The 72,089-nt window shown below is 40.5% G+C and overlaps 7 protein-coding genes and 1 long non-coding RNA gene across 8 annotated transcripts; 7 read left to right on the forward strand and 1 right to left on the reverse strand.

Annotated features, from left to right (window-relative positions):
- The first annotated feature begins 1,494 nt into the window (after window positions 1-1,494).
- Window positions 1,495-2,478, forward strand: LOC125898404 (olfactory receptor 19-like). The gene has a single exon (XM_049592191.1). It carries the CDS (start codon window positions 1,495-1,497, stop codon window positions 2,476-2,478), a length of 984 nt encoding a protein of 327 aa, XP_049448148.1.
- A 6,537-nt stretch (window positions 2,479-9,015) lies between these two features.
- On the forward strand, window positions 9,016-10,117 carry LOC125898317 (olfactory receptor 19-like). The gene has a single exon (XM_049592089.1). It carries the CDS (start codon window positions 9,134-9,136, stop codon window positions 10,115-10,117), a length of 984 nt encoding a protein of 327 aa, XP_049448046.1. The 5' UTR covers window positions 9,016-9,133.
- A 5,353-nt stretch (window positions 10,118-15,470) lies between these two features.
- LOC125898321 (olfactory receptor 1E5-like) lies at window positions 15,471-16,460 on the forward strand. Its single transcript, XM_049592092.1, has one exon. The coding sequence runs from the start codon at window positions 15,477-15,479 to the stop codon at window positions 16,458-16,460; it is 984 nt and encodes a 327-aa protein (XP_049448049.1). The 5' UTR covers window positions 15,471-15,476.
- A 2,486-nt stretch (window positions 16,461-18,946) lies between these two features.
- LOC125898329 (uncharacterized) lies at window positions 18,947-29,184 on the reverse strand. Its single transcript, XR_007450616.1, has 3 exons — window positions 29,167-29,184; window positions 28,895-29,060; window positions 18,947-20,971 (listed from the first exon to the last, which is right to left on the reverse strand). It is a non-coding gene; the product is annotated as an uncharacterized LOC125898329 (long non-coding RNA).
- A 1,052-nt stretch (window positions 29,185-30,236) lies between these two features.
- Window positions 30,237-31,220, forward strand: LOC125898320 (olfactory receptor 1-like). The gene has a single exon (XM_049592091.1). The coding sequence runs from the start codon at window positions 30,237-30,239 to the stop codon at window positions 31,218-31,220; it is 984 nt and encodes a 327-aa protein (XP_049448048.1).
- A 4,899-nt stretch (window positions 31,221-36,119) lies between these two features.
- LOC125898625 (olfactory receptor 1-like) lies at window positions 36,120-37,103 on the forward strand. Its single transcript, XM_049592470.1, has one exon. The coding sequence runs from the start codon at window positions 36,120-36,122 to the stop codon at window positions 37,101-37,103; it is 984 nt and encodes a 327-aa protein (XP_049448427.1).
- A 7,100-nt stretch (window positions 37,104-44,203) lies between these two features.
- On the forward strand, window positions 44,204-45,193 carry LOC125898322 (olfactory receptor 1-like). The gene has a single exon (XM_049592093.1). It carries the CDS (start codon window positions 44,210-44,212, stop codon window positions 45,191-45,193), a length of 984 nt encoding a protein of 327 aa, XP_049448050.1. The 5' UTR covers window positions 44,204-44,209.
- An 8,811-nt stretch (window positions 45,194-54,004) lies between these two features.
- Window positions 54,005-54,988, forward strand: LOC125898323 (olfactory receptor 19-like). The gene has a single exon (XM_049592094.1). The coding sequence runs from the start codon at window positions 54,005-54,007 to the stop codon at window positions 54,986-54,988; it is 984 nt and encodes a 327-aa protein (XP_049448051.1).
- The last annotated feature ends 17,101 nt before the right edge of the window (window positions 54,989-72,089 follow it).

Raw genomic sequence — 72,089 nt, forward strand, 5'->3', positions numbered from 1 at the left:
AATAATTAACCACAATGTGGACTACTAATTGCAATTGGAAGAAATTGTTAAAAACAGTTTTTAAAGTTTTGCAAACACACCAAATCAATACCTAGGCTAATTAAATGCATCATCTGAAATTTACATAGGAATCAATAGATAAATGTGATAAATAGTCTATCACTAATATTAATTTACACATTTGGTGAATTTCATTAGGCATACTTGAATTGTTAGATTTAATAGGTGGTCTTACCTACATGTATTTTGTCCCTTTGATGCAGGATTTATAGAACATGATATTATGCTGAAATGCAGAATTTTCTTTGTCATTTACGCATTTAGCCTGTCAGCAATAGTCTGCCACGCCACCTCCCTTGCTTTATTAATCGCTGCAGTATTGCCTTTTTTCATAATTATGTCCTTATAGTCCTCATACACTTCCATAAGGAAGAAAAAGCCTCCGCTCGCTCCTTTCCTTTGCTTTTTGATGTTTTGCAACATGTTCGGCACTCGACTAGTGTGGGCTTTTTATTTTCCCTGGGCGCGTGCATGAGTTGAGTCTTAACAGGTGAGGCTTGAATTAGCGTCAGTTGGAGTCAGCTGATTTCACTTGAAGGAACGGGATGGCGCTAGATTGGGAGTTGGCGTTTAGTCACACTTCAAGATTACACCTTAGTCTGGATATTCTTAGCTAGGTTGATGGAATATCCCCCTGTTTTTGGTCTCTAATGCCTAAGAGAAATATTTTGCTCTTCAACTGCGTACTGTATTCACAAGCTAATTGCCAGCTGTGTTTGTTTGCCATGTCATGTTGAGCAGGTACAGTAGAGCACCAAACATGGGCCAAATCAATCCATTGCAGAAAATTCTCCCCAAAAACTACAAGTATAACATGCTGTAAATATTAACAATAAACGTCCTTAGTGGGGATGAATGGGCTTGGGGTTAAACCAAAGACAGAAAGTGCAGAAGTAATTAAAGAAAGATTACTGACTTGTTGGTAAAAAATTGACAATACCAACCTTATCCTGTAATATGAACAAATTACATCAAAATACAATGGATGCTTCAACAGCTTCCAATAGAAAGCTGCAGCAAAGAATCCTGTGAGTATATTTCATGAATGCAGTAAGGTCACTGGATTGATTTTCTTTATTTATGGATTTACTTTTTTGAGCATTTTACCTTAAATGGACAGGGCAGTCAAGTGTGAAAGGGGGAGAGAGAGGGGATGACATGCAGCAAAGGGCCACAGGCTGGTCTCGAACCCAGACCGTTGCGGCAACAGCCTTGTACATGGGGCGCCTGCTCTATTCACTAAGCCACTGACGCCCCAAGATTGATTTTTTTTTTCTGATTGTTACGTACAATGGACTCAAGGGATCAGACAAAAGAGAGGTCAGAGAGGAGCTCCAGTCTGTCTCCATCACAGAACACAGTGCTGACGTGCAGCTCTGTTCTCTACGGTAGACATCGTGCTTCAGACAGTATGAGTTTGACTGAAATTTTACAATGGAGTTTTTCAACTCAGCTCTTGGAAAAAACATCACCTTTGTGAGACCTGAATACTTCATAATAAGGGGATTTATTGGTATACCTAATATCAATTATTACTATGTCTTTCTCTTTTTTGTTTATGTTGTTGCAGTGCTGGGAAACACACTTGTGATGGTCGTCATATACTTGGATCATAATCTGAGAACTCCAAAATATGTTGTAGTTTTTAATTTAGCATTTGCAGACCTGTTTAGTAGCACTGCTTTGGTGCCAAAGGTTCTTGATATCTTTCTGTTTAACCATCACTACATCCCCTACAATGACTGCTTGACGTTCCTTTTTTTCTGCTACACTAGCCTTGCGATGCAGGCTTTTAATCTGGTTGCACTGTCCTATGACAGACTGATAGCTATCATTTACCCACTGCACTATCAAGTGAAGGTGACCAACAGGTTCATGCTGTCTTTGATTGCCTCTTTCTGGGTCTTTGTCATAATTGCTATGCTCATTTTAGCTGGCCTTCTTACAAGACTTTCCTTCTGTAAATCTGTGGTTATTAACAGCTATTTCTGTGACCATAGCCAGATATATCCACTTGCGTGTAATGACTATTTCCCCAGCTATGCACTTGGTTATTTGTTAGTAGTTCTTATTCTCTGGCTTCCATTGATATTCATCTTGTTTAGTTATTCATGTATTGGCTATGCATTGTCTAAAGTGGCCACAGCTCAGGAAAGACTCAAGGCCTTTAAAACCTGCACAGGTCATCTTTCATTAGCAGCCATCTATTTTTTCCCAGTGTTAATCTCATATACTTTTGACAGTGAAAGGCATCCAAATGTCTTCATCATGAACCTGACTATGACCTCTGTCTTTTCCCAAATGTTGAACCCAATCATTTATGTTCTACAGACACAAGAAATCAAAGAATCTGCAAAAAAGTTATTAAAAATTAAAAATAAATCCAGAATTACAATAAAGAAAGTCATCATAAAGTGATCATTTGTGTATACTTTGTTCCATTATGTACATTAAAGTACAACTTGTTAGAGTAAAATGAATCAAGCAATAGTTATTGTAAATACTAAGTACTTTTTTTGCCCTTGCAAATATTGTAAAATGAAATTTAACTTAAATTTATTCCACAAAAAAGGACATTATGATAATTGAGCGTCAAATAAAATAACCATTTTAAAGGCAGCAGAGTACAGTAATAACTACAGTCACACATACAAAAAGGTAGTTGTCTGCTGATTGATTGAATTTGTTTTATATCCTTGTGTAAGTGAAAGATACTTCATTTTGTCTTCAAAGTTTGTGTCTCTGCACATTTCTTTCTACTGTATCTATCTATCTATCTATCTATCTATCTATCTATCTATATATATATATATATATTTATGTGTGTGTGTGTGTGTGTGTGTGTGTGTGTGTGTAAGAAATGTTGCTTTTTTTTCCATTTGGTTCAAAATCTAAACCATAAAAGAAGGTTAATTTTTTTATTTTAACCTGTATTATTATTATTTCAGATTTATTGCATAGAGGCCAGTCTTGTTTTCTTGCCTGCATCTCTCTCCTTGATTAGTCTGCTGTGTTTTCCAACTCATCAATACACATTAAACCTTTCTGGCCTTCTTACGGGACATACAGACTTTTCTTGAAGACCTTTGTTAAGCAGCCACAGGAATCATGGGTTCTGTGGAACTGAATGCTTTAATGTCATTTTTTTTTTAATTGAAAGAGATGAACAGCACAGATTTGTGTAAATGTTTTTCCATGTTTTTGCAGAGTGATGTTAATATCAAGGATTGTGGTCACATTGAGGCTACTTAAACCAAATGTGACATTCACTGTGTTGTAGGATGTACAGTACAGGCCAAAAGTTTGGACACACCTTCTCGTTCAATGCGTTTTCTTTATTTTCATGACTATTTACATTGTAGATTCTCACTGAAGGCATCAAAACTATGAATGAACACATGTGGAGTTATGTACTTAACAAAAAAAGGTGAAATAACTGAAAACATGTTTTATATTCTAGTTTCTTCAAAATAGCCACCCTTTGCTCTGATTACTGCTTTGCACACTCTTGGCATTCTCTCCATGAGCTTCAAGCGGTAGTCACCTGAAATGGTTTTCCAACAGTCTTGAAGGAGTTCCCAGAGGTGTTTAGCACTTGTTGGCCCCTTTGCCTTCACTCTGCGGTCCAGCTCACCCCAAACCATCTCGATTGGGTTCAGGTCCGGTGACTGTGGAGGCCAGGTCATCTGCCGCAGCACTCCATCACTCTCCTTCTTGGTCAAATAGCCCTTACACAGCCTGGAGGTGTGTTTGGGGTCATTGTCCTGTTGAAAAATAAATGATCGTCCAACTAAACGCAAACCAGATGGGATGGCATGTCGCTGCAGGATGCTGTGGTAGCCATGCTGGTTCAGTGTGCCTTCAATTTTGAATAAATCCCCAACAGTGTCACCAGCAAAACACCCCCACACCATCACACCTCCTCCTCCATGCTTCACAGTGGGAACCAGGCATGTGGAATCCATCCGTTCACCTTTTCTGCGGCTCACAAAGACACGGCGGGTGGAACCAAAGATCTCAAATTTGGACTCATCAGACCAAAGCACAGATTTCCACTGGTCTAATGTCCATTTCTTGTGTTTCTTGGCCCAAACAAATCTCTTCTGCTTGTTGCCTCTCCTTAGCAGTGGTTTCCTAGCAGCTATTTGACCATGAAGGCCTGATTCGCGCAGTCTCCTCTTAACAGTTGTTCTAGAGATGGGTCTGCTGCTAGAACTCTGTGTGGCATTCATCTGGTCTCTGATCTGAGCTGCTGTTAACTTGCGATTTCTGAGGCTGGTGACTCGGATGAACTTATCCTCAGAAGCAGAGGTGACTCTTGGTCTTCCTTTCCTGGGTCGGTCCTCATGTGTGCCAGTTTCGTTGTAGCGCTTGATGGTTTTTGCGACTCCACTTGGGGACACATTTAAAGTTTTTGCAATTTTCCGGACTGACTGACCTTCATTTCTTAAAGTAATGATGGCCACTCGTTTTCTTTAGTTAGCTGATTGGTTCTTGCCATAATATGAATTTTAACAGTTGTCCAATAGGGCTGTCGGCTGTGTATTAACCTGACTTCTGCACAACACAACTGATGGTCCCAACCCCATTGATAAAGCAAGAAATTCCACTTATTAACCCTGATAAGGCACACCTGTGAAGTGGAAACCATTTCAGGTGACTACCTCTTGAAGCTCATCGAGAGAATGCCAAGAGTGTGCAAAGCAGTAATCAGAGCAAAGGGTGGCTATTTTGAAGAAACTAGAATATAAAACATGTTTTCAGTTATTTCACCTTTTTTTTGTTAAGTACATAACTCCACATGTGTTCATTCATAGTTTTGATGCCTTCAGTGAGAATCTACAATGTAAATAGTCATGAAAATAAAGAAAACGCATTGAATGAGAAGGTGTGTCCAAACTTTTGGCCTGTACTGTAATTACAGTGTGCATTGATGTATATTATTAAATGGTTGTGTTGGAGGTGGTTATGAAAAGACCAGGTTTTTATAAAACCTTTTTGTTGCAGTGTCTTTATCATTATCTATATTAGCATGCAGCAATAACCCCCCTCTCACGCAGTCAGGCTACTCCACACTTGCTCAAACAGTCTCCTACTCTCTCTCAACCTCTCCACTCTGTGCGTGCTCAAGTTTGCCAGCACAAACGCCCGACTTGGCACAGCGTTATATTTGTGCCACAAAACCAACCAGTCACCACCTAAAAGTTCTGCCAGTGCTTTTACACGCTCATAACTGTCATGTAATGATAAAATAATATGTAGATCATAAAATATATAACATAATTAAAAACATTAACTATTCATTCATTCATTCATCTTCTAACCGCTTCATCCTCTTGAGGGTCGCGGGGGGGCTGGAGCCTATCCCAGCTACATCGGGCGAGAGGCAGGGTACACCCTGGACAGGCCGCCAGACTATCGCAGGGCTGACACATAGAGACAAACAACCATTCACACTCGCATTCACACCTATGGACAATTTAGAGTTATCAGTTAACCTAGTCCCCAGAGTGCATGTCTTTGGACTGTGGGAGGAAGCCGGAGTTCCCGGAGAGAGGCCTCGCTGACACGGGGAGAACATGCAAACTCCACACAGAAGGGCTCCCACACCCGGGATCGAACTGGCAACCCTCTTGCTGTGAGGCGACAGTGCTAACCACCACACCACCGTGCTGCCCAACATTAACTATTAAAAAACAAATTAAAATGTAATAAAAATAAGATCATTGAAAAAAAAAAAACCACAACAGTAAAGCCAAAATCAAACTAATAAAAACAAAACTATAATAAAATGAAACTGAGGCATTCAAAAAAGATTGTATATGTTAGGGTTGGGAACGATTAACCGATACGACCGGCTATCCGGTTTGACAAGCGAGAGATACGGCTACGTCGGTAGCAGCCTCCTCGATACGAATCAGCCATGAATCCTTAGATGAATTGATTGTAGAGTCATGGATTCGGGTATCGCAAGACTAGCAATCCGTTGACTGGCTTTAACAGTTTGCATCTCTAAAACAACGCAAGACCCGGCGGCATGCTCTGTAGCAGGCATTACTGACAACGATAATGGATGTAAACATCAGCGCCAGCTTGACCGGTGGAGCTGAGGAACAGAAGCTAATGCTGATTGGATAAACCAGGGAGCAGCCAAGCCGCTTTTGTTGTTTTTGTTGTTGTTTGTCTTTTTATTTTATTTTTGCCAGTGCCATACAGCAACAATGCTTGGGGATGTGGTCTTTTACAAATCTGAAAACACTGTAAGAATGTCACTTTTATAGAATTGGCTTCTTTATTTTATAATGTATGATTAATGTCTACATCAACAAATGTTAACCATCGAATCGCATCGAATCGTATCGTTCCTACACTGTATCGAATCGTATCGAATCATTCTGTGTTAAAAATATATCATTTTTGAATTGTATCGTAACCCGTGTATCTAGATAGGTATCGAATCATCTATCACAGAGAGATTCCCAACCCTAGTATATGTACACCAAACCACATGAATATGTGATTGCCCTCCCATCCCCACCCTGCTCTGTTTCCAATTGGCTAGCAAATTCACAGCCACTTAAGGTCAACTGACAATGGCCATATAAGGAGTGCATCCAAGAGAAGGAGAGGGACACACCCAGAGAGACACAGAGACAGAGCAAGAGAGAGTAAATTAGGAAATAATGGCATGCCCCTTCATTGAGGATCCTGTTGATGGGGAGGCCCACATTGTCCAGAGGGCCTTCCAACCACCACCAGCCCCAAGGGTCTTCCAGGACAGGACCAACCCACTGATACAGACAGACTCCTATCTGTGGGAGAGGTACCGGTTCAGCAGGCAAAGCATGGTGTATCTATGCAGTTTGCTGGAACCACACATTATGAAGGTCACACACAGCAGCCAGTCTCTGACCACTGTGCAGTCAGTCAGTATTGCACTGAGGTTCTTTGCTAGCGGTACATTCCTGTATAGTGCTGGTGATGCTGAGAGGCTAAGTAAGGCAACTGTTTGCAGAGAGGTAAAAACAGTGAGGGATGAAAATGGGACACACACCATTGTGGTTTGTCTGTTCCTCATCCTATAGCACATTCCATACATTTAAAGATATTTTCCTTATTTTGATATGATAAGGGATAGAGATTACAATGGGCTCTGTGCACCAGCTCCACTACTTCCTGAAAGGAAGTAGGCATGAGTATTTCCTGTCCTGTACTGAAGCAATGGAGCTGGTGCACAGAACCTATTGACTCCCAAATGATGAGAAACAGATAATTGATTCACTATCACCTGCACAGGTTTCCTCATCTCCACTGAATTGATGGATTTGCTACATGTCATTTTCTACAATCAATAGATAAATGTCATGTGATTATTTCCTATAAACTGATCATTTCGGAAATGTCGTAATCTACAATCAATTATGTGATAAATGCGATGATTCACATAAAATAGTTTGATTTGTTTATTTATTAGGATCCCCATTAGCCTGTGGGAGTAATGGCTATTCTTCCTGGGGTCCTCACACAGGACACAATTATATACATAGTAAAAACATACTGAATAACAATAAAAACCTAGAATCATATATGATAGTTACAAGGAAAAAAACTACAATATTAAATTCAATAATTAACCACAATGTGGACTACTAATTGCAATTGGAACAAATTGTTAAAAACAGTTTTTAAAGTTTTGCAAACACACCAAATCAATACCTAGGCTAATTAAATGCATCATCTGAAATTTACATAGGAATCAATAGATAAATGTGTTAAATAGTCTATCACTAATATTAATTTACACATTTGGTGAATTTCATTAGGCATACTTGAATTGTTAGATTTAATAGGTGGTCTTACCTACATGTATTTTGTCCCTTTGATGCAGGATTTATAGAACATGATATTATGCTGAAATGCAGAATTTTCTTTGTCATTTACGCATTTAGCCTGTCAGCAATAGTCTGCCACGCCACCTCCCTTGCTTTATTAATCGCTGCAGTATTGCCTTTTTTCATAATTATGTCCTTATAGTCTCGACTAGTGTGGGCTTTTTATTTTCCCTGGGCGCGTGCATGAGTTGAGTCTTAACAGGTGAGGCTTGAATTAGCGTCAGTTGGAGTCAGCTGATTTCACTTAGAGGAACGGGATGGCGCTAGATTGGGAGTTGGCATTTAGTCACACTTCAATATTAGACCTTAGTCTGGATATTCTTAGCTAGGTTGATGGAATATCCCCCTGTTTTTGGTCTCTAATGCCTAAGAGAAATATTTTGCTCTTCAACTGCATACTGTATTCACGAGCTAATTGCCAGCTGTGTTTGTTTGCCATGTCATGTTGAGCAGGTACACTAGAGCACCAAACATGGGCCAAATCAATCCATTGCAGAAAATTCTCCCCAAAAACTACAAGTATAACATGCTGTAAATATTAACAATAAACGTCCTTAGTGGGGATGAATGGGCTTGGGGTTAAACCAAAGACAGAAAGTGCAGAAGTAATTAAAGAAAGATTACTGTCTTGTTGGTTTTGGTCTTTTATGGGATTTGTTGACAATCGTAAAAAATTGACAATACCAGCCTTATCCTGTAATATGAACAAATTACATCAAAATACAATGGATGCTTCAACAGCTTCCAATAGAAAGCTGCAGCAAAGAATCCTGTGAGTATATTTCATGAATGCAGTAAGGTCATTGGATTGATTTTCTTTTTATTTATTGATTTACTTTTTTGAGCATTTTGCCTTAAATGGACAGGGCAGCCAAGTGTGAAAGGGGGAGAGAGAGAGGGGATGACATGCAGCAAAGGGCCACAGGCTGGTCTCGAACCCAGACCGTTGCGGCAACAGCCTTGTACATGGGGCGCCTGCTCTATTCACTAAGCCACTGACGCCCCAGGATTGATTTTTTTTTCTGATTGTTACGTACAATGGACTCAAGGGATCAGACAAAAGAGAGGTCAGAGAGGAGCTGCAGTCTGTGTACATCACAGAACACAGTGCTGATGTGCAGCTCTGTTCTCTACAGTAGACATCGTGTTTCAGACAATATGAGTTTGACTGAAATTTTACAATGGAGTTTTTCAACTCAGCTCTTGGAAAAAACATCACGTTTGTGAGACCTGAATACTTCATAATAAGGGGATTTATTGGTATACCTAATATCAATTATTACTACGTCTTTCTCTTTTTTGTTTATGTTGTTGCAGTGCTGGGAAACACACTTGTGATGATCGTCATATACTTGGATCATAATCTGAGAACTCCAAAATATTTTGCAGTTTTTAATTTAGCATTTGCAGACCTGTTTAGTAGCACTGCTTTGGTGCCAAAGGTTCTTGATATCTTTCTGTTTAACCATCACTACATCCCCTACAATGACTGCTTGACATTCCTTTTTTTCTGCTACAGTAGCCTTTCAATGCAGGCTTTTAATCTGGTTGCACTGTCCTATGACAGACTAATAGCTATCATTTACCCACTGCACTATCAAGTGAAGGTGACCAACAGGTTCATGCTGTCTTTGATTGCCTCTTTCTGGGTCTTTGTCATAATTGCAGTACTCATTGCAGTTGGCCTTCTTACAAGACTTTCCATCTGTAAATCTGTGGTCATTAACAGCTATTTCTGTGATCATAGCCAGATATATCCACTTGCATGTAATGACTATTTCCCCAGCTATGTAATTGGTCAGGTGTGTGTGTGTGTTATTCTTTGGCTTCCATTGATATTCATCTTGTTTAGTTATTCATGTATTGGCTATGCATTGTCTAAAGTGGCCACAGCTCAGGAAAGACTCAAGGCCTTTAAAACCTGCACAGGTCATCTTTCATTAGCGGCCATCTATTTTTTCCCAGTATTAATCTCATATACTTTTGTTAGTGAAAGGCATCCAAATGCCCTCATCATTAACCTGACTATGACCTCTGTCTTTTCCCAAATGTTGAACCCAATAGTTTATGTTCTACAGACACAAGAAATCAAAGAATCTGCAAAAAAGTTATTAAAAATTAAAAATAAATCCAGAATTACAATAAAGAAAGTCATCATAAAGTGATCATTTGTGTATATTTTGTTCCATTATGTACATTAAAGTACAACTTGTCAGAGTAAAATGAATCAAGCAATAGTTATTGTAAATACTAAGTACTTTTTTTTACCCTTGCAAATATTGTAAAATGAAATTTGACTTGAATTTATTCCACAAAAAAAGACTTTATAATAATTGAGCGTCAAATAAAATAACCATTTTAAAGGTAACACAATATAGTAATAACTACAGTCCACAGTTTAACACATGTACAACACACATACAATAAGATTTGTTTTCTGCTAATTGGTATAATTTGTGTTTATATGCTTGTGTAATGGAAAGAAGGTAATTTTAATTTTTTTTTACATTTATCATTATTATTAAAGATTTGTTGCATCGAGGCCAGTCTTGTTTTTTGGCCTGCATCTCTCTTCTGGATTAGTCTGCTGTGTTTTCTAACTCATCACTACTTCACATTAAACCTCTCTGGCCTTCTTACGGGACATGCAGACTTTTGTTGAAGAACTTTGTGATGCAGCCACAGGAATCATGGGTTCTGTGGAGCTGATTTCTTGAATAACATTTTTTCTAAAAGATGAACAGCATAAATTTGCCGAAATGTTTTGCCCTGTTTTTGCAAAGTGATGTGTATATCAAGGATTGTGGTCATATTGAGGCTACTTGAACCAAATGTGACATTCACTGTGTTGTAGGATGGGGGGGCGGACACGACTCTCGGCAGTATTTTGAATTTGAATGCAGTAACCGTTTTGGCCACATTCTTACATACAGCGACTTGAAATGGTTGTGTGTGAGGTGGTTATGAAAAAACCAGGTTTTAAAAACCGTTTTTGTTGCTGTGCTCGTTTTACATGTATAAAAGTGTATTCTGGTTTGATAAAAGATTTGGATGAAGCAGCATATTGGTAACAGGATTGTGGTAAAAAAAAATACCAAATGTTTTTGTAAATTGCTGAATTACCTAAGAATAACTGAGAAGGGGATAGCAGCATTTGATGTCAGAGACGGTTCAGACTGCTAGTTGTAAAGATTTAGCGACTTTGTTGTGTCTCAATTTCTTGAGGTGTGCTTGTTGTGGTTACTTGTTTTGACTGGATTTTGGTGTTAAGAGCAAATGACCAGGTAGAGTCATACATGCCCCTCTGGTAGCTTGTTTTCTTGTATATCAATTATAATGGAAGTGTTTTATTCAAGCAGAAATCTTTGCATCCACAGTTGTGTGGAGTTTTGGCTTCCTGGCGCTAGATTGGTAATAAAGTACCTTCTTGTAAGACAATGGAGACTGACTAGAGTGTATATTATTTAATTCGATAAAGATTAATCACTGAAGGTCCCCATGCGACGCAGCATAGAGGCCCTAAGGGTGATGTCACACCTGACTTGATTAGTTTGGTTTAAAGAAGCTCAGGTCCATCTGCCCGGTTATCATGATTCATTTGGGGTGGTGTGAAAGGTTTAAATCAAATCCTGATCAACACAACCAAACTGACACCACTTGAAAAGGTGTGTATTGGTGAGCTTCCAAAGGGACTCTGGTGTGGTACGTTTGTGGTGTGAAAGCAAACAAACAATCCACAGGATTTTATGTGATTTAAGCATGATTTCAGAAGCTAAACCACTAAGTTATTAATAACTTGAACACAGTGGGTTGGGTCGCACCATTTGATGCAGAGCAAGCAGTTTACTACAGCTGCTCGCTGTGGATGACCCTCTGCAGTTAATCTCACCTGTTACCTTTCCAATTGGACAGCTAATTTATTTGCTTGAAGCAGAGGTAAGTGACTTCACTGGGGACACTGGTCTCATTTGCGTCTTTCACTGGCCACTTGCTTTCAATTCCCTCACCAGTTTACATGTAAAAAAAGACAAAACAAAAAGCACAGCAACCATTACAGCTTCGATGCTTTGAAGCATCAGCCCTAGTAACAGATGTGTATGTCAGCACGGGTATTTCCCTGCTCAATAGGTCAAAAGCTATTAAAGCTTATGTGCTTGTATATATTAAAGTGGATAAAAAATGATCCTGCAGTAGTAGGCCCTGATTTATTCCTGCACGAGACACCTGCTTTACACCCTGTATCAACGCCCAGACTGGAGGGGAAACCAATTCACTGATTCTATTGATTTTGTATTGTGTGAAGGTGTCTGCTTGCGTCTACCAGCACAAATTCCTAAAAGCTGCTGTGTGATGGGGTGCACTACCCACAGCGTTGATAACCCAGAACTAAGTTTTGATAAAGTGCTGAACCAAAAAAACTGAGCTTTTAAGCTATAAGATGTGGCATCAGGAGGAAGGTACGGGAAAACTGGGGGATCCTGACACTCCGTATGCCTTTGTGCAGCCAATATTTTGCTACTTTGGTCAGACAAACTATAGAGGTTGATGCCAGCTATACTATGTAAGGCCTGGTTTTGATCTTGTTAGGTTAAAAGATGATTTCACCTGATTCGATCATATTGTTGTAAATATCACTATATCACTTCTGGCCATTCAGTGGGATGATTTCACCATGATTAACAAGGTAAGGAGAAGAGACACTGACATAGGTTTATACTGCAAGTGCATGTATGCTGCTTCTCTTTGTGTTTAATTGTTAAGTGGAAATGATATGAAATGTGCAGAACATGGCGTTTCTTTTTAAACGTCAGCATTGTTGAAATGACACTGGGGGTCATGGTACCTTCACTAACGTTGTTCTCAACCCCCTGTCAATACTAGCCACGATGCTAACAAAAACGTTAGATGCTTTAGTTCATGTGACGTGCAAAACCTTGTCAGTTGATCCCTGCGATTTGTCCTTTGCCTCTTCTTTTTGTTGTTCAAAGGAAAAGTAAATGGGCTTTATTTTCAGCAAACACATTAAACACATTAACTTCGAGCCTTAACATTAACTTACAGCTCATTGTACTGATTACTTTTCTGTGGTATTGTCCACCTTTGTCTCACTGCAAAAAACTTTAAAACTTTCACTGAACAGAGTTCAGTGAAAGTTTTGTAAAGTGCTGGAGTGTGTGTTTGAGTTTGATAGTCCACTTGGCAAACATCAGTCTCTGATAGTTGTTGAAAGTTAAGATGATAACCTTGTTAGCTAAAAGTTGCTTATTTACACATCCAGCAGTGACACAGCAATGTCCTCATTTATTTAGATTTACACTTATGGTCACCTAGCTGAATGTAAATCCAGTGCCTGCTCTCTTAGTTCTGTTTTTGGTCTCTAATGCCAAAGGGAAATATTTTGCTCTTGAATTGCTTACTATGTTCACTGGCTAGTCGCCAACTGTGTTTGTTTGCCACATCATGTTGAGCAGGTACTCACTAAGGCACCAAACATGGGCCAAATTAAGCCCAGTTTCCACCAGTGACTGTCGGTATGGTATCTTTGGAGCCAAAAGTATCTCTTACCTACCTACCTACCTAGACCCTAGTGTTTCCACTGCAAACAGTACTCTTTCATGTGGGTGGGGTTGTTGTCACTCACTGTTCCTTCCAGCACTCACTGTATTTCCTCATTACCGGTGACACAGATGGAAGTCTGCACCCCGTTTATTCTCCACAGAATGAGGCTGCACACTGACATCTTCTGAATAAAATAAAACAGGCTGCAGTGAGTTTCTCTCTATTTGATATTTCGAAATAGTGGGTTTGTGCATTTCGTCCTTGTAAGGCAGGCTCAGGGGTTTAGTGTTGCCGTAGCCTTTTGCTATGCAACCTTTTTCTTCTCTCTGAGTGAGGATTAGAATATATGCAGTTCATGTTACCTGGCCAAAATTAATATTTATAAACGTTTAAAGGAGCTATATGTAAGAAATCTAAAGCAAATAGTCATAAAATCCTCCTAATATGTCACAGAGACTAAGGAATAATGTTCATATAACATACTGATCTCACCGACAACAATAGTACGGCCAGAATATTCGCATTTAAAAAAATATTTTACGGTCCACAAATCATGTTTATGTTTTGAATTTGTGTTTGCGCCACTCACCGCGGTCTACCAGTCACGCAGTCAGTAGAGTCTCAGCATCAGTTACAGTCATGACTGACCTACAGCAGCATGGCAAGCAGCATTAGCAGTGTCACGGTACATAGCATTAGCAGCCGGCTCCTCCTTAGCTGTATCCCAGCAGCAGCGTTAGCAGCAGAGAAGCCGGACTTGCTCGACCGGTCCGTTGGAAAACCGAAGATCACGGACGCGGTGACGCGGCCCTGCCACGGCAGCCGCCCATGGTCAAACAAATCAGTCTCCAGCATGCCGTTGTCCAGCAACCTCGAATCTGTAGGAGAGGGGGGCGGACACGACTTGCAGCAGTGTTTTGAATTTGAGTGCAGTAACTGTTTTGGACACATTCTTACATACAGCGCTTTTAAAGATCCACTCATTCCTAAAAGTGTATGTCATATAAAACCTAAAGTCATGGTCAAAGTTGTCATATGGAATATTGAAGTTGTGTTGATTGACCAACGTTGTGATCTCATGCATTGAGTAATATTACAAGTTAACATTCCACCCTAAAAGTCGTCGGCAGTTGGCCCAGTGAATTAAGTTATTTTTTCTCCGACTATAGCTGCTGCAAGAGGCAGCAAAACATCCTTTCATGTTATAGTTACAGTTTACCTATAAAACTGTCTGCTACTGACCAATCAATGGACTGCAGTGTTCACAGCTCCACCTTTTAGTACCAGATCTGTGTGCTACTGTAGGTACCCCAACAGAGGGGTGACCAAAAATGGAGACGATATGGAGCGGTTCCATTGGTGCCATCCACAAGTTTTGGCAGTGGAAACAGAAAAAAAGCATACAGATCTGAACTGAACCAAACCGTACTGTACCGTATTAATCGTTGGAAACGGGGCTTTAATCCATTGCAAAAAATAGTTTCCAAAAACTACATGTAGTACATGCAATAAATTATTATTAACAGTTAACGTCCTCAGTGGGGATGAATGGGCTTAGGGTTGAATGCCAAAGACAGAAAGTGCAAAAGTAATGAAAGAAAGCCATGATGCCCTGTTGATTTTGGTCTTTTATGGGATTTGTTGACAATAAGAAAAATCCTGAACAATACCAGCCTTATCCTGTAATATGAACAAACTACATGAAAATACAGTGGATGCTTCAACGCCTTTCAATAGAAAGCTGCAGCAAAGAATCCTGTGAGTATATTTCATGAATGCAGTAAGGTCATTGGATTGTTTTTTTTTCTGATTGTTACGTACAATGGACTCAAGGGATCAGACAAAAGAGAGGTCAGAGAGGAGCTCCAGTCTGTGTACATCACAGAACACAGTGCTGACGTGCAGCTCTGTTCTCTACAGTAGACATCGTGCTTCAGACAGTATGAGTTTGACTGAAATTTTACAATGGAGTTTTTTAACTCAGCTCTTGGAAAAAACATCACCTTTGTGAGACCTGAATACTTCATAATAAGGGGATTTATTGGTATACCTAATATCAATTATTACTATGTCTTTCTCTTTTTTGTTTATGTTGTTGCAGTGCTGGGAAACACACTTGTGATGATCGTCATATACTTGGATCATAATCTGAGAACTCCAAAATATGTTGTAGTTTTTAATTTAGCATTTGCAGACCTGTTTAGTAGCACTGCTTTGGTGCCAAAGGTTCTTGATATCTTTCTGTTTAACCATCACTACATCCCCTACAATGACTGCTTGACGTTCCTTTTTTTCTGCTACACAAGCCTTTCAATGCAGGCTTTTAATCTGATTGCACTGTCCTATGACAGACTGATAGCTATCATGGACCCACTGCACTATCAAGCGAAGGTGACCAACAGGTTCATGCTGTCTTTGATTGCCTCTTTCTGGGTCTTTGTCATAATTGCAGTACTCATTGCAGCTGGTCTTCTTACAAGACTTTCCTTCTGTAAATCTGTGGTTCTTAACAGCTATTTCTGTGATCATCTCCAGATATTCCTGCTTGCGTGTAATGACTATTTCCCCAGCTATGTAATTGGTATGGTGTTAGTGTGTCTTATTCTTTGGCTTCCATTGATATTCATCTTGTTTAGTTATTCATGTATTGGCTATGCATTGTCTAAAGTGGCCACAGCTCAGGAAAGACTCAAGGCCTTTAAAACCTGCACAGGTCATCTTTCATTAGCGGCCATCTATTTTCTCCCCGTATTAATCACACTTACTATAGGTACCAAAATACATCCAAATGCCCTCATCATTAACCTGTCTCTGACCTCTGTCTTTTCCCAAATGTTGAACCCAATCATTTATGTTCTACAGACACAAGAAATCAAAGAATCTGTAAAAAAATTATTAAAAATTAGAAATAAATCCAGAATTACAGTAAAGAAAGTCATCACAAAGTGATCATTTGTGTGTGTTTTGTTCCATAATGTACATTAAAGTACAACTTGTTAGAGTAAAATTAATCAAGCAATAGTTACTGTAATTATGATGCAGGTTTTTTTTTTATCCTTACAAATATTGTAATATGAAATTTAACTTGAATTTATTCCACAAAAAAGGACATTATGATAATTGAGCATCAACTAAAATGATCGTTTTAAAGGTAACACAATACAGTCATAACTACAGTCCACAGTATAACACATGTACAACACACATACAATAAGAGTTGTTTTCTGCTCTTTGGTTTAATTTTTGTTTATTTGCTTGTGTAATGGAAAGATACTCTGTTTATTTGTGTTTGTGTCTCTGCATATATAAAAAGTATTTTGTTTTCATTTTCATGTGGTCCAGAATCTAAAGTATAAAGAAGGTGATTTTTAATTTTTTACATTTATCATTATTATTAAATATTTGTTGCATCGAGGCCAGTCTTGTTTTCTTGCCTGCATCTCTCTTCTGGATTAGTCTGCTGTGTTTTCTAACTCATCACTACTTCACATTAAACCTCTCTGGCCTTCTTACGGGACATGCAGACATTTGTTGAAGAACTTTGTGATGTAGCCACAGGAATCATGGGTTCTGTGGAGCTGATTTCTTGAATAACATTTTTTTCTGAAAAGATGAACAGCACAGATTTGTCTAAATGTTTTGCTTTGTTTATGCAAAGTGATGTTTATATCAAGGATTGTGGTCATATTGAGGCTACTTGAACCAAATGTGACATTCACTGTGTTGTAGGATGTAATTTCAGAATGCATTGATGCATATTATTAAATGGTTGTGTTGGAGGTGGTTATGAAAAGACCAGGTTTTTATTAAAAACCTTTTTGTAGCTGTGTCTATTGGTTGTGTTACATGTATAAAAGTGTATTCTGATTTGCTAAAAGATTTGGAGGAAGCAGCATATTGGTAACAGGATTGTGGTAAAAGATTATTCAAGTTTTGTGTAAATTGCTGAATCACTGTAGAATAATTGAGAAGGGGAGAGCAGCCTTTGATGTCAGAGGAGGTTCAGACTGCTAGTTGTAAAGATTAGACAACTTTGGTGTGTCTCAACTTCTTGAGGTGTGCTTGTTGTTGTTAGTGTTTTGACTGGATTTTGGTGCTTCGAGCAAATGACGATAGCTAAGATGAGTCATACATGCCCCTCTGGGCCGTTTGTTTTCTTGTATATCAGGCATAATGGAAGTGTTTTTGTCAAGCAGAAATCTTTGCAGCTGCTGTTGTGTGGAGTTCTGGCTTCCTGTTGCTAGATTGGCAATAAAATACCTTTTTGTAAGACAATGGAGGCTGACTGGAGTCTTTATTTAATTTGATAAAGCATAAGCACAGAAGGTCCCTTTGAGACCCAGCAGGTATGGGTGATTTCACACCTAACCAGACTAGTTTAGCTTAAACAAACTCAGATCCATCTGCCCGGTCATCATGATTCATTTGGGCTGGTGTGAAAGGTGTAAATCAAATCCTGATCAACGCAACCAAAGTGACACCAGTTGAAAAGGTGTGTCTTGTTGTGCTTCCAAGCGGACTGTGGTGTGGTACGTTTGTGGTGTGAAAGCAAACAAAGAATCAACAGGATTTTGTGTGGTTTAAATATAATTTCAAAATCTACACTTCTAGTCAATAAATCAAATTTATCTTCACTATTCAACCACACAAATCTGCTCTGACTGATACTTTGGGCTTCGTGCTGCTGTGTGTGTATGAGAGAGACAGAGGGGGAGAGAGAGGGAAGAGAAGGTGGAAGGTGGGCTATTGCACCGGTGTTTCTGCAAGTTATTAAGGTCACCAACAATGAAGCAGAGAAAAATGTGTGTTATCAAAAAAGTTAACAGCATGTCAAGTTCTGATCAGGCCCAACAAATCAGACATGAAACCGCGTACCTGTATAAAAACAAATGAAAGAGCGATTTCCTGCCTACCAGCACTGCTTAAATGTCTAGGTTTATCTGTAGAAATAGTTGTTGGTATAAAAGAGGGTCCTCTGTTCTGTTGTTACTAACATTATGTCTCCCACAGTAGAGACAGTTCTGCTGTGGTGCTAGTACCAGGGAAAGCCATTGTCATCTGCAATGTGGTATGGGTGCAACCTTTTTGAAACAAAATAGACGACAGTATTTCCTTTGCCTGAACACAGTTCAATGGAAGTTTTGTGAAGCGGTGCAGTGTGTGTTGGTTGGCTGGCTTGTTTGTTGGAGTTTGATGGTCCACTTGGCTAAAATCTGCCTTTGATAGTTGTTGAAAGTTTATATGGTTGACTTTATAGCTAATAGTTTGCTTATTTATTTACACATCCAGCAGTAACAGAGCAATTTCAACATTTATTTAGATTTACACTGATGGACTCGAGGTTCGTCCTACTCTCCAGTGTGCTATGTGTGAGCTCAGTCCTGCGTGTTCTTTAATGAAGCAATAGGAAAAGATATTCGGTCTCAGTTAATGTAGTTTATTAAGCAGTAAAGGAATAAAATTACAGAGCTCTGGGTCTCAAATTATTTCCCTGACAAGCAACAAAGGTGTGTCAGTTCACGAAGTCTGACCTCCTGTCCTTTCCCTGACCCAGTATATTTGAGCGTAACAGAGTGTCATTGTGCACGTGAGGCGTTGTCCTCTTCTCATTGGCGGTTCCACTTCCTCCTTCACCACACCACACCCCTGCCTCATGTTAATCTGACTCCTTCCCGCTGGCGGTGGGGGCGTGGTTCCTGTTTTGAAAGACAAGAGAACAACACAACTCCCTACATATGCTGTACCTTACTATCTGTACATCACTTTCTATTCTTTTTAACATATATGAAACTAATTATCTAAGCATTGCTGTATGTGCTCCTCAGACTTATGTCTCTTCCTCTCCTGTACCTCTCCACTTCTTTTGCAGAAAGAAAACACAATCACATTCAGATCAGCTGAAATCATCTCAGTATTCTCATTGTTCACACATCTAAAACATATATAGTGAAACATAACTTATAGTAAAACACATAAAATCATTCTGTTCCCAACAGTCCCCCTTTTGGCCTCATAGGACTGAGGCCACTTTTTTCAGTCCCAATGTATCCAGGTCCCCCTTTTTAGGTCTTGTGATTACTGCACTTTTTGTTTCTTTTGAAACAAAAAGTTATAACTCCCCCTTGTAGTCTCATACACAATGAGACCACTCACACCTTGTCTTCTCCTGAGTCTGAGTCCGAATCTGAATCAGTAGGCGGCCCTCCTAACAGGGTGGCCGTCTCCATTTGAGTCTTCTGATATGGTGGAGGCTGTGGATGTTTTCTCTCCACAGCTGACACTATGATTCTTTCACAGAGGGACCGGATACATGGGATACAACAACCACATAATGCTAACACCGTGAGCATTCCCACCTGAGACAAGAATACCGATACCACTAAATCTTTCCACTTACCGAACCACTGCTTGAAGATACCACCCAGGGGTTTATCAATACCTGAGTGTTCATGCATTTCCTCAGAGAGCGTGTGCAGCCCTTCTAGCGCCTTAGTTACTGACCCGTCTGGAGCTGTGTTATTTGGGATGAAGGTGCAGCAGAGGCCCTGGAACATAGAGCAGACACCCCCTTTCTCCGCCAAAAGCATGTCTAATGCAATTCGATTCTGTACTGTCATCAGGGAGGTGGCTGCCAGTTGTTCAGAGAGTCCTCCGACTGTGTCCCTAATGCTGTTGGCCAGTCTAAGAACATTGTAATGAACACAAGTCAAACTGGAACCCTGTACTTTGCCCCATGATGTATGTCAATTCTACTCCACCATACTTAGCTATGCAGGAGTCTGACGTTCCACTCCCTGGTGCGTTTCTCCTGGTTTGGTTTTGTGGTGGTTCTATGGCTTTGTCTCTGAGGGAAGACTCATAATACAACAGAGGTAAAACAATAACACAGGTTAACACAACAACTGCCAACACACACCACTTATGGTGGCGTGGTTCTAATCCCAACAATTTCATTTCTTTATTTTGTATTGCAAAAAGGTATATATAAACGTGTAAAATATAAGAGTAAATATGGAGTGTAAATGTGCTGCAAGCGAGTCTTTCTTGTATCCTGGCTTTATATTACTCAAACGTACTCTGGGCACAATGTTGCTTCAAAGGAGCTTCAAACGTTCACATTGATCACAGGATATCTCTTCCACACTTATGCTAAGCTAAATGAATAAATGTCTGTGTGAGTAAGCTGTGTTTTTTTTTTTTTTTTTAATCTTTAGTGTCTCTTATGTCCTCCAGTGTTCGGGCAGGTGTCTCTGCCACTGCACACTGACTCCAGTGATACCATGTGTCACCTTTTCCCTGGAGTTTGACGGCGTGGGATGTCCGTTCCACGACTTTGTGGGGACCAGTACACCTTGGCTCTGACCACTTTCGTTTGATCACCTTGAGCAGGACCCACTCTGATGCTGGGGGGTCTTTCCCTTCTGCTCCCTCCCGAGCTGTGGTCACCTGTTTGGAGAAAGCTGACACCAATGCTGTTAGTTGGTCATAATACGGTTTGTATTGCATAGGGCTTTCTATTTCTTCTGTAGTTTGGATCCCAGCTCCCGGTCCCGGGAACTGGTGTCCTGTTTTTAGTTCATATGGCGTGAATCCTGTCAATGAGTTCACTGAGCTCCTGACTGACAATAGAGCTAGGGGTAGAGCATCTACCCAGCTCATTTTAGTCTGAGCACAGATTTTGCCTATTTTTCCCTTCATAGACTGGTTCATCCTTTCCACCTTGCCCTGTGACTGAGGATGATAGATTGTGCCAAATGTGTGTTTTAGACCCAATGCCTTCTCTACCTGCTGTAGGTCTTTGTTTTTGAAGTGAGTCCCGTTATCAGATCTGATTCGTTTGAGGAACCCGTGCCTGGGGATATATTGATTTATCAGAAATTTGGCAGGTATGGCTTCTGGCCAGCCGGTGTATGCATCCACCGCCACCATAAGGTACCTGTGTCCTCCCACTCTTTCTGTCATATCTGTGTAGTCAATAATGACCTCTTGACCTGGGAGTTTAGGGAGAGGAAATTTCCCTTGGTGTGGTTTCACTGTGGGTCTGACATTATATTCTGTACATATATTACATTCTCTGATGTGATTCTCAATCATGCCTGGCAGAAAAGGGTGTCACCAATGAGTGAGACCTCGCACCATTTGCATCTTTCCACAATGAGTCACCCCGTGAGCCTCCTGGAGGACTGATCTCATCAGCCCTGGGGGTAACACTGGTCTTCCGTCCGGAGACCTCCACACACTCTCTTTTCTCACTGCTCCTCTCTCTTTCCAGACTGTAAGCTCCTGTGGAGAAGCTTTCTGCTGCTCTGCTATTAACATATTTACATCATATGGTGGCAGGAGATCATGTACTGTTTTCTCTGTTTGTAACATGATATACTGTTGACTATGTCCTGCCTTTCTCTTGGCTGCCCTGTCTGCAGCCTCATTTCCCCTAGCGATAGCTGCCCCTGCTTTATCATGGCCCTTACACTTAATGACTGCTACCTGTGCTGGCTTCATCACTGCCTCCTGTAGCCTCTTCATATCTTTTTCGTTTTTAATGGGGGTTTTTGCTGCTGTTAAAAAACCAGATCTGATCCACTGTGTCATTTCCACATGGATTGCTCCTACAACATATGCAGAGTCTGTGTAGATGTTCACTCTCTTCCCTTCTGACCATTCTAGAGCTGTAATCATTGCCTGGAGCTCAGCTTACTGACTCTTTCCCTGTCACCCTTTCCGTGAGGACTTCCTCAAACCCTGTTTCTGTCTGTCTCACCACTGCATATGCTGCTTTCAGTCCCTCATTTGGATGCCTGAAACAGCATCCATCTGTGAACAGTGTTTCCTCTGCGTTAGTCAGCTGCTTCGCCTGCAAATCTTCTCTCACCCTGGTGTCTTTCTGCACCTTTTCCTCACACCTGTGTGGCTCGCCCTCTCCCATGTTATCTGCCATGTTTACGCCTTCATGTGTGAATGTTATGTGTGGTGCATTTAAGATCTTTTCCAGCCTCGTCTGTCTGAGTGATGTCATGGTAAATGCCGCAGAGTTTACATATGCCACTATGCTGTGCGTTGTTAGTACAGTCAGTGCGTGTCTCATCACTATGTGTGCTATTTTCTGCAAAATTTTTGCCACTCCTGCTGCATGTCGTGTGCACGGTGGGTGTGTGTAACATGCGTTCTGCGTCTGGATGGTCAGTCTTTTCCCTACCATGAAACCTCTCTATCTGTCAGTGTTCCAGGATCGCCTTGTCTGTAGCTCCCTGCTTGATGCGATATGCTTTCTCAGAGGGTGAGAAATCCACCTGCGGAATTTGGGTGCAGATCCAATCAGTGAGTTGCATTAACCTCTTACACATAGGGCCCAAGTCTTTGGCCTGATGTTTTGCATGGATTGCCAGAGATATGTGAGGGGAGGCTTCTTCCTCCCCCTCATACCACTGTTGCTGTTCTGAAGCGAGGTTAACAGCTGCAGCCACTCCCTCATTACCCACCAGTATACAGGACGACTGTGTATCCCACCTGTTACCTTCAATTTCATTATAAAATGCCTGCTGATACATCTCATCCCCTTTTCTATCATAATAGAGTGTTACATGGAAGGGATCAGGAGGAGGGGTGTAGGGATTTAATGACTGAACCCATGGGCGCCATGACTGATAGAGAGCGCAAATCCCAGGAGTTGCTGTGGTGTTTGGCTCAAGGAGGCCCCAGTAGATATCTGCCCACTGTCCTTCAGCTGTGGGAGATGTGTCTCCAGATAACAACATTTGTAAAGAGGAATGTACAGTTGATAATGAGCAGTTCACAGCGTACCCATTTGGGAATGTCACTATCAGTCTGTCCGGGCTGCACAGGATGGAGGCTCCACACTTTAATAACACATCTCTGCCCAAAAGGTTAACAGGACATGCCATTGAGGAAACAGATGTGTGTGGAAATGTCTGATCTACTTGGAGTATGGTAGTGGTGAGTGGTTTTGTGAGTGGCAGATTTTCTGATTGACCCGAGAACCCAGTTAATTCAACCGCTGATGATGACATGTGAGTAGCCGACACAGGGAGGTTTAATGTGGAATACGGTGCCCCTGTGTCTAGCATGAAAGGCAGTTCTCGATTCAGTACTTTCAGTTGCAGGTAGGGGTCTGCCAGCTCCTCCCACTTGGGGGTTCTTGGGCCCCGTCAATATCCTTGGGAAACTTCCCAGGTCATCAGAGGATATTGACCCTGTGGAGCGACAGTAGCATTGGGTGCTTGATGCACATGATCTTGATAACCTCCCCTGGGCAGTCCCTGATACCCGCCCCCAGGGGGGTCTGTTTCCGCCACCCCTGAGAGGTCTGAGCTGCCTGCCTCGCATCCGGTGCATCCTGTCCTCCAACCACTCGGGGTCAGCATTACATGAGCAGGTCTGGTGTGGACAGCGTTCCTGCCAAGGCGACGGGTCTCCACAATGGAACTCCCCCCATCGCCCTGACCCCCTCTTGGGCCGCCACGATCCCCCCCCCCCCTTCTGAATCTTCCTGTACCACCTCGGGAGCCGCTCCAATGGGGAAGGCGAGGGTCTACCCACTCAGGGGTTGGAAAAAGATCTGGGGTAACTGTGGGTGATGGCTGAGGCTGCTGAACCATTTGATTGGCTGATTTTTTGTCTTTTTTCGCATCGTTCATTTTACGACGTGCATCCTCCAATTGAAGTTTGAGCAGCTGAACCTGTGCTGAGTCTGTGTTTTCCTTATCTTCCGCCTGTTTAGCTCTGTGTTTTTTCATGTGGTGTGTGAGGTGTTTCTCCCACTGTTCAGTGGAACAGCCAGGAAGGTCAGGGTTGTTGTCTAAGGATTCTTTTACCTTCGTGGGCAGTCCCTCTAACACAGCCTTTCTGAACAGGGTGGTTTGTAGGTCATAAGACCCTGGGTGTACTCCAGCCACATCTACCCATGTGTTCTTAAATCTGCTGAGGAATGTTGCGGTGTTTTCGTCAGGTTCGATGTGAAACATGAGCATGTGCATGGTGCCAGATGGAATGGGAAACTGTTGTCACATGGCCCGACCGATAGCAGTGGCATGGTGGGCGAATGGCTCTTTATCTGTTAAGTTAACTGTTGTGGCGTTAACGTTTTAAAACATCTCAAGTGCAGTTAAATCCCAGCTGGAGAGCTGTTGTCCCAGTAGCGCTCTCCAGTCCCCTAATGCTAATTTGTGACCCATGCAGACCTGCCAACCTGTACGCATTTTGCGTACCAGGCACGCATTTTGACATCAAAGCACGCTGGTACGATTTGATGCTCTAAAAGTACGCATATGACTCGATCGCACATTTCGCCGGTTTCAGTGTATTTGTCTATGCAAGATGTCACTCAAGTTGATACCCGGTGAATATAGGCGCGTAGGCGGAACGAAAAGATTTCGGCCAATCGGATTGCTGCATATTGCCCCCCCCCTGTCTGTCTGTCTGTTAGCAGTTAGCTCTTATTAGCTCCTCACCGTCAGCTCAGACCGGAGTTACCGTGTGTTCAGTCTGGTAGACGGTATCACCTTCTCACGCTTGTTTAAGAAATCTCACTCCACCGCCGAGTCCTTTTTTATTCATTTTTTTACGCTCTCTAGTGTGTTCACTTGTGTGTGTGTGTGTGTGTGTGTGTGTGTGCGGGCACGTGTGTGCGCGTGCCCAACGGGGTCAAACTCCGCTGTGCGCGCTACAGAGAGCAGGGGAGGATTGTAAACGCGCGACCATGTAGAGACAGAAATGACACGCGGTCTGTAAATAAGATAAATAACATAAGGCTATTTAGTTTGTTTAATAAAAGGACAAGGTGTAGACCTGTTCTATAGGAAAGGTTACCTTAAGTGACTTCTTTGTGATCTGGCGCTATATAGAAAATAAAATTAAATAAAATTAACTTGACCTTCAAGGGGGGGCGGGGCGGGGTGCCCCTCTAATAAAATGGTAGGGCAAACACTGAAGTAAATAGTGTCAAAGTCGCCTGTCGTTGATACATTGCTGGTGAGAATTGTACCACGGTAAGCAAATTGCAGACAAATTTACATTCAACTGTGTTATGAAACCTGCCCTGCCTGAATGACTATAACACACTTATGATAAAAAGACTTTTTGTTTGATGAGTCTGCTGAATTTCTATAAGAAAAAAACAAGGCAATAAGAGAGTAGTTCTAATAGGTGTCGTACTACACAAGAACACGATGAGGAATGCTAATGTAATGCACTTGTCTATGATCTAATATCTATTTCTGTATGAAATTGCATGAAAATAGGATTTCGCCATGTCATGTTTCAAAATTTTCTCGGGGGAGAACCCCCGAATCCCACTTGAAATCTTTCTTTTTGTCACAACAGGACATATTACTGTATTTTTTAAGCAGATGATCAATACTACCATCAGATTGATGAAACTGACCTTGATCTGCGCCATAAAACAAATATTGGGCGTCTATGGACGTATGTGGGGCTTAGGCCTATAGATACGAATATGTAAATGTACGCTCGTTTCTTCTGTTTGCCACATGTGCATATTGACTTTAATGGTAAAAAAAAAAAAAAAAAAAAGTGCTGCCGTGTCCACATATGTTCATGACCACGCACGAGTGTCTGGTAAGGTGGTACTCATAACCTTTCTTCAAGGTTGGCAGGTCTGCCCATGGTTTGTTTACAGAAACGCTCCATCCAGGGGCCTCCTCCCTCTAAGGGCGGGGGCATCTTATCCAGGATGCAGTGCATATCTGTAAAGGAGAAGGGTTGGTATACCTCTCCTCCTCCTGGGGTCTTTTCCAGGAGTGGCATGGCAAATGTTTTTGGCTTGTTCTTATTTTGTCGGAGATTATAGGGAGAATGTGTACGACCTGAACGTGAGCTCGGTTGACTTCAACCTGGTGGTTGACTTCATTATTCCTGTTAGTCTTACAGCCCTCGTATCATAGTCGCCCTCAGAGTCTGACCCTGACCATCCTTGACTTTCCTCATCCTCTATCTCAGGACACTCCTCTGGTTCTTCCATTTTCTAGAAACTTTTGTAGTGTCCTAGAAAAGGTCAGGGGGGGTGATTTTTTGCATGGGGGTGTCAGTCTGGGTGAAATTTCAAAATCCCAACTTTCAGCATAAAAATCCATTATTTGACCCTGTAATGTATTTTTATCCCATCCATGACCCTTCAAGTGGACAAAAATGTCCATTTTCTAGAAAGTGTCCAACAAAAGGTCACAAGGGGGGTGATTTTTATCAAGGGGGGGTCATTTTGGGTTAAATCTGAAAATCCCAACTTTCAGCACGAAAATCCATTATTTGACCATGTAATGCATTTTTATCCTATCCATGACCCTTCAAGTGGACAAAAATGTCCACCTGTCATTTAGCCATTTGTATTGTTGCTGGGATGAAAATGCATTACAGGGTCAAATAATGGATTTTCATGCTGAAAGTTGGGATTTTCAAATTTAACCCAAAATTACACCCCCCTTGACAAAAATCACCCCCCTTGTGACCTTTTGTTGGACTGTTTCTAGAAATTGGACATTTTTGTCCACTTAAAGGGTCATGGATGGGATAAAAATGCATTACAGGGTCAAATAATGGATTTTTGTGCTGAAAGTTGAGATTTTGAAATTTCACCCAGAATGACACCCCCATGCAAAAAAGTCACCCCCCTGTGACCTTTAATCTGTCTGTGAGGGAGTTTTGAATTTTGGAAATGGACAAAAATGTCCAGGGGTCACACAAGGGTTAATCATCAACATTTCCATTTGCATATTCTTCCCTGAATATGGTGGGGGAATTGGAGCTGTGGGTGTTTGGGGTAGCTCAGGATACAACCTATTAGAGGTGGGCTCTGGTGGTGGTGAGGCTGGATCCGGTGTAGGAGCAGACAGAGGTTGCTTATCTTTGTTTTGTTTTTTTGTGACTTTTGTCTGTGTTTTTCCAATAGGCCATGGCTGTAACTGCCATCTGATGGAGCAGTGCTCGTTTGTGCTCCTTCATTTCTTTGTGATTTTTCCATTTTCTCTTTTTAAATTTAGGTTCATTCTCCTTTTTAACGTGTTCTTCCAAATCATTTTGTGCTTTTACTTCTGCAGCCTGCAATTTCTTTGTGACGTTTCCCGCCTCATCATCCCCAGGCAACTCACCTTGTGCCTGTAATGCCTTCCACAACTCATCAAACTCCCTACCAACTTCCTGTCTCCGCTTATCCTCTACTCCTGACAACAGCTGTTTTCTAATTTCCCTAAACTGAGTTTTTACCAGCATGGGAGGGCAGCCTCCCTGCTCGCGACAGTCCCTGTCGAATTCGCCGATCATCACGTTTCTCTGTCCCTCTTCCACTCTGACTTGTTTCTACCAGTAAGGTACTGCTGCACACAATAAAAAAACAAAAAACAAAACTGTACACAATGCTTTGTGCCACGTGACCGCTCTACAATGCAGTCCATGCGGGCTTATTATTCTCCTTCTATCGCTGTGATTTCGCTGCTTAAGTTCCACCAGTTGCAGGCCGACACGCCCAAGCTTCTACACCGCTCTCCTAGGAGGGTGCGGGATGCCTATGGCTCGGCGACAATTGGCTTCTATCTGAAGGCAAAATTACACAGCTTCCTCTTTTTCTTCCCCACAAAACACGACCATCGCTCAGGCACTGAGAGAGCAGGAATCTGAGTCACCTCTAATAGACTCTACACAACTCTCTCGTCCTGTAAAATAGCTGGTTGTCGGTAAGCCACCCACACAACACTTTTCCCTTATTTAAAATACTGTTTTATTTACACTCCCAATATCAGGGTGGTTCTGCGGACCATTGAATAGATGTCTCAACATGAGCAATAGTATTCAGTGTTAGGGATCACATGGAAAACGCTCCCCTGCCCGCAGAACTCTGTAACCTATTTTTTGTGTTGTAGCAATCTACACAAAGGTCTTTCAACCTCAGACAACCCGTGTCTTCAGACTATATTCTCAGCTGTCCAAGAAGCAACCTTATGGGTCCTCCCCGAGCTTATCCACCTCCGGACACTCGTCTTTTTCTTTTTTAGAGATTAGATGGAAAACCTAGTCTCAGGGCTTTTCACCCGACTGTGTTTCGTATTTAGGAGTCAAATTTATGATTTACTCCAGGGCCTTACACCCGACTATGTTTCAGGTTTAGGAGTCAAATTTATGATTTGCTCTAGGGCCTTGCACCCTGTCCTGTCGAGGTGTTGACTATGTTTCGTATTTAGGAGTCAAATTTATGATTTGCTCCAGGGCCTTTCATCCTCTGCCCCGGGGCATTTCACTTTTGTGTTTTGTTTTAATTTTATTCCTTTACATTTTAGACTAGGAGACTTTAGTACAATGACAACACAAGTTTTAGCGTTTCCAATTGCAGAACTTCGATAAAACAGGCGTCTGCTTACCTTCTTTTTAGGCCGCGGCAAATGTCACGATACTGCTGTCCTCCGCTGTTGAATGTCTTTTGTCCCGTCACTTCTCCATCTCCATCACGTTGGGGTCACCAATTTGATGGACTCGAGGCTCGTCCTACTCTCCAGTGTGCTATGTGTGAGCTCAGTCCTGTGTGTTCTTTAATGAAGCAATAGGAGAAGATATTCGGTCTCAGTTAATGTAGTTTATTAAGCAGTAAAGGAATGAAATTACAGAGCTCTGGGTCTCAACTTAATTCCCTGACCAGCAACAAAGGTGTGTCAGTTCACGAAGTCTGACCTCCTGTCCTTCCCCTGACCCAGTATATTTGAGTGTAACAGAGTGTCATTGTGCAGATGAGGCATTGTTCTCTTCTCATTGGCGGTTCCACTTCCTCCTTCACCACACCACGCCCCTGCCTCATGTTAATCTGACTCCTTCCCGCTGGCGGTGGGGGCATGGTTCCTGTTTTGAAAGACAAGAGAACAACACAACTCCCTACACGTGCTGTACCTTACTATCTGTACATCACTTTCTATTCTTTTTAACATATATGAAACTAATTATCTAAGCATTGCGGTATGTGCTCCTCAGACTTCATGTCTCTTCCTCTCCTGTGCTTCTCCACTTCTGCAAAGCAAACACATTCAGATCAGCTGAAATCATCTCAGTATTCTCATTGTTCACACATCTAAAACTTATATAGTGAAACACAACTTATAGTAAAACACATAAAATCATTCTATTCCCAACAACACTTACGGTCACCGCGCTGAACGCAAGTCCAGTGCCTGCTCTCTTAGACCTGTTTTTGGTCTCTAATGCTTAAGGGAAATATTTTGCATTTACTGTGTTCACTGGCTAGTCGCCAGCTGTGTTTGTTTGCCATGTCATGTTGAGCAGGTACTCAGTAGGGCACCAACCATGGGCCATATTAATCCATTGCAGAAAATCGTCCCCAATAAGTATTACAAGCTGTAAATATTAACAATAAACGTCCTCAGTGGGGATGAATGGGCTTGGGGTTAAGCCAAAGACAGAAAGTCCTGTAATATGAACAAACTACATAAAAATACGGTGGATGCTTCAACAGCTTCCAATAGAAAGTTGCAGCAAAGAATCCTGTGAGTATATTTCATGAATGCAGGAGGGTCATTGGATTGATTTATTTTTTTTCTGATTGTTACGTACAATGGACTCAAGGGATCAGACAAAAGAGAGGTCAGATAGGGGCTCCAGTCTGTGTACATCACAGAACACAGTGCTGACGTGCGGCTCTGTTCTCTACAGTAGACATCGTGCTTCAGACAGTATGAGTTTGATTGAAATTTTACAATGGAGTTTTTTAACTCAGCTCTTGGAAAAAACATCACCTTTGTGAGACCTGAATACTTCATAATAAGGGGATTTATTGGTATACCTAATATCAATTATTACTATGTCTTTCTCTTTTTTGTTTATGTTGTTGCAGTGCTGGGAAACACACTTGTGATGGTCGTCATATACTTGGATCATAATCTGAGAACTCCAAAATATGTTGTAGTTTTTAATTTAGCATTTGCAGACCTGTTTAGTAGCACTGCTTTGGTGCCAAAGGTTCTTGATATCTTTCTGTTTAACCATCACTACATCCCCTACAATGACTGCTTAACGTTCCTTTTTTTCTGCTACACTAGCCTTTCAATGCAGGCTCTTAATCTGACTGCACTGTCCTATGACAGACTGATAGCTATCATTTACCCACTGCACTATCAAGTGAAGGTGACCAACAGGTTCATGCTGTCTTTGATTGCCTCTTTCTGGGTCTTTGTCATAATTGCAGTACTCATTGCAGCTGGCCTTCTTACAAGACTTTCCATCTGTAAATCTGTGGTTATTACCAGCTATTTCTGTGACCATAGCCAGATATATCCACTTGCATGTAATGACTATTTCCCCAGCTATGCAATTGGTTTGGTTTGTGTGTGTCTTATTCTCTGGCTTCCACTGATATTCATCTTGTTGAGTTATTCATGTATTGGCTATGCATTGTCTAAAGTGGCCACAGCTCAGGAAAGACTCAAGGCCTTTAAAACCTGCACAGGTCATCTTTCATTAGCGGCCATCTATTTTTTCCCAATATTAATCTCATATACTTTTGACAGTGAAAATCATCCAACTGCCCTCCTCATTAACCTGACTATGACCTCTGTCTTTTCCCAAATGTTGAACCCAATCATTTATGTTCTACAGACACAAGAAATCAAAGAATCTGCAAAAAAAATATTAAAATTTAGAAATAAATCCAGAATTACGGTAAAGAAAGTCATTTTAAAGTGATCATCTGTGTATATTTTGTTCCATTATGTACATTAAAGTACAACTTGTTAGAGTAAAATGAATCAAGCAATAGTTACTGTAAATACTAAGTACTTTTTTTACCCTTGCAAATATTGTAAAATGAAATTTAACTTGAATTTATTCCACAAAAAAGGACATTATAATAACTGAGCATCGAATAAAATAACCATTTTAATAACTACAGTCCACAATATAACACATGTACAACACACATACAATAGGAGTCGTTTTCTGCTATTTGGTTTAATTTGTGATTATATGCTTGTGTAATGGAAAGATACTCTGTTTATTTTGTCATCAAAGTTTGTTTCTCTGCACATTACTTGATGGAGTCTACTGTATATAAAAATAGTATTTTGTTTTCATTTTCATGTGGTCCAGGATCTAAAGTATAAAGAAGGTAATTTTGAATTTTTTACATTTATCATTATTATTAAAGATTTGTTTCATCGAGGCCAGTCTTGTTTTCTTGCCTGCATCTGTCTTCTGGATTAGTCTGCTGTGTTTTCTAACTCATCACTATATCACATTAAACCTCTCTGGCCTTCTTACGGGACATGCAGACTTTTTTTGAAGAAATTTAAATTGCTGAATTACCTAAGAATAACTGAGAAGGGGATAGCAGCATTTAATGTCAGAGACGGTTCGGACTGCAAATTGTAAAGATTAAACGACTTTGCTGTGTCTTAATTTCTTGAGGTGTGCTTGTTGTGGTTACTTGTTTTGACTGGATTTTGGTGTTTAGAGGAAATGACCAGATAGAGTCATACATGCCCCTCTGGTAGCTTGTTTTCTTGTATATCAATTATAATGGAAGTGTTTTATTCAAGCAGAAATCTTTGCATCCACAGTTGTGTGGAGTTTTGGCTTCCTGGCGCTAGATTGGTAATAAAGTACCTTCTTGTAAGACAATGGAGACTGACTGGAGTGTTTATTTAATTCGATAAAGATTAATCACTGAAGGTCCCCATGCGCCGCAGCATAGAGGCTCTAAGGGTGATGTCACACCTGACTTGATTAGTTTGGTTTAAAGAAGCTCAGGTCCATCTGCCCGGTTATCATGATTCATTTGGGGTGGTGAGAAAGGTGTAAATCAAATCCTGATCAACACAACCAAACTGACATCACTTGAAAAGGTGTGTATTGGTGAGCTTCCAAAGGGACTCTGGTGTGGTACGTTTGTGGTGTGAAAGCAAACAAACAATCCACAGGATTTTATGTGATTTAAGCATGATTTCAGAAGCTAAGCTTAGCTACCACTAAGTTATTAATAACTTGAACACAGTGGGTTGGGTTACACTATGCGATGCAGAGCAAGCAGTTTACTACAGCTGCTCGCTGTGGATGACCCTCTGCAATTAATCTCACCTGTTAATTTTCCAATTGGACAGCTAATTTATTTGCTTGAAGCAGAGGTAAGTGACTTCACTGGGGACACTGGTCTCATTTGCGTCTTTCACTGGCCACTTGCTTTCAATTCCCTCACCAGTTTACATGTAAAAAAAGACAAAACAAAAAGCACAGCAACCATTGCAGCTTCGATGCTTTGAAGCATCAGCCCTAGTAACAGATGTGTATGTCAGCACGGGTATTTCCCTGCTCAATAGGTCAAAAGCTATTAAAGCTTATGTGCTTGTATATATTAAAGTGGATAAAAAAAATGATCCTGCAGTAGTAGGCCCTGATTTATTCCTGCACGAGACACCTGCTTTACACCCTGTATCGAGACAGAACACCCACACTGGAGGGTAAAACAATTCACTGCTATCTACTGACTTTGTATTGTGGGAAGGTGTTTGCTTGCGTCTACCAGCACAAATTCCTAAAAGCTGCTGTGTGATGGGGTGCACTACCCACAGCGTTGATAACCCAGAACTAAGTTTTAATAAACTGGGGGATCCTGACACTCCGTATGCCTTTGTGCAGCCAACATTTTGCTACTTTGGTCAGACAAACTATAGAGGTTGATGCCAGCTATACTATGTAAGGCCCGGTTTTGATCTTTGTTAGGTTAAAAAATGATCTCACCTGATTCGATCATATTGTTGTAAATATCACTATATCACTTCTGGCCATTCAGTGGGATGATTTCACCATGATTAACAAGGTAAGGAGAAGAGACACTGACATAGGTTTATACTGCAAGTGCATGTGTGCTGCTTCTCTTTGTGTTTAATTGTTAAGTGGAAATGATAGGAAATGTGCAGAACATGGCGTTTCTTTTTAAACGTCAGCATTGTTGAAATGACACTGGGGGTCATGGTACCTTCACTAACGTTGTTCTCAACCCCCTGTCAATACTAGCCATGAACCTAACAAAAACGTTAGATGCTTTAGTTCATGTGAAGTGCAAAACCTTGTTAGTTGATCCCTGCGATTTGTCCTTTGCCTCTTCTTTTTGTTGTTCAAAGGAAAAGTAAATGGGCTTTATTTTCAGCAAACACATTAAACACATTAACTTAGAGCCTTAACATTAACTTATAGCTCATTGTACTGATTACTTTTCTGTGGTATTGTCCACCTTTCTCTCACTGCAAAAAACTTTAAAACTTTCACTGAACAGAGTTCAGTGGAAGTTTTGTAAAGTGCTGGAGTGTGTGTTTGAGTTTGATAGTCCACTTGGCAAACATGGGTCTCTGATAGTTGTTGAAAGTTAAGATGATAACCTTGTTAGCTAAAAGTTGCTTATTTACACATCCAGCAGTGACACAGCAATGTCCTCATTTATTTAGATTTACACTTATGGTCACCTAGCTGAATGTAAATCCAGTGCCTGCTCTCTTAGTTCTGTTTTTGGTCTCTAATGCCAAAGGGAAATAGTTTGCTCTTGAATTGCTTACTGTGTTCACTGGCTAGTCACCAACTGTGTTTGTTTGCCACATCATGTTGAGCAGGTACTCACTAAGGCACCAAACATGGGCCAAATTAAGCCCAGTTTCCACCAGTGACTATCGGTATGGTATCTTTGGAGCCAAAAGTATCTCTTACCTACCTACCTACCTAGACCCTAGTGTTTCCACTGCAAACAGTACTCTTTCATGTGGGTGGGGTTGTTGTCACTCACTGTTCCTTCCAGCACTCACTGTATTTCCTCATTACCGGTGACACAGATGGAAGTCTGCACCCGTTTATTCTCCACAGAATGAGGCTGCACACTGACATCTTCTGAATAAAATAAAACAGGCTGCAGTGAGTTTCTCTCTATTTGATATTTCGAAATAGTGGGTTTGTGCATTTCGTCCTTGTAAGGCAGGCTCAGGGGTTTAGTGTTGCCGTAGCCTTTTGCTATGCAACCTTTTTCTTCTCTCTGAGTGAGGATTAGAATATATGCAGTTCACATTACCTGGCCAAAATTAATATTTATAAATGCTTAAAGGAGCTATATGTAAGAAATCTAAAGCAAATAGTCATAAAATCCTCCTAATATGTCACAGAGACAAAGGAATAATGTTCATATAACATACTGATCTCACCGACAACAATAGTACGGCCAGAATATTCGCATTTAAAAAAATATTTTACAGTCCACAAATCATGTTTATGTTTTGAATTTGTGTTTGGGCCTGTTGCGCCACTCACCGCGGTCTACCAGTCACGCAGTTAGTAGAGTCTCAGCATCAGTTACAGTTATGACTGACCTACAGCAGCACGGCAAGCAGCATTAGCAGTGTCACGGTACATAGCATTAGCAGCCGACTCCTCCTCAGCTGTATCCCAGCAGCAGCGTTAGCAGCAGAGAAGCCGGACTTGCTCGAACGGTCCGCTGGAAAACCGAAGATCACGGACGCGACGACACGGCCTTGCCACGGCAGCCGCCCATGGGCAAACAAATCAGTCTCCAGCGTGCCGCTGTCCAGCAACCTTGAATCTGTAGGAGAGGGGGGTGGACACGACTTGCAGCAGTGTTTTGAATTTGAGTGCAGTAACTGTTTTGGCCACATTCTTACATACAGCGCCTTTAAAGATCCACTCATTCCTAAAAGTGTATGTCATATAAAACCTAAAGTCATGGTCAAAGTTGTCATATGGAATATTGAAGTTGTGTTGATTGACCAATGTTGTGATCTCATGCATTGAGTAACATTACAAGTTAACATTCCACCCTAAAAGTCGTCGGCAGTTGGCCCAGTGAATTAAGTTATTTTTTCTCCGACTATAGCTGCTGCAAGAGGCAGCAAAACATCCTTTCATGTTATAGTTACAGTTTACCTATAAAACTGTCTGCTACTGACCAATCAATGGACTGCAGTGTTCACAGCTCCACCTTCCATTGGTGCCATCCCCAAGTTTTGGCAGTGGAAACAGAAAAAAAGCATACAGATCTGAACTGAACCAAACCGTACTGTACCGTATTAATCGTCGGAAACGGGGCTTTAATCCATTGCAAAAAATAGTTTCCAAAAACTACATGTAGTACATGCAATAAATTACTATTAACAGTTAACGTCCTCAGTGGGGATGAATGGGCTTAGGGTTGAATGCCAAAGACAGAAAGTGCAAAAGTAATGAAAGAAAGCCATGATGCCTTGTTGATTTTGGTCTTTTATGGGATTTGTTGACAATAAGAAGAATCCTGAACAATACCAGCCTTATCCTGTAATATGAACAAACTACATGAAAATACAATGGATGCTCCAACGGCTTCCAATAGAAAGCTGCAGCAAAGAATCCTATGAGTATATTTCATGAATGCAGTAAGGTCATTGGATTGTTTTTTTTCTGATTCTTAAGTAAAATGGACTCAAGGGATCAGACAAAAGAGAGGTCAGAGAGGAGCTGCAGTCTGTGTACATCACAGAACACAGTGTTGACGTGCAGCTCTGTTCTCTACAGTAGACATCGTGCTTCAGACAGTATGAGTTTGACTGAAAATTTACAATGGAGTTTTTCAACTCAGCTCTTGGAAAAAACATCACCTTTGTGAGACCTGAATACTTCATAATAAGGGGATTTATTGGTATACCTAATATCAATTATTACTATGTCTTTCTCTTTTTTGTTTATGTTGTTGCAGTGCTGGGAAACACACTTGTGATGGTCGTCATATACTTGGATCATAATCTGAGAACTCCAAAATATGTTGTAGTTTTTAATTTAGCATTTGCAGACCTGTTTAGTAGCACTGCTTTGGTGCCAAAGGTTCTTGATATCTTTCTGTTTAACCATCACTACATCCCCTACAATGACTGCTTAACGTTCCTTTTTTTCTGCTACACTAGCCTTTCAATGCAGGCTTTTAATCTGGTTGCACTGTCCTATGACAGACTGATAGCTATCATTTACCCACTGCACTATCAAGTGAAGGTGACCAACAGGTTCATGCTGTCTTTGATTGCCTCTTTCTGGGTCTTTGTCATAATTGTAGTACTCATTGCAGTTGGCCTTCTTACAAGACTTTCCTTCTGTAAATCTGTGGTTATTAACAGCTATTTCTGTGATCATCTTAAGATATTCCTGCTTGCATGTAATGACTATTTACCTAGCTATGCATTTGGTTTGTTGTGTGTGTGTCTTATTCTCTGGCTTCCATTGATATTCATCTTGTTTAGTTATTCATGTATTGGCTATGCATTGTCTAAAGTGGCCACAGCTCAGGAAAGACTCAAGGCCTTTAAAACCTGCACAGGTCATCTTTCATTAGCGGCCATCTATTTTCTCCCAGTATTGATCACATATACTTTTGACAGTGAAAGGCATCCAAATGTCTTCATCCTGAACCTGACTATGACCTCTGTCTTTTCCCAAATGTTGAACCCAATAGTTTATGTTCTACAGACACAAGAAATCAAAGAATCTGTAAAAAAATTATTAAAAATTAGAAACAAATCCAGAATTACAGTAAAGAAAGTCATCATAAAGTGATCATTTGTAACTGTAACTGGAAGGCAATCTCCCCCCCGGGGACAATAAAGGGATTCTGATTCTGATTCTGATTTGTGTATATTTTGTTCCATTATGTACATTAAAGTACAACTTGTTAGAGTAAAATGAATCAAGCAATAGTTACTGTAAATACGGTGTAGTTGTTTTGCCCTTGCAAATATTGTAAAATGAAATTTAACCTGAATTTATTCCACAAAAAAGAACTTTATAATGATTGAGCATCAACTAAAATGACCATTTTAACGGTCACACAATACAGTCATAACTACAGTCTACAGTTTAAAACATGTACAATCAATCAGTTTTATTTGCACAGACTCAAAGGTCCAGTAAAAAACATACAACAGAAAAAAAATATACAATACACAACAAAAACAATACGTCAAGACACATACAATAAGTAGTTTTCTGCTATTTGGTTTAATTTGTGTTTATATGCTCATGTAATGGAAAGATACGTTGTTATTATTTTCATTTGGTCCTAAATCTAAACCATAAAAGAAGGTGATTTTTTTTATTTCTATCCTGTATTTATAATATTTAAGATTTATTTCATAGAGGCCAGTCTTTTCTTTCCTGCTTCTCTCTTCTGAATTAGTGTGCTGTGTTTTCTAACTCATCACTACTTCACATTAAACCTTTCTGGCCTTTTTACCGGACATACACACTTTTCGTGAAGAACTTTGTGAAGCAGCCACAGGAATCATGGGTTCTGTGAAGGTGAATGCTTTAATAACATTTTTTTTTTCTAACAGATGAACAGCACAAATTTGTCTAAATGTTTTTCCATGTTTATGCAGAGTGATATTTATATCAAGGATTATGGTCATATTGAGGCTACTTAAACCAAATGTGACATTCACTGTGTTGTAGGATGTAATTACAGTATGCATTGATGCATATTATTAAATGGTTGTGTTGGAGGTGGTTGTGAAAGGACCAGGTTGTTATAAAACCTTTTTGTTGCAGTGCCTTTACCATTATCTGAATTAGCATGCAAGAATAACCCCCCTCTCATGCAGTCAGGCTACTCCACACTTGCGCAAACAATCTCCTGCTCTCTCTCAACCTCTCCACTCTGTGCGTGCTCAAGTTTGCCAGCACAAACGCCCAACTTGGCATAGCGTTATATTTGTGCCACAAAAGCAACCAATCGAATTGGACGATGTCAATTCTGATTGGCTGTTTGGTGTGCAATCACAACTCTTCCTCCAGATCCTGATGAGATATCCAACCACCGCAGATGGCAGAGGCAAATGGCTGTAACAACAACAATACGCCATAGCGATGTCTTATGGAAATATTTTAAACAATTTAAAACTAACACGGTACCAGTGCTAAGAAAAATAATAATTATGCTGATAATGAGAATGTTTTAACGCAGCTCTAGTCAAATACTCCTCTTCTGTCTGTTAACACCATAGACTGTTCTAGTGGCTCTAGATGTGGAAGCGTTGTGATTGGGAACCGAACAGCCAATCAGAATTGACCGATCCGATCGGTTGGTTTTGTGGCACAAATATAAGGCTGTGTGTTGGCAAACTTGAGCGTGCACAGAGTGGAGAGGTTGAGAGAGAGCAGGACACCGTTTGAGCGAGTGTGGAGTAGTCTGACTGCGTGAGAGGGGAGTTTGAACGATGCTGCAGGGTGGGGGCCGAGACGTGCAGGTGTCCCCAGGAAATGTGTACCTACAGAAACAGCAAGCTCCGCGTCCATGGCGACCGTTCCACCCAAAACACTGTCTCGTCAACGTGAAAAAATTTTTTTTTCCAGCGGATGTCTTAGGTACAACATGTTTGAGCTACCTGCAGTAATATCATGTCGTATCTGACAATGGGAGGCTTTTAACAGATGACGTCCTGATGTTAGCTTTCCTGCTGAAGCCACTGATGCTTTCTAGACATCGTGATTTCCCATAACTGAATAAATACCACACATAGCAACACAAAACTGCTTTGCTAGCTCAATCATGTTGTATCTAAGATATCCGCTGGAAAAAATATTTTTTTCACAGACCGTTTGAGTTACTGAGTTACATAACCATGTTATTAATTACAAAACATGCACGCAGAAATTGTAACGTTTGTTCAGTCATTGTCATCGTCACGGACCTGAACAATCGAGATGGTTTGGGGTGAGCTGGACCGCAGAGTGAAGGCAAGGGGCCAACAAGTGCTAAACACCTCTGGGAACTCCTTCAAGACTGTTGGAAAACCATTTCAGGTGACTACCGCTGAAGCTCATGAGAATGCCAAGAGTGTGCAAAGCAGTAATCAGAGCAAAGGGTGGCTATTTTGAAGAAACTAGAATATAAAACATGTTTTCAGTTATTTCACCTTTTTTTGTTAAGTACATAACTCCACATGTGTTCATTCATAGTTTTGATGCCTTCTGTGAGAATCTACAATGTAAATAGTCATGAAAATAAAGACAGAACAGACATTAAAAGACAGTTGTCCAGTGCTTTTACACACTCATAACTATGTCATGTAATGATAAAATAATATGTAGATCATAAAATATATATATACAATTATATGTATAACTATTATATATATATATATATATATATAAATATGATATATTAAAAACACAACAATAAAGCCAAGATCAAATTAATAAAAACAAAACTATATATGAAATGAAACTGAGGCATTAAAGAAAAGATTATATATATACACCAAACCATATGAATATATATTATCCCATATATATATATCTGTTATATATATATACAGCCAATTATATATATATATATACTATATCAGGAGTGCATCCAAGAGAAGGAGAGGGACACACCCAGAGAGACACAGAGACAGAGCAAGAGAGAGTAAATTAGGAAATAATGGCATGCTCCTTCATTGAAGATCCTGTTGATGGGGAGGCCCACATTGTCCAGAGGGCCTTCCAACCACCACCAGCCCCAAGGGTCTTCCAGGACAGGACCATCCCACTGATACAGACGGACTCCTATCTGTGGGAGAGGTACCGGTTCAGCAGGCAAAGCATGGTGTATCCATGCAGTTTGCTGGACAGACAATAGGATTATTTATTTTTGCACACATTTTCACTGAAAGCTGACCGAATCCGACCTGAGCACTGAGGTTCTTTGCTAGCGGTACATTCCTGTATAGTAGGGCCGTAATGGTACATGTATTTGTGTCGAACCGTTCAGTACGCAACTTCTGGTTCGGCATGACCCTGTACCGAATTATTGGGCGCAGGATATTATTTTATTTTATTTTATTTTAATTCCATTTTTGAGAGCTGAACCATTTAAAATATCTAGTTCCCCGACGGACATAATTGAGTGACAGACCGAGTCCCATAAATCTCCGCTTTCACTTTGTGCAGCGCATTCTCGCATTTTGACAACATGGCAAGTGAGCCTGACGAACCTGAAGACCCACCCGCAAACCTTAAGTCCTCCATTTGGGAAACACTTTGGTTTCAGGGTAAAGGTGGTGAATTTATTTACATAAACAAAAATAAGCAGTGGTTGACTTCATACAATGCAGAACAGGTTAATTGGGTATGTATAAACTCACTCCTAACATGCTTCAACACATCTAAAGCGACACCACGAGTTTGACCCAGCTGTAATCCTTAATCATAGGAGGAAGGGCCGTGAGCTGGCAGAACAATCAGAATAAATTATCATTTATCTGCAACAAAGATCTACCCTGACCAATAATTAAAGAAATAACCAACGGCATTGGAGTTGAGTAAAATTGTTTAAGCTGCACTTTAGATATAAGCATGTTTTGTTTACTGCGTTAACAAAGGCAAAAAGCTAAGTAAGTTCCTAAGTATGAATCTGAGCAGGCTAAGCTGACCAGCTGCACTATACTTTTATTTTAATTGAGTAAAACTGTAAAAGCAGAAATTTATATTTATATTTTTCATTCAAAATGTGTTAAAAACAGCAGGACTATTATTTTCAGTCCTTTTTATAGATTTCATTCAAACAATGTCAGGATTATACATATTTGTTTCATTCAAAATTGTGTAAAAAGAGTTAACTGCTGTGGTGGTATAGTTTTAATAAGGTTACCAATAAGTAAAAGATATTTAATATATATATATTTTTTCACTATATATAAAAAAACGAACTGTGACTTGTGTACCGAGGTACATACTGAACCAAGATTTTTGTGTACACCCTACTGTATAGTAAAAACTGGGCAGTTCCTCATGGTAAAGCACAACATTTAAAGAGATTTTCCTTATAATAGATATAATAAAATGACAATGGGGCATTAGGTGTACTACTTCACTAAACCACTGAATATGTGATTGCGCCCCTCCCATCCCCACCCTGCTCTGTTTCCAATGGCTAGCATTCTTTACCATGGGTCAACTGACAATGCGCATATAAGGAGTGCATCCAAGAGAAGGAGAGACACACTCCAGAGAGACACAGAGACAGAGCAAGAGAGTAAATTAGGAAATAATTGACAGCATTGACATCTGAACAATTGAGGTGCTGCACTGTTGATGCAGGCACATTGTCCTGTTGATGAGGCCCACATTGTCAGAGGGCCTCAACCACCACCAGCCCCAAGGGTCTTCTCAGGACAGGACCAACCCACGATACAGACAGACTCCTATCTGTGGAGAGGCCGGGTCGGATGCTCCCAGAGAGGAGGGAGAAATATGCAGTTTGCTAACCACACATTATGAAATAAAAGAATTCTCTGCATGTGCAGTCAGTCATTTCTGTTCTTCAGTGTTTAATAGTGTGGTGATGCTGAGGGCTGAGGCAACTGTTTGCAGAGAGGACAGTGAGGGAGAAATATACAAATAAGATCCTATAGCACTGTCCCTCTTTATATTTATTTATTTTGATATAATAAGGGATAGAGATTACAATGGGTCTGTGTAGCTCCATTACTTTCTGAAAGTAAGTTGATGGCTATTTATCAGATTTGTTTATTTATTTATTTAAGTTTGAAGTTATTTTTATTTAATATGATTTATTTATTTATTTCAGGTTGAATTTTATTTTGCACAGGTTTGACTCATCTCCACTGAAACTACTGGATTTCTAAATGTCATTTTCTACAATCAATAGAAGAAAGGTTGTCATGTGATTATTTCCTATAAACTGATCATTTTCGGTCATGTGTAATCTACAATCAATTTGTGATAAATGCGATGATTCACATAAATAGTTTGATGATTTGGGTAGCATTAGCCATCACTCTGTTGTACTGAGTAATGGCTATTCTTCCTGGGTCCTCACACAGGACACAATTGACTCCCAACATGATGAGAAACAGATAATTGAATAACACTATCACCTGCAGGTCATATATGATAGTTGATGGATTTGCTAAATGTCGTTTTCTACAATCAATAGATGAAATGTCATGTGATTATTTCCTATAAACTGATCATTTCGGAAATGTCCTAATCTACAATCAATTATGTGATAAATGCGATGATTCACATAAAATAGTTTGATTAAATGAATCATCTGAAATTTACATAGGAATCAGTAGATAAATGTGATAAATAGTCTATCACTAATATTCATTTACACATTTGGTGAATTTCATTAGGCATACTTGAATTGTTAGATTTAATAGGTGGTCTTACCTACATGTATTTTGTCCCTTTGATGCAGGATTTATATAACATGATATTATGCTGAAATGCAGAATTTTCTTTGTCACTTGCGCATTTAGCCTGTCGGCAATAGTCTGCCACGCTACCTCCCTTGCTTTATTACTCGCTGCGGTATTGCCTTTTTTTGTAAATTTGTCATTATAATCCTCATACGCTTCCATAAGGGGCGTTTGCTCCGCCGCAAAAAAAGCCTCCACTCGCTGCTTTCCTTTGCTTTTTGACATTTTGCAACATGTTCGGCACTCGACTAGTGTGGGCTTTTTATTTTCCCTGGGCGCGTGCATGAGTTGAGTCTTAACAGGTGAGGCTTGAATTAGCGTCAGGTGGAGTCAGCTGATTTCACTTGATGGAACGGGTTGGCGCTAGATTGGGAGTTGCCGTTTAGTCACATGTCAAGGTTACACCTTAGTCTGGATATTCTTAGCTACGTTGATGAAATACCCCCGTTTTTGGTCTCTAAGAGAAATATATTGCTCTTGAACTGCGTACTGTATTCACTAGCTAATAGCCAGCTGTGTTTGTTTGCCATGTCATGTTGAGCAGGTACACTAGAGCACCAAACATGGGCCAAATCAATCCATTGCAGAAAATCATCCCCAAACACTACAAGTATGGGGCGTCGGTGGCTTCGTGGTAGAGCAGGTGCCCCATATACAAGGCTGTTGAGCAGAGTACCAGCCTGTGATTTGCTGCATGTCATCATCCCCTGCACGCTTACCTGTCCTGTCCATTAAAGGCAAAATGCCAAAAGAAAAAGTTAAAAAAAAAAAAAACAACAAACCTACAAGTATTACATGCTGTAAATATTAACGATAAACGTCCTCAGTGGGGATGAATGGGCTTGGGGTTAAACCAAAGACAGAAAGTGCAAAAGTAATGAAAGAAAGATTACTGACTTGTTGGTTTTGGTCTTTTATGGGATTTGTTGACAATCATAAAAAATCGACAATACCAGCCTTATCCTGTAATATGAACAAATTACATCAAAATACAATGGATGCTTCAACAGCTTCCAATAGAAAGCTGCAGCAAAGAATCCTGTGAGTATATTTCATGAATGCAGTAAGGTCATTGGATTGATTTTCTTTTTATTTATTGATTTACTTTTTTGAGCATTTTGCCTTAAATGGACAGGGCAGCCAAGTGTGAAAGGGGGAGAGAGAGAGGGGATGACATGCAGCAAAGGGCCACAGGCTGGTCTCGAACCCAGACTGTTGCGGCAACAGCCTTGTACATGGGGCGCCTGCTCTATCCACTAAGCCACTGACGCCCCAGGATTGATTTTTTTTTCTGATTGTTACGTACAATGGACTCAAGGGATCAGACAAAAGAGAGGTCAGAGAGGAGCTGCAGTCTGTGTACATCACAGAACACAGTGCTGACGTGCAGTGCAGCTCTGTTCTCTACAGTAGACATCGTGCTTCAGACAGTATGAGTTTGACTGAAATTTTACAATGGAGTTTTTTAACTCAGCTCTTGGAAAAAACATCACCTTTGTGAGACCTGAATACTTCATAATAAGGGGATTTATTGGTATACCTAATATCAATTATTACTATGTCTTTCTCTTTTTTGTTTATGTTGTTGCAGTGCTGGGAAACACACTTGTGATGGTCGTCATATACTTGGATCATAATCTGAGAACTCCAAAATATGTTGTAGTTTTTAATTTAGCATTTGCAGACCTGTTTAGTAGCACTGCTTTGGTGCCAAAGGTTCTTGATATCTTTCTGTTTAACCATCACTACATCCCCTACAATGACTGCTTAACGTTCCTTTTTTTCTGCTACACTAGCCTTTCGATGCAGGCTTTTAATCTGATTGCACTGTCCTATGACAGACTGATAGCTATCATTTATCCACTGCACTATCAAGTGAAGGTGACCAACAGGTTCATGCTGTCTTTGATTGCCTCTTTCTGGGTCTTTGTCATAATTGCTATACTCATTGCAGTTGGTCTTCTTACAAGACTTTCCATCTGTAAATCTGTGGTCATTAACAGCTATTTCTGTGATCATACCCAGATATTCCCACTTGCATGTAATGACTATGTACCCAGCTATGCAATTGGTATGGTGTGTGTGTGTCTTATTCTCTGGCTTCCATTGATATTCATCTTGTTTAGTTATTCATGTATTGGCTATGCATTGTCTAAAGTGGCCACAGCTCAGGAAAGACTCAAGGCCTTTAAAACCTGCACAGGTCATCTTTCATTAGCGGCCATCTATTTTTTCCCAGTATTAATCTCATATACTTTTGATAGTGAAAGGCATCCAAATGTCTTCATCCTGAACCTGACTATGACCTCTGTCTTTTCCCAAATGTTGAACCCAATCATTTATGTTCTACAGACACAAGAAATCAAAGAATCTGCAAAAAAGTTATTAAAAATGAAAAATAAATCCAGAATTACAGTAAAGAAAGTCATCATAAAGTGATCATCTGTGTATACTTTGTTCCATTATGTACATTAAAGTACAACTTGTTAGAGTCAAATTAATCAAGCAATAGTTACTGTAAATACTAAGTACTTTTTTTGCCCTTGCAAATATTGTAAAATGAAATTTAACTTCAACTTATTCCACAAAAAAGGACATTATGATCATTGAGTGTCAAATAAAATAACCATTTTAAAGGCAGCAGAGTACAGTAATAACTACAGTCACACATACAATAAGAGTTGTTGTCTGCTGATTCGGTGAATTTGTTTTATATCCTTGTGTAAGTGAAAGATACTTTATTTTGTCTTCAAAGTTTGTGTCTCTGCACATTTGCACATATTTTAACCTGTATTATTATTATTATTTCAGATTTATTGCATAGAGGCCAGTCTTGTTTTCTTGCCTGCATCTCTCTCCTTGATCAGTCTGCTGTGTTTTCTAACTCATCAATACACATTAAACCTTTCTGGCCTTCTTACGGGACATGCAGACTTTTCTTGAAGACCTTTGTGAAGCAGCCACAGGAATCATGGGTTGTGTGGAACTGAATGCTTTAATGTCTTTTTTTTTTACTTTAAAGAGATGAACAGCACAGATTTGTCTAAATGTTTTTCCATGTTTTTGCAGAGTGATATTTATATCAAGGATTGTGGTCATATTGAGGCTACTTGAACCAAATGTGACATTCACTGTGTTGTAGGATGTAATTACAGTATGCATTGATGCATATTATTAAATGGTTGTGTTGGAGGTGGTTATGAAAAGACCAGGTTTTTATAAAACCTTTTTGTTGCAGTGCCTTTACCATTATCTATATTAGCATGCAGCAATAACCCCCCTCTCACGCAGTCAGGCTACTCCACACTCGCTCAAACAGTCTCCTGCTCTCTCTCAACCTCTCCACTCTGTGCGTGCTCATGTTTGCCAGCACACACCATTATATCTGTGCCACAAAACCAACCAGTCAGATCAGAGACTGTCCATTAACACCATAGACTGTTCTAGTGGCTCTAGATGTGGAAGCGTTGTGATTGGGAACCAAACAGCCAAGCAGAATTGACATTCTCCGATCCGATTGGTTGGTTTTGTGGCACAAATATAACGGTGTGTGTTGGCAAACTTGAGCACGCACAGAGTGGAGAGGTTGAGAGAGAGCAGGAGACCGTTTGAGCGAGTGTGGAGTAGTGTGACTGCGTGAGAGGGGGGTTATTGCTGCATGCTAATATAGATAATGGTAAACATGCAAATAAATTTATTGAGCACGGAACAGATTTTTTTTTTTGTTCAAAAAAACTATTATTTGCTTGCATATAATTTCTCTTCAAAATGCAGTTTATGTGCATGTAAAACATATTGTTCTGTACTCGAAATCTCAAACCACTCGCTCAGGATTGTGGCACAAATATAACGGCATACATGTTGAGCTCTGACCAGGCCCAACAAATCAGACATGAACCCGCGCAGTTTCTGTCCAAGCCCAACTCTGGCCCGAACATGTGTCTCTCTTTCTCTCGTTTTCTGTCCCTCTCGCGCTCAGGCCGTCTGTCACTCTCCACTGGTTGTTCACTGTATTTTTATACTCTTAGTTCTGGGGGGTATTCCATCAAGCAGGCTAAAGGCAAATCCAGGCTTAAATGGCCAAGTCTGGCTAATGTGAGCCAGAGTTCTGTTCCATCAAAGTGGCTAAGATTAGCCTCACATCGGTAACCATGGAAACCATGGTTCTGGCTAAGCCTGATACATCAAGCTAAACTCCGGTTTCCGTTCCATCAACCTGAGCCACAACTCCGTTCCATCAAGATGGTTAACCTGAATCCCAGCCTAGTAACCATAGTAATTGATGCTGCCGGGCAATCCTGGTCTGTAGCAGGATTAAGGTGAGGATTAGCTCCATCTATGATCAAAAAATGTTCAATAGACAAGAACAGACACCTAAAAGACAGTTGTGCCAGTGCTTTTACACACTCATAACTGTCATGTAATGATAAAATAATATATAGATCATAAAATATATAACATAATTAAAAACATTAACTATTCATTCATTCATTCATCTTCTAACTGCTTCATCCTCTTGAGGGTCGCGGGGGGCTGGAGCCTATCCCAGCTGACATCGTGAGAGAGGCAGGGTACACCCTGGACAGGCCGCCAGACTATCGCAGGGCTGACACATAGAGACAGACAACCATTCACACTCACATTCACACCTATGGACAATTTAGAGTTATCAGTTAACCTAGTCCCCAGTGTGCATGTCTTTGGACTGTGGGAGGAAGCCGGAGTTCCCGGAGAGAGGCCACGCTGACACGGGGAGAACATGCAAACTCCGCACAGAAGGGCTCCCACACCCGGGATCGAACCGGCAACCCTCTTGCTGTGAGGCGACAGTGCTAACCACCACACCACCGTGCCGCCCAACATTAACTATTAAAAAACAAATTAAAATGTAATAAAAATAAGATCATTGAAAAAAAAAAACACAACAGTAAAGCCAAAATCAAACTAATAAAAACAAAACTATAATAAAATGAAACTGAGGCATTCAAAAAAGATTGTATATGTTAGGGTTGGGAACAATTAACCGATACGACCGGCTATCCGGTTTGACAAGCGAGAGATACGGCTACGTCGGTAACAGCCTCCTCAATCAATACCAATCAGCCATGAATCCTTAGATGAATTGATTGTAGAATCATGGATTTGGGTATCGCAAGACTAGCAATCCGTTGACTGGCTTTAACAGTTTGCATCTCTAAAACAACGCAAGACCCGGCGGCATGCTCTGTAGCAGGCATTACTGACAACGATAATGGATGTAAACATCAGCGCCAGCTTGACCGGTGGAGCTGAGGAACAGAAGCTAATGCTAATTGGATAAACCAGGGAGCAGCCAAGCCGCAGCAGAAACTAAAGGCGAATCCTGCTGGTTGTGGGTTGAACGCAGGGTCACAGACACAGACAGAAATATGTATTCCTGTCAAACACGGCAGCACATGATAACGGCTTACTGGCCGGCGACCGAGAAGCCCGGTCCAAGAAGTCTTCGTTGGTGTCATGCCAGTCAAGCCCTGGCAGCACTCAGGTATGTGACATGTCAGAGGAGAAACAAGACATTCACATTTCCACAAACCTCAGTGCACTTTAGGGACTGTTCTTTACTTGTCAGAGGAGGAGGGTGGCTGGTTGATTTTTATTTCATTTATTTATTTTATTTTGATCCCCCTTATGTTAATCACTTATTGATGCTGTTTTTGAAGTATGAATAAGTCAATAAGGAATTTATTCCATTGAAATATCATTGATGTATTATAGAAAAGTGATTTATCTTTTTATAAATGACAAACAGAGTGTAGCAAACACAGAGAAATAGTCTGACATGCTGTCAGTGATAAGCTGCTAGTCATCACAGTCCACGATATCAACTAGTAACAGGAGATGTCAGATTCTGCCGGTAACACAATACAGTCATAACTACAGTCCACAGTTTAAAACATGTACAATCTATCAGTTTTATTTGCACAGACTCAAAGGTCCAGTAAAAACCATACAACATAAAAAAATATACAATACAAAACAAAAACAAGACATCAAGACATCTGCTATTTGGTTTAATTTGTGTTTATATGCTCATGTAATGGAAAGATACTCTGTTTATTTTGTCATCAGTTTGTGTCTGCACATTTTTTGATGGAGTCTACTGTATATAAAAAAATTACGTTGTTATTATTTTCGTTTGGTCCTAAATCTAAACCATAAAAGAAGGTGATTTTTTTTTTATTTCTATCCTGTATTTATAATATATATATATATATATGTAATATAATATTTACTTCATAGAGGCCAGTCTTTTCTTTTCTGCTTCTCTCTTCTGAATTAGTCCCCTGTGTTTTCTAACTCATCAGTACTTGACATTCAACCTTTCTGGCCTTTTTACCGGACATACACACTTTTCTTGAAGAACTTTGTGAAGCAGCAACAGGAATCATGGGTTCTGTGAAGGTGAATTCTTTAATAACATTTTTTTTTAAGGATGAACAGCACAAATTTGCCTAAATGTAATATAAAATTTAACTTGACTTTATTCCACAAAAAAGGACATTATAATAATTGAGTGTCAAATTAAATAACCATTTTAAAGGTAGCACAATACAGTCATAACTACAGTCCACAGTATAACACATGTACAACACACATCCAATAAGAGTCGTTTTCTGCTATTTGGTTTAATTTTTGATTATATGCATGTGTAATATTTATTAATTATTTTATTTTGTCATCAAAGTTTGTTTCTCTGCACATTACTTGATGGAGTCTACTGTATATAAAAATAGTATTTTGTTTTCATTTTCATGTGGTCCAGAATCTAAAGTATAAAGAAGGTGATTTTTAATTTTTTACATTTATCATTATTATTAAATATTTGTTGCATCGAGGCCAGTCTTGTTTTCTTGCCTGCATCTCTCTTCTGGATTAGTCTGCTGTGTTTTCTAACTCATCACTATATCACATTAAACCTCTCTGGCCTTCTTACGGGACATGCAGACTTTTTTTGAAGAAATTTAAATTGCTGAATTACCTAAGAATAACTGAGAAGGGGATAACAGCATTTGATGTCAGAGACGGTTCAGACTGCAAGTTGTAAAGATTAAACGACTTTGTTGTGTCTTAATTTCTTGAGGTGTGCTTGTTGTGGTTACTTGTTTTGACTGGATTTTGGTGATTAGAGGAAATGACCAGATAGAGTCATACATGCCCCTCTGGTAGCTTGTTTTCTTGTATATCAATTATAATGGAAGTGTTTTATTCAAGCAGAAATCTTTGCAGCCACAGTTGTGTGGAGTTTTGGCTTCATGGCGCTAGATTGGTAATAAAGTACCTTCCTGTAAGACAATGGAGACTGACTAGACTGGTTATTTAATTCGATAAAGATTAATCACTGAAGGTCCCCATGCGACACAGCATAGAGGCTCTAAGGGTGATGTCACACCTGACTTGATTAGTTTGGTTTAAAGAAGCTCAGGTCCCTCTGCCCGGTTATCATGATTCATTCGGGGTGGTGAGAAAGGTGTAAATCAAATCCTGATCAACACAACCAAACTGACATCACTTGAAAAGGTGTGTATTGGTGAGCTTCCAAAGGGACTCTGGTGTGGTACGTTTGTGGTGTGAAAGCAAACAAACAATCCACAGGATTTTATGTGATTTAAGCATGATTTCAGAAGCTAAACCACTAAGTTATTAATAACTTGAACACAGTGGGTTGGGTTGCACCATTCGATGCAGAGCAAGCAGTTTACTACAGCTGCTCGCTGTGGATGACCCTCTGCAGTTAATCTCACCTGTTAATTTTCCAATTGGACAGCTAATTTATTTGCTTGAAGCAGAGGTAAGTGACTTCACTGGGGACACTGGTCTCATTTGTGTCTTTCACTGGCCACTTGCTTTCAATTCCCTCACCAGTTTACTGGTAAAAAAAAAAAGACAAAACAAAAAGCACAGCAACCATTGCAGCTTCGATGCTTTAAAACATCAGCCCTAGTAACAGATGTGTATGTCAGCACGGGTATTTCCCTGATCAATAGGTCAAAAGCTATTAAAGCTTATGTGCTTGTATATATTAAAGTGGATAAAAAATGATCCTGCAGTAGTAGGCCCTGATTTATTCCTGCACGAGACACCTGCTTTACACCCTGTATCAACGCCCAGACTGGAGGGGAAACCAATTCACTGCTCTCTATTGACTTTGTATTGTGTGAAGGTGTCTGCTTGCGTCTACCAGCACAAATTCCTAAAAGCTGCTGTGTGATGGGGTGCACTACCCACAGCGTTGATAACCCAGAACTAAGTTTTAATAAACTGGGGGATCCTGACACTCCGTATGCCTTTGTGCAGCCAACATTTTGCTACTTTGGTCAGACAAACTATAGAGGTTGATGCCAGCTATACTATGTAAGGCCGGTTTTGATCTTTGTTAGGTTAAAAAATGATCTCACCTGATTCGATCATATTGTTGTAAATATCACTATATCACTTCTGGCCATTCAGTGGGATGATTTCACCATGATTAACAAGGTAAGGAGAAGAGACACTGACATAGGTTTATACTGCAAGTGCATGTGTGCTGCTTCTCTTTGTGTTTAATTGTTAAGTGGAAATGATATGAAATGTGCAGAACATGGCGTTTCTTTTTAAACGTCAGCATTGTTGAAATGACACTGGGGGTCATGGTACCTTCACTAACGTTGTTCTCAACCCCCTGTCAATACTAGCCATGAACCTAACAAAAACATTAGATGCTTTAGTTCATGTGAAGTGCAATACCTTGTTAGTTGATCCCTGCGATTTGTCCTTTGCCTCTTCTTTTTGTTGTTCAAAGGAAAAGTAAATGGGCTTTATTTTCAGCAAACACATTAAACACATTAACTTCGAGCCTTAACATTAACTTATAGCTCATTGTACTGATTACTTTTCTGTGGTATTGTCCACCTTTGTCTCACTGCAAAAAACTTTAAAACTTTCACTGAACAGAGTTCAGTGGAAGTTTTGTAAAGTGCTGGAGTGTGTGTTTGAGTTTGATAGTCCACTTGGCAAACATGGGTCTCTGATAGTTGTTGAAAGTTAAGATGATAACCTTGTTAGCTAAAAGTTGTCTATTTACACATCCAGCAGTGACACAGCAATGTCCTCATTTATTTAGATTTACACTTGGTCACCTAGCTGAATGTAAGTCCAGTGCCTGCTCTCTTAGTTCTGTTTTTGGTCTCTAATGCCAAAGGGAAATATTTTGCTCTTGAATTGCTTACTGTGTTCACTGGCTAGTCACCAACTGTGTTTGTTTGCCACATCATGTTGAGCAGGTACTCACTAAGGCACCAAACATGGGCCAAATTAAGCCCAGTTTCCACCAGTGACTATCGGTATGGTATCTTTGGAGCCAAAAGTATCTCTTACCTACCTACCTACCTAGACCCTAGTGTTTCCACTGCAAACAGTACTCTTTCATGTGGGTGGGGTTGTTGTCACTCACTGTTCCTTCCAGCACTCACTGTATTTCCTCATTACTGGTGACACAGATGGAAGTCTGCACCCGTTTATTCTCCACAGAATGAGGCTGCACACTGACATCTTCTGAATAAAATAAAACAGGCTGCAGTGAGTTTCTCTCTATTTGATATTTCGAAATAGTGGGTTTGTGCATTTCGTCCTTGTAAGGCAGGCTCAGGGGTTTAGTGTTGCCGTAGCCTTTTGCTATGCAACCTTTTTCTTCTCTCTGAGTGAGGATTAGAATATATGCAGTTCATGTTACCTGGCCAAAATTAATATTTATAAACGTTTAAAGGAGCTATATGTAAGAAATCTAAAGCAAATAGTCATAAAATCCTCCTAATATGTCACAGAGACTAAGGAATAATGTTCATATAACATACTGATCTCACCGACAACAATAGTACGGCCAGAATATTCGCATTTAAAAAAATATTTTACGGTCCACAAATCATGTTTATGTTTTGAATTTGTGTTTGGGCCTGTTGCGCCACTCACCGCGGTCTACCAGTCACGCAGTCAGTAGTGTCTCAGCATCAGCTACAGTCATGACTGACCTACAGCAGCACGGCAAGCAGCATTAGCAGTGTCACGGTACATAGCATTAGCAGCCGACTCTTCCTCAGCTGTATCCCAGCAGCAGCGTTAGCAGCTGAGAAGCCGGACTTGCTCGAACGGTCCGCTGGAAAACCACGGCAGCCGCCCATTGGCAAACAAATCAGTCTCCAGCGTGCCGTTGTCCAGCAACCTCGAATCTGTAGGGGAGGGGGGCGGACACGACTTGCAGCAGTGTTTTGAATTTGAGTGCAGTAACTGTTTTGGCCACATTCTTACATACAGCGCCTTTAAAGATCCACTCATTCCTAAAAGTGTATGTCATATAAAACCTAAAGTAATGGTCAAAGTTATCATATGGAATATTGAAGTTGTGTTGAATGACCAACGTTGTGATCTCATGCATTGAGTAACATTACAAGTCAACATTCCACCCTAAAAGTTGTCGGCAGTTGGCCCAGTGAATTAAGTTATTTTTTCTCCGACTATAGCTGCTGCAAGAGGCAACAAAACATCCTTTCATGTTATAGTTACAGTTTACCTATAAAACTGTCTGCTACTGACCAATCAATGGACTGCAGTGTTCACAGCTCCACCTTCCATTGGTGCCATCCACAAGTTTTGGCAGTGGAAACAGAAAAAAAGCATACAGATCTGAACTGAACCAAACCGTACTGTACCGTATTAATCGTCGGAAACGGGGCTTTAATCCATTGCAAAAAATAGTTTCCAAAAACTACATGTAGTACATGCAATAAATTACTATTAACAGTTAACGTCCTCAGTGGGGATGAATGGGCTTAGGGTTGAATGCCAAAGACAGAAAGTGCAAAAGTAATGAAAGAAAGCCATGATGCCTTGTTGATTTTGATCTTTTATGGGATTTGTTGACAATAAGAAGAATCCTGAACAATACCAGCCTTATCCTGTAATATGAACAAACTACATGAAAATACAATGGATGCTCCAACGGCTTCACATGAAAGCTGCAGCAAAGAATCCTATGAGTATATTTCATGAATGCAGTAAGGTCATTGGATTGATTTTTTTCTGATTCTTAAGTAAAATGGACTCAAGGGATCAGACAAAAGAGAGGTCAGAGAGGCGCTGCAATCTGTGTACATCACAGAGCACAGTGCTGACGTGCAGCTCTGTTCTCTACAGTAGACATCGTGCTTCAGACAGTATGAGTTTGACAGAAATTTTACAATGGAGTTTTTTAACTCAGCTCTTGGAAAAAACATCACCTTTGAAAGACCTGAATACTTCATAATAAGGGGATTTATTGGTATACCTAATATCAATTATTATTATGTCTTTCTCTTTTTTGTTTATGTTGTTGCAGTGCTGGGAAACACACTTGTGATGGTCGTCATATACTTGGATCATAATCTGAGAACTCCAAAATATGTTGTAGTTTTTAATTTAGCATTTGCAGACCTGTTTAGTAGCACTGCTTTGGTGCCAAAGGTTCTTGATATCTTTCTGTTTAACCATCACTACATCCCCTACAATGACTGCTTGACGTTCCTTTTTTTCTGCTACACTAGCCTTTCAATGCAGGCTTTTAATCTGGTTGCACTGTCCTATGACAGACTGATAGCTATCATGGACCCACTGCACTATCAAGTGAAGGTGACCAACAGGTTCATGCTGTCTTTGATTGCCTCTTTCTGGGTCTTTGTCATAATTGCAGTACTCATTGCAGCTGGCCTTCTTACAAGACTTTCCTTCTGTAAATCTGTGGTTCTTAACAGCTATTTCTGTGATCATCTTAAGATATTCCTGCTTGCATGTAATGACTATTTCCCCAGCTATGCATTTGGTTTGGTGTGTGTGTGTCTTATTCTCTGGCTTCCATTGATATTCATCTTGTTTAGTTATTCATGTATTGGCTATGCATTGTCTAAAGTGGCCACAGCTCAGGAAAGACTCAAGGCCTTTAAAACCTGCACAGGTCATCTTTCATTAGTGGCAATTTATTTTCTGCCAATATTAATCATATTTACTTTTGGTACCAAAAAGTATCCAAATGCCAGGATCATGAACCTGACTCTGACCTCTGTCTTTTCCCAAATGTTGAACCCAATAGTTTATGTTCTACAGACACAAGAAATCAAAGAATCTGCAAAAAAAGTATTAAAAATTAGAAATAAATCCAGAATTACGGTAAAGAAAGTCATCATAAAGTGATCATTTGTGTGTATATTTTGTTCCATTATGTACATTAAAGTACAAAATTAATCAAGCAATAGTTACTGTAAATACTAAGTACTTTTTTTACCCTTGCAAATATTGTAATATGAAATTTAACTTGAATTTATTCCACACAAAAGAACTTTATAATAATTGAGCATCAACTAAAATAACCATTTTAAAGGTAACACAATACAGTCATAACGACAGTCCACAGTTTAACACATGTACAACACACATACAATAAGAGTAGTTTTCTGCCATTTGGTATAATTTGTGTTTATATGCTTGTGTAATGGAAAGATACTCTGTTTATTTTGTCATCAAAGTTTGTGTCTTTGCACATTTCTTGATGGAGTGTACTATATATAAAAATGATATTTTGTTTTCATTTTCATGTGGTCCAGAATCTAAAGTATAAAGAAGGTGATTTTTAATTTGTTACATTTATCATTATTATTAAAGATTTGTTGCATCGAGGCCAGTCTTGTTTTCTTGCCTGCATCTCTCTTCTGGATTGGTCTGCTGTGTTTTCTAACTCATCACTACTTCACATTAAACCTTTCTGGCCTTCTTACGGGACATACAGACCTTTTTTTGAAGAACTTTGTGAGGCAGCCACATGAATCATGGGTTCTGTGGAGGTGATTTCTTGAATAACATTTTTTCTAAAAGATGAACAGCACAGATTTGCCTAAATGTTTTGCTTTGTTTATGCAAAGTGATGTTTATATCAAGGATTGTGGTCATATTGAGGCTACTTGAACCAAATGTGACATTCACTGTGTTGTAGGATGTGATTCAGGATGCATTGATGCATATTATTAAATGGTTGTGTTGGAGGTGGTTGTGAAAAAAAACCCCAGGTTTTTATAAAATCTCTTTGTTGCTGTGTCTATTGGTTGTCGTTTTACATGTTTAAAAGTGTATTCTGGTTTGATAAAAGATTTGGATGAAGCAGCATATTGGTAACAGGATTGTGGTAAAACATCCAAACCAAATGTTTTTGTCAATTGCTGAATTACCTAAGAATAACTGAGAAGGGGATAGCAGCATTTGATGTCAGAGACGGTTCAGACTGCAAGTTGTAAAGATTAAACGACTTTGTTGTGTCTCAGTTTCTTGAGGTGTGCTTGTTGTGGTTACTGGTTTTGACTCGATTTTGGTGTTTAGAGCAAATGACCAGGTAGAGTCATACATGCCCCTCTGGTAGCTTGTTTTCTTGTATATCAACTATAATGGAAGTGTTTTTGTCAAGCAGAAATCTTTGCAGCCACAGTTGTGTGGAGTTTTGGCTTCTTGGCGCTAGATTGGTAATAAAGTAAAGATGTGGTTATGGTTTTGACTGGATTTTGGTGTTAAGAGCAAATGACCAGATAGCTAAGATGAGTCATAGATACCCAGCAGGTATTGTTTTCTGTATTTCACACCTAACCAGACTAGTGTGTTTTCTCAGATCCATCTGCCCGGTCATCATGATTCATTTGGCTTCTTGGTGCTAGATTGGTAATAAAGTACCTTCCTGTAAGACAATGGAGACTGACTAGACTGGTTATTTAATTCGATAAAGATTAAGCACTGAAGGTCCCCATGTGACACGGCATAGTGGCTCTAAGGGTGATGTCACGCCTGACTTGATTAGTTTGGTTTAAACAAGCTCAGGTCCATCTGCACGACTATCATAATTTATTTGGGCTGGTGTGAAAGGTTTTAATCAAATCCTGATCAACACAACCAAACTGACACCACTTGACTGATACTTTGGGCTTCAAAGGCTGCTGTGTGTGTGGTGTGAAAGCAAACAAACAATCCACAGGATTTTATGTGATTTAAGCATGATTTCAAAAGCTAAACCACTAAGATTGCTCGATGCTTTAAAACATCAGCCCTAGTAGTAAAACAATTCACTGCTATCTATTGACTTTGTATTGTGGGAAGGTGTCTGCTTGCGTCTACCAGCACAATTTCCTAAAAGCTGCTGTGTGATGGGGTGCACTAGCCTGGTGAAACCATCCTAATCTAGCGAGCTCATATTCTATTTCGCTCCACAGATCAGTCTGGCCTTGCAATCATAAAGGTGTATTGTGGCATCGGTTAAAGCTTACTGGGCCAATCACAACCGTTTACAGTATTACTTTGTGGCGGGTTATTTGAAATCACGTCATCAGAATAGAAGGGACAAGGAGCGGAGTGAATGCATTTCGTAAGCAACCAACATGGCTACTGATTTTGAAACTGCAATGGAAAACGTGTTGAATGAACTGGAATGTACATTTTCTTTAAAAGCAGAACAAATGGCTGCACTGAAAGCTTTTATTGAAAAAAAGGATGTGTTTGCCATCCTTCTTGACGGGTTTGGTAAAAGTTTAATTTACCAACTGGCTCTGTTGATCAGGAAAAAGATAGGACCCAGTGAAAACCCAGTGGCTATTGTTGTTTCTCCGCTAGTTGCTCTCATGGAGGAGCAGGTCAGGGAAGCAACCAAACTGGGAATCACAGCCATGCAACTTGGAGTCCACAGTGAGTAGGAAATGCGCAAAGACGGCAAGATAAGATAAGATACACCTTTATTGATCCCACAATTGAGAAATTCCAGTGTTACAACAGTCAAGGGTAAAGAGTCAGATTAAAGATTTTAAAATTTAAAAACGTAAAACAAACTAGGCATGCAAAAAGAGCACAAAGATACAAGAAACAGCAATAAATAATAATAATAATTATAATAATAATGAGCAGTGAATAAAAAAGTGACCAATGGATTAAAGTGAACATATTTAGTGCAAAGTGAATATTATATGTGCAAATAAACAACAACAACATGGCGGACAGTTATGCTTATTATGGTGTCCATTAAGTGTCCATAGTGTCCCTAAAGTGTCCATGGTGCAGTTTACTGTGAGCAGTGCTGGTTATGTAGCCTGACAGCAGCAGGCAGGAAGGACCTGCGATAGCGTTCCTTCACACACTTTGGGTGAATCAGTCTATCGCTGAAGGAGCTCTGCAGAGCTTTTATCTCCTCCTGCAGAGGGTGGGAGTCATTAGTCCTCAGAGATGACAGCTTGGCTGTCGTCCTCCTTTCTCCCACCACCTGCAGCTGGACCCGCAGTCCAGAGAGCATCCCAGGACAGAGCTGGCCTTCTTGATCAGCTTGTCCAGTCTCTTCCTATCTGCAGCCGAGACGCTGCTGCCCCAGCAGACCACTCCGTAAAAGATGGCATGTGCCACCACAGTGTCAAAGAAGGTCTTCAGGAGCGCCCCCTGTATTCCAAAAGACCTGAGCCGCCTCAGCAGGTAGAGTCTGTTTTGGCCTTTCCTGTACAGTGCTGTTATGTGATCAGTCCAGTCCAGTTTATTGTTAAGATGAACACCCAGGTACTCAATGTCCTTTCCCTGGATGTTGGGGGGAGGAGTCTGTGCCTGCGGAAATCCACCACCAGCTCTTTGGTTTTCCCCACGTTGATCTGAAGGTGGTTCCTCAGGCACCAGTCAACAAAGTCCTGGTTCAGTTCTCTGTACTCCCTGTCGTTCCCATCTGTGATGAGGCCGACGATGGCAGAGTCGTCAGAGAACTTCTGCAGATGACAGGTGGGGGTGTGGTATGAAAAGTCTGCAGTGTAGAGGGTGAAGAGGAACGGTGCCAGCACCGTCCCCTGCGGGGCCCCTGTACTGCAGACAACCAAGTCCGATACACAATCCTGGGTCCTGACATACTGCGGCCGGTCCGTGAGGTAGTCCAGGATCCAGGATGTGAGGTGATTAGCCACCTCTATGTGCTCCAGTTTGTCTCTCAAAAGTGCAGGCTGTATGGTGTTGAAAGCGCTGGAGAAATCAAAGAACATGATTCTCACAGAGCTTCCAGGCTTCTCCAGGTGAGAAAGAGCTCTATGCAGGAGGAAGATAACGGCGTCGTCCACCCCAATGCCAGGCTGGTAGGCAAACTGCAGCGGGTCCATTGAAGGGCCTACTGCAGGGCGGAGATGAGACAGGACCAGGCGCTCCAGAGTCTTCATGAGGTGCAATGTTAATGCCACCGGTCTGAAGCTGCTGAAGTCCTTGGGGTGCGGAGCCTTGGGCACAGGTACCACGCAGGATGTCTTCCACAGCTGTGGTACTCTCCCCAGCCTCAGGCTCAGGTTGAAGATGGTTTCAACTATCCTGCACAGTTGGTCTGCGCAGGACTTCAGGAGCCTGGAGCTGATGCCGTCTGGACCCGCAGCCTTCCTCGTCTTTATCCTCCTCAGCCTGATGTTTCTCTGTAGCTCCTTCTGCACGGCCTTCAGCTCCTCCTTATTTCCAGAGTTGAAAGCTCTCTGCTTCTCCTTCAGGAAAGCTTTTATATCTGGAGTAATCCAGGGTTTGGTGTTGGAGAAGCAGCGTACAGTCCTGGTGGGTACGGTGCTTTCCACACAGAAGTTTATGTAGTCCGTAATGCATGACGTCATACTGTCAATGTCCTCCCCATGGGAATCGCTGAGTACCTCCCACACAGTGGCCTGGAAGCAGTCTTTCAGGGCCTCCTCGGCCTCTTCAGACCATCTTTTCACAGTGCTGGTGGTTGCTGGTTCTCTCCGCACCAGAGGTTTGTAGACAGGCAGAAGATGAACCAGGTTGTGATCTGCTTTTCCCAGGGGGGGCAGGGGGGATGAGTGGTATGCCTCCTTGGTGTTGGCCTCCTTTCCTCTTACCGCTGTCCTGTCGTGTCTGATGAGCTGGAATGCGTCCAGCGTGGCGATCGTGTCCGGTACTTCCGCGTTCAGCCATGTCTCGGTAAACACCAGCACGCTGCTCTGCCAGTACTCCCTCTGATGGCGAGTCAGCGCCGATAGCTCGTCCATCTTGTTGGGGAGCGATCTTACGTTCCCCATGACGACGGACAGGAGGACGGGTTTGTACCGTCTCCTCCGGTGTCAGCGCTCCACTCCGGCGCGACAATATCGTGCCTCTCCTCGGGCCGCACCGCGGTGTGTTGTAGCGCTAACAGCTGGTCCCGGGTGTAAACAATGGAGCCACGGCTGGGCACCGGATCCCCGCACACGATCATATCCAACAAAAAATGGGAGAAAGACCGCTATAAAGAGAGCGGTCTTCGCCTCCATAACAAAGCAAAAAATAAGTGCTAGCTAGCTAAACTGAAAAAAACCTCAAAGTAAGAAAGTTAAAAAGAAAAAATAGAGAAAAAGCTCAGCGGTGAGCAGGAGCTGCTGTAACAGGCGTCCGCACTGGGGGCGCCATCTTAAACACTCTTTCCCAGACATCATCACAGCTCATCTCCGCTGCAGCTTGCTGGTCTGTTTACAGTGGCGTTGTGCTAGCCTTCATCACACGTTTTGTTTACTCTGATTGGTTTTCCGTCTTTCCAATTGCGTGAAGGGGCACTTTGAGTGACAGCCGTTGATACCGCCTCTCGGGAATAGAGGAAATGTACACTCCGTGTCCAGACCCATTTGCGTTTTGCGAATTGGGTCTGGCAACGCCAGGCTAGGGATGCACTACCCACAGCATTGATAACCATCTAAGGTACCTCACGATTCGATTCGATTATTGATTCAAGGTGCTACGATTCTGCGATTATAACAACTGACGATGTGATTACGATTCAGGGTGCTACGATTCTGCAATTATAACTTTTATCAATGCTTTTTTCCCATACAGAATAGATTTTTTTTAAATCAAGTAAACAAAATATTTACTTCCATCGTCTTTTATTTACAAATGGAAACACACACATTTTCCAGGGAAATAAAGTTCGATCTTCAAAAATAAATAAGACTCTCAGTCTGGATAGCTTAATTTTCTGACTGGCAAAGATGAGTAACTGCACCTTTTGTACAGATAACACACACATTCTCTCTCTCTCTCTCTCTCTCTCTCTGTCACACACACACACTAGGGGTGAGTTCGTGTACAAAAATCTCTAAATGTTTAGAGTGGGTTATTTTTTTTCGTGTAAACGTGTACATGGGTTTCACTGCTGGGTGGTGCTATTGCATTATACCAGTAAAGCCCCAGTTATCCGAATACCAACCGAACGGGCCATTTAACCAGCGCGCTGTTTTAGTAGAACGGGGCTTGTAGGTTACTGACGTGTTGCCAAACCCGGTCTCACACCGTTTCTTGTCATATTCACAGTTGTTACTGGCCAGCCCTTTGCTTTATGACGGTGGCCGTGTGGGTGTGACCTAGTAGATGTTGTGGGAAGTAAAGTGGCGTATAGAGTGTATGGACGGGAATGCACTGTGAAAATAGTACTGTTTGTGCTACGGGTGGTTGCAATCTGTTTACAGTGTTTAGATAGGCTACAGTTACAGCATAGTCTCTGTGAGAAGGCCCTGCGTTATGTTATGTCATGTTATGTTATGTTATGTTATGTTATGTTATGTTATGTTATGTTATGTTTTCCTGCTGTAGAGGTCACAGTCTATCACAGTTTGTCAACAATTAGTATCACCCCCCTCCCCCTAAAACAAAAAAAAATGTTTTTCGTGTGCTAATTTTACATAACCGTTTATGATCTCAGGACTCACCCCTAACACACACACACACACACACACACACACACACAACGAAATGTTTCCATAAAGTGGCTTGTAATCCTGGAGGTGAGTGAATTGCTTTTTCCTTTCTCTTTCCATGGCGGTCATCATTTGAGTCTGGCTAAATTGTCCGGGTGGTGGCGCGCCCTACTTTTTTTGGTATTGGGCGCTGTACGTGCTACTATTCTTTGTATTGGGCGCTGCGCGCCTTACTTTTTTTTTTTGTTGTTGTTCTGGGTGCTGCGGGTGTGTTGCATTCAGTAATTAAAGAGTCAGCGTTAATGAATCGTTGCTGAATCGTCATGTGTCGCATCATGATGCATCAATGAATTGCGCTCACCCCTAATTGTTGTAAATATCTCTATAACACTTCTGGCCATTCAGTGGGATCATTTCACCAAGATAAACAAGGTAAGGAGAAGAGACACTGACATAGGTTTATACTGTACTGCAAGTGCATGTGTGCTGCTTCTCTTTGTGTTTAATTGTTAAGTGGAAATGATAGGAAATCTGCAGAATATGGCGTTTCTTTTTAAACGTCAGCATTGTTGAAATGACCCTGGGGGTCATGGTACCTTCACTAACGTTGTTCTCAACCCCCTGTCAATACTGACCACGATGCTAACAAAAACGTTAGATGCTTTAGTTCATGTGAAGTGCAAAGCCTCGTTAGTTGATCCCTGCGATTCGTCCTTCACCTCTTCTTTTTGATGTTCAAAGGAAAAGTAAATGGGCTTTATTTTCAGCAGTGTTAAACACATTAACTTAGAGCCTTAACATTAACTTATAGCTCATTGTACTGATTAGTTTTTTTGCGGTATTGTACACCTTTCTCTCAGCAAAAAACAGAGTTCAGTGAAAGTTTTGTAAAGTGCTGCAGTGTGTTTGAGTTTGATAGTCCACTTGACAAACATCAGTCGCTGATAGTTGTTGAAAGTTAGGATGACTAGTCCATACCCATTGGTAGCTTTGTCACCTTCTACCTATGCCATATGGAGCTACATTTGTTTCTTTATTATTCAGTCAAACAGAGTAGGTTTTGCAATGAAAAAAAGATTTGAGAGCAAGTATCAATATTACAATCAAAAAATGTTTTATTGCAAGTAAAAAATGATTGATTAAAAAATGCAAATCCAAAAGTTTTGTTTGCAAATCCTAAAGTTTTGTTTGCGAGTCATTTTTTTTCATTTGCAAGTCAAAAAGTTTTGTGAGTAAAAAGTTGACCCTGGTGGGCGGGGCCTAAACTGAAAGCTGTAAGACACGTTTCTGTTGGCCAGTCTCAATCGGAATGACAGCTTGCAAAGCATTTTTTTTCTTCTCTCGGTTGGAGGATTGCAAACAGTTTAAAGGTGCATACCTCCACCTACTGTACAAGAGTGTGCAACATCATGTCATTTAGCCTGTTTCTTAAATTCTACTCATCAGCCTAGTACACTTGCAAAGCAACATGGGAATTCTGTAGTTCATGGGGGAGCTGTGGCAAAAATCAATACTGAAACCGAAGTTTTTCGGGCTCCAGTTTCCCAAAAAAATATGATATCCACGTGAAACGGCAAAACCCGTGACCAAGTGATGTAATACACATGCCAAAGCAGTAGGTGGCGATGCCCACTCAATTGTGACATTATTTTATGCATACGATACCGAATTTGTATCTTTACAGATACCATACAGATACCCCCCCATTCAGTTTAATGCATAACTGATTTGAGTAAAGGCACGAGAGCAAATCTGTGTATATAAACGGTTGGTTTGTGCTGCGTTCTTCAGTTGGCAGTTACACCTAGAGTAAAGCTACTGAAGACCAGCAAAATCACTGTTTGTTTTAATGTATTCTTCCAGGTGGGTAAATGTCACCTAAGCACCTCGACATTTTATCAGTAGTGTACCCTTAATAGATCATTTGTTTATATAGTTTGTACTGTGCTTCGTGATATTGTTTGAGGGAACTGTAACGTAAAGTAACTGCATACGAGTGGATGCAACCGTCACTAATGCTAGCGTAGTTCTTCAGGGATTTAAGCTGTTATTACTTTAATTTTGACTATTTAACCTGTGACAACACATTAGCTAAGGGTGTAAGCTAAGACTGTAACTGTTGGTAGCTGTTGTTGATTTTGTTTAAATATGTTGAATTATAATTTTATAGGTTATTGTTTGTCGGACGATTGAGCTAAGCTAACTGACGCTAACGTCAGCTGTCACTTGTTGCCATAGCAATGGTAAACATTCACATACGGGCTAAGTGCAGAGTGCAGAATCAAGCTTCATTATAAATATAGTTAAGATACACTGTATTTAACACAGGATGTGGGATTTTAGCAGTTAGTAAACTTTTAGAAAAGAGCTAGTTACCGTCGCTCTGACGTCAAACAATGGAGACAGGTAATAAAATACTGCGGTTATCTTATCTACACGCAACTGCTGGCACCGGAGTCTTCCAAAAACTTGTGCGGTTGTGTGTGGCCAAGAAGCCAAATCGCATAGAATAATACATGGTTTCAGAAGTACATGTGTCCGTGTGGACTAGGCCTAATAATAGCAAGAATGTTTTATTTGAACTGGTGCATGTAATTTGCTTTTGTTTAGCCAGGGCAGAACTATTCGACAGTGTAATGGTCAGTACCGTCAATGCCCCGGGGTGTAGCAGTAATGCCGACTGTTGAGCGTTTCCAGAGGGAGAGAGGGAATCGTGGGTGTAGTCTGCTCTGTATGTATGAAGCCACGTCAAACCCACCAATAGAAACTCTTATCTCATCCATCAGCGTAGGCCCCGCCCATTACGTGCAGTTGAACTTGCAAGCAAAACTTTAACTCGCAAACAAAGAGGAATGATCTGCAAGCAAAACTTTTTAACTCACAAGCAAAAAGGACTGATTTGCACGTTTTTACTTACAAACTTGATTTTTGATTGCAGTTCAAGAAATATGCTCTCAAAACAGTTTTATATGATTGCAACAAAGAGACACAAAAATACCTCCATAATGCCAATCCTCAATGCCTATATGCAGTTTCACATAGATTGACCACATCAGTGAGTAGAAAAACATGGGACAGACAGAATGACTGACTGACAGAATGACACACTGACAGTTTCCATGATTATCCTGATGTATCCTGATGAATCGTCCTGATGTTGGCTTTCCTGCTGCAGCCACTGATGCTTTCTAGACATTGTGATTTCCCATAACTGAATAAATACCACACATAGCAACACAAAACCGCTTTGCTAGCTCAATCATGTTGTAACTAAGATATCTGCTGGAAAAAAAAATTTCACGGACTGTTCATTGAGTTACTGAGTTACAGACACCGCTAAGGGCTAACGTTAACAGCTAACGGTTAGCCCAGCATATCTACAATAACCATGTTATTAATTACAAAACGTGCACACAGAAATAGTAACGTTTGTTCAATCATTGTGTTTATAGACTTTACAAACATATATATATGTATAGCTAAACTCTGTTGGTTTTCTACCTGGAAGTATTTGTAAACAACAAGGCGATTCCCTGGGGGTGCCGCTGGAAGTGAAGGCCGTGAGGCCTCCAGAGGTAAAGGAAGAAAAAAAAAAAAGTTTTTTTTTTTTTTTTTTTTACCAATGGATTTCCAGATTACGCTAAAGGCAAATCCAGGCTTAAATGGCCAAGTCTGGCTAATGTGAGCCAGAGTTCTGTTCCATCAAAGTGGCTAAGATTAGCCTACATCGGTAACCATGGAAACCATGGTTCTGGCTAAGCCTGATACATCGAGCTAAACTCCGGTTTCCTTTACATCAACCTGAGCCACAACTCCGTTCCATCAAGATGGTTAACCTGAATCCCAGCCTAGTAACCATGGTAATTTATGCTGCCGGGCAATCCTGGTCTGTAGCAGGATTAAGGTGAGGATTAGCTCCATCTATGATCAAAAAATGTTCAATAGACAAGAACAGACACCTAAAAGACAGTTGTGCCAGTGCTTTTACACACTCATAACTGTCATGTAATGATAAAATAATATATAATATATAGATCATAAAATATATAACATAATTAATCAAAAAACATTAACTATTAAAAAACAAATTAAAATGTAATAAAAATAAGATAATTAAAAAAAACCACAGCAATAAAGCCAAAATCAAACTAATAAAAACAAAACAAAACTATAATAAATCCACCTTATTTTCAAACACAGAAGTAAATAGTGATCAACTTCTGGTTTTTTTTTTGTGTGTGACTTCCGGTCAGCCGCTTTCCCTTATGCTTTCCCTTACCGGAGCTAACGGTGCAAGCTAATTTTTTTCAATTTTCAGTTGTTTATGTTAGTCAATCAGTTAGTTAGTTAGTTAGTCTGAGTATTTTATATGCCCACGTTTCCGTTATAACGTAAATTTATTCCCTCTAAACGCGAATAAATCGCATGTCAATCAAAAACTATAAACCAAAAAAGCACAGTCTGTCCCGAGTGAGACAAACTGCTTGATCCCCGTCTCCAGTGTAACAGCAGAGAACCTGCAGAACCGAATCAGCAAAAAAACACAGTGGGCTACACAGCCTCTCTACCTGAGCAGCTGAAGCTGCGGCTCGCACCCTCGACACACAGACACACAGATGGTGCTTCTGCATGCCAGACAAACGTGTGCACAACTGTGAGAAATAAATATGTGAGGTGTACGCTGCTTTTCTAACTTTTTTTTTTCCTTTTCTTTCTTTCTTTCTGTCAGCGACATACACTCATAACACAGGACGGGTTATTTTTATTGACTCAGTTGATTATTAAGCCATAGTGATGCGCGGATCGGCTCCGATAGCACCCAAATCAGCATGTACGCATCAACCATCCAGCCGTTACAACATGATTGAGCTAGCAAAGCAGTTTTGTGTTGCTATGTGTGGTATTTATTCAGTTTTGGGAAATCACTATATCTAGAAAGCATCAGTGGCTGCAACTGACAGGGACAGCTAACACTAGCAGCAAAGCTCACACCAGGACGTCATCCGTTTAGAGTTGCCACCCATCCCATTTTTCCCAGAATTGTTCTCTTTTTTCATCAGCTGTCCCGGGAAAAAAGAAAATCTCTCCCGGGACACAATTTGTCCCGTTTTTTGGGGAAAATGCAGCAGCAGCAGGCCAAGGAGTCCATCCAGAATCAGTGCAACAGGCTCAAGAACATCTGTGTCAGAGAGACAACAAAGAGGTAAGAGGAGCTGTGGGAAGTCCTAACAGTACACTTAGTATATTTGCACATCCAATCATGTTTTAATTTGTATTTTTTCCATTTATATTTAACCCTATGGGCCCGAACGACGCATAGTGCGTCCAAATTCACACCTGTTCTTCTCTATGGTTCTTCTCCGCGACCGTGCGTCATAGCGAGAAGCCACGCATATCACGTGAAACAGCGGAATCGTAGCTTTCCGAATGTTTTCACAGCGAAAAAACTGTAAAGTTACACTAAAATTATGTATGACAGAGCTTTCATACAGCTTTGCACACACATTAGTCTTGGATAGTCCTGGATTACTCGCGAATGCAGGGTTGCACAGAAATGCCACACATATCACACGAAAGTGCAGAAGCAGAGCTTTCCAATGATACCACACATCATTGTGCTGTCATCCTATCATGCTATAAATACAGATTAATTGTCTACAAAATAAAAACCTGACGAATTTCTTTACAATCCATTATACACATCTTGTTATTAGTCACTTCATATAGTAAGGAATATCGTATCTTACCACATCTTAGGCTTGTGTGTGTTTCTCCCTGTCTATCCACATTTGTAGTCCAGCTTTCAAGATGCAAATATCTCCATATTGTCCAGTTGACACTCCATCAAACTTTGTGTGACAAGACCAGCCACTTCACCATTGCGCACCCAAACAACTGAGGCCTAATTATGCATGCTGACAGGGCAGTAGTCACCATATACATTGAGGGGGACACGTGCACACCCCCCCCCCCCCCCCTCCCAAAAGCCCAATTTTTTTTTTTTTTACTGCAATCAAAGTGGCAAATCTTGGAGGACATCATTGCACTTGGTTGACTATTTTTCTATGATCTTAGATGTAAATATTGCATGTTTCTTTCAGATAAAACACATTTTTGACTTGTGAATGAGTCAATGGAATTTCTTGCAATAATGAAAAAATACTGGCAATCATGTCTGCCTGGCACAAACCACATGTTTTGAACAGCTGTAAAGTGACAGAATGTCCCACCATCATGGTTCTTATATTGCCAGATATATGAAGAGTCTCCCCTCTTCATATATGGCAGAATATGTCAACTTCCAACTTGCTATGGTGAGATACATGTAAAAATGTAAGAATTTAGTAACACAGATTTGTTTTTTTTTCATAGATATAAAAATTAATATAACATACAGGCACATAGAAGGACATGAAATGATGGCAAATCTGGTCTCCTATGTCCGAATTTCATGTTCATTGGTCAGTCTGAACTGGTAATAATGGCCGAGCCCTCCGTCTCAAACATTTGGTTGAGTGTCCCTTTTTTTCACAAATCCAAGGTGGCAACCCTACATCGTTAAAAGCCTCCTGTTGTCGGATACGACATGAAACTACTGCAGTTAGCTCAATCATGTTGTAACTAAGACATCTGCTGGAAAAAATATTTTTTTTACGGACCGTTTATTGAGTTAATGAGTTACAGACACCGCTAATGGCTAACGGCTAACAGCTAATGGTTAGCCCAGCTAATGTACGATAACGATGTTATTAATTACAAACAAAACGTGCACACAGAAATAGTAACGTTTGTTTGATCATTGTGTTTATAGACTTTACAAATATCAGATTAGTCTACACGGTGATATAGTGACGTGAAAAATGTGATATATACATAGCTAAACTCAACAAGGTAAACAACAAGGCGATTCCCATTTACACAGTGGTCAAGAGTGCTGAACCGGAAGTGTCGCACAAAAAAACGGGAAGCTGGCTGCGTTCTCTTTTGCCTCCGTGTTTCCACGAAAAATAAGGTGAATATATACACCAAACCACATGAATATGTGATTGCCCTCCCATCCCCACCCTGCTCTGTTTCCAGTTGGCTAGCAAATTCACAGCCAATTAAGGTCAACTGACAACGGCTATATAAGGAGTGCATCCAAGAGATGAGAGAGACACACCCAGAGAGACACGGAGACAGAGCAAGAGAGAGTAAATTAGGAAATAATGGCATGCCCCTTCATTGAGGATCCTGTTGATGAGGAGGCCCACATTGTCGGAAATGTCCTAATCTACAATCAATTATGTGATAAATGCGATGATTCACATAAAATAGTTTGATTTGTTTATTTGTTTATTTATTAGGATCCCCATTAGCCATCACTCTGTTGTGGGAGTAATGGCTATTCTTCCTGGGGTCCTCACACAGGACACAATTATATACATAGTAAAAACATACAGAATAACAGTAACAACCTAGAATCATATATGATAGTTACAAGGAAAAAACATAAAATATTATATTCAATAATTAACCACAATGTGGACTACTAATTGCAATTGGAAGAAATTGTTAAAAACAGTTTTTAAAGTTTTGCAAACACACCAAATTAATACCTAGGCTAATTAAATGCATCATCTGAAATTTACATAGGAATCAATAGATAAATGTGATAAACAGTCTATCACTAATATTAATTTACACATTTGGTGAATTTCATTAGGCATACTTGAATTGTTAGATTTAATAGGTGGTCTTATCTACATATATTTTGTCCCTTTGATGCAGGATTTATAGAACATGATATTATGCTGAAATGCAGAATTTTCTTTGTCATTTACGCATTTAGCCTGTCGGCAATAGTCTGCCACGCTACCTCCCTTGCTTTATTAATCGCTGTAGTATTGCCTTTTTTCGTAATTATGTCCTTATAGTCCTCATACGCTTCCATAAGGAAGAAAAAGCCTCCGCTCGCTCCTTTCCTTTGCTTTTTGACGTTTTGCAACCTGTTCAGCACTCGACTAGTGTGGGCTTTTTATTTTCCCGGGGTGTGTGCATGAGTTGAGTCTTAACAGGTGAGGCTTGAATTAGCGTAATACAGTACAGAATACACAATACAGTAATAACTACAGTCCACAGTTTAAAACATGTACAATCAATCAACTTTATTTGCACAGACTCAAAGGTCCAGTAAAAAACATACAACATAATAAATAAACAAAACAAAAACAATACATCAAGACACATAAAATAAGTAGTTTTCTGCTATTTGGTTTCATTTTTGTTTATATGCTCATGTAAAGGAAAGATACTCTGTTTATTTTGTCATCAAAGTTTGTGTCTGCACATTTTTTGACGGAGTCTACTGTATATAAAAAAATTATGTTGTTTTTATTTTCATTTGGTCCTAAATCTAAACCATAAAAGAAGGTGATTTTTTTTTTTTATTTCTGTCCTGTATTTGTAATATTTAAGATTCATTTCATCGAGGCCAGTCTTTCTTTCCTGCTTCTCTCTTCTGAATTAGTCCCCTGTGTTTTCTAACTCATCACTACTTGACATTCAACCTCTCTGGCCTTCTTACGGGACATACAGACTTTTCTTGAAGAACTTTGTGAAGCAGCCACAGGAATCATGGGTTCTGTGAAGGTGAATGCTTTAATAACATTTTTTTTTTTTTTAAGGATGAACAGCACAAATTTGCCGAAATGTTTTGCCCTGTTTATGCAAAGTGATGTTGATATCAAGGACTGTGGTCATATTGAGGCTACTTGAACCAAATGTGACATTCACTGTGTTGTAGGATGTAATTTCAGAATGCATTGATGCATATTATTAAATGGTTGTGTTGGAGGTGGTTATGAAAAGACCAGGTTTTTATAAAACCTTTTTGTTGCTGTGTCTATCGGTTGTTGTGTTACATGTATAAAAGTGTATTCTGATTTGATAAAAAAATTGGAGGAAGCAGCATATTGGTAACAGGATTGTGGTAAAAAATTACTCACGTTTTATGTAAATTGCTGAATAATTGAGAAGGGGAGAGCAGCCTTTGATGTCAGAGGAGGTTCAGACTGCTAGTTGTAAAGATTTAAACAACTTTGGTGTGTCTCAACTTCTTGAGGTGTGCTTGTTGTTGTTAGTGTTTTGACTGGATTTTGGTGCTTCGAGCAAATGACGATAGCTAAGATGAGTCATACATGCCCCTCTGGGCCGTTTGTTTTCTTGTATATCAGGCATAATGGAAGTGTTTTTGTCAAGCAGAAATCTTTGCAGCTGCTGTTGTGTGGAGTTTTGGCTTCCTGGTGCTAGATTGGTAATAAAATACCTTTTTGTAAGACAATGGAGGCAGACTGGAGTCTTTATTTAATTTGATAAAGCATAAGCACAGAAGGTCCCTTTGAGACCCAGCAGGTATGGGTGATTTCACACCTAACCAGACTAGTTTGGTTAAAAACAAACTCAGGTCCATCATGATTCATTTGGGCTGGTGTGAAAGGTGTAAATTAAATCCTGTTCCAAGCAACCACTTGAAAAGGTGTGTCTTGGTCTGCTTCCAAGTGGACTCTGGTGTGGTACGTTTGTGGTGTGAAAGCAAACAAAGAATCAACAGGATTTTGTGTGATTTAAATATAATTTCAAAATCTACACTTCTAGTCAATAAATCAAATTTATCTTCACTATACAACCACACGAATCTGACCTGACTGATACTTTGGACTGAGTGCTGCTGTGTCTGTATGAGAGAGAGAGAGAGAGAGGGAGAGAGAGAGAGAGAAGAGAAGGTGGGCTCTTGCACACAGTGTTTCTGTAAGTCATTAAGGTCACCAACAATGAAGCAGAGAAAAGTGTGTGTGATTTAAAAGAGTTAACAGCATGTCGAGCTCTGATCAGGCCCAACAAATCAGACATGAACTCGTGCAGTTTCTGTCAAAGCCCAACCTTGGCCCGAACGAACCTCTGTCTTTCACTCGTTTTCTGTCCCTCTCGCGCCCTCTGTCACTCTCCGCTGGTTCTTCACTATATTTCTCTGTTGTTCTGTCACTGCACTCTCTCTTTGTCGCAGTTCCTCCCTTTCTCTCTGCATCCCTCTTGATTCAGTTAGTGCAACTCCTGCCATATAAACACGAGTACTTCAAGTTTCATTAAAATACATCAATGAATAAACACTGGTTAGTTGGCGTGAACCCCACCTGATTCAAACCTGATTCAAAATGAGAAATTACAGCCTGCCGCAAATCTGGTGGGTCAGGTCAGGTCCAGTCAGGCTCGGGCTCAAAGTTCAAAGCTCTAAACAGCACTCATTTAAAGTTGTAGACTTCTGCTTGTATAAAAACAAATGAGGAGCAATTTCCTGCCTACCAGCACTGCTTAAATGTCTAGGTTTATATGTAGAAATAGTTGTTGGTATAAAAGAGGATCCTCTGTTCTGTTGTTACTAACATTATGTCTCCCACAGTAGAGACTATTTTGCTGCGGTGCCAGTACCAGGTAAAGCCATTGTTAACCACAATACGGTATGGGTGCAACCTAGGGCTGGGCGATATGGCCTAAAAAAAAATCTCTGATTTTTTCAGAAAAAATCTGATTCACAATTTAAATCGATT

The sequence above is a fragment of the Epinephelus fuscoguttatus genome, linkage group LG12, assembly GCF_011397635.1.
Source record: "Epinephelus fuscoguttatus linkage group LG12, E.fuscoguttatus.final_Chr_v1".
NCBI classification, from domain to species: domain Eukaryota; kingdom Metazoa; phylum Chordata; class Actinopteri; order Perciformes; family Serranidae; genus Epinephelus; species Epinephelus fuscoguttatus.

Coding starts and splice junctions, on each gene's coding strand:
- LOC125898404 (XM_049592191.1), top strand. CDS start 1,495: ATGGAGTTTTTCAACTCAGCTCTTGGAAAAAACATCACCTTTGTGAGA.
- LOC125898317 (XM_049592089.1), top strand. CDS start 9,134: ATGGAGTTTTTCAACTCAGCTCTTGGAAAAAACATCACGTTTGTGAGA.
- LOC125898321 (XM_049592092.1), top strand. CDS start 15,477: ATGGAGTTTTTTAACTCAGCTCTTGGAAAAAACATCACCTTTGTGAGA.
- LOC125898320 (XM_049592091.1), top strand. CDS start 30,237: ATGGAGTTTTTTAACTCAGCTCTTGGAAAAAACATCACCTTTGTGAGA.
- LOC125898625 (XM_049592470.1), top strand. CDS start 36,120: ATGGAGTTTTTCAACTCAGCTCTTGGAAAAAACATCACCTTTGTGAGA.
- LOC125898322 (XM_049592093.1), top strand. CDS start 44,210: ATGGAGTTTTTTAACTCAGCTCTTGGAAAAAACATCACCTTTGTGAGA.
- LOC125898323 (XM_049592094.1), top strand. CDS start 54,005: ATGGAGTTTTTTAACTCAGCTCTTGGAAAAAACATCACCTTTGAAAGA.